Raw genomic sequence first — 53445 nt, forward strand, 5'->3', positions numbered from 1 at the left:
AAAAGTGTGTCGTTTTTTTTCTTTCTTGTTTCCAGAAGAAAATAAGAATAATAAAATTTGCAAAATGAATGAACATATTTGGTTGGGTTTTTTTTTTTCTTTTAAAAAGAAAAGGAATCGCTGATCGGAGAGATGGTCCACAGCTGTCTTTGAGCTGGTTTTAAGCAAACGATTGCTTTATCTTGGCACTGTTGCGTCATCTGCGTGAAATTGCCCGCCCTGTCCTCAGTCGGAGGGTGAAGAGAAGGAAAAGACTGATTCCCCAACCAGCAGAAAACACATGCAGACATGCAAACACAACCTGAGAGGGAGCAATAAGAAGTCTGGCTTTATGTCAATAGTCACAAATCCACAAGTGTCAAGTAATGAACACACACACTGGAATGGAGAGCTCTCTTTAAACAGACACTGAGTCTCCAGTGGGAAAGAAATCTCCAGAATGGTCCTCTTTCGCTGTGTCGCCGGAGCTTCCGTCCTTTTCATTTACTTCTTCTTCTTTTTTTTAAATTTATTTTACATCAGCTCTTCGTCTCAAGAGTTTTTAGGTAGTTTTTAGCTAGTCCTTCCAGCTCACACCCTGATCGGGAGAGTTTGGCTCATCTGTTGCCGAATGATTTCCTGACTGTTGTCCGGACTCTTCCTGTTGTGTCCCGGCAGCGTTCCTCCCAGCCGCAGCAGGTCCCTGCCAACACAAAGCCACACAGGTCAGCGCCAAGTTCACGGCCACTTTAAACAAAAGGTGCAACTCATTATCGCGCCACTAAGTGCTCTCGCAGAAGGTGGATAAAGGCCTAATCCATCTTGGTGTCAAGCGTAGCTAAATTCTGCAGAGTCTATACACTTAAATCTCCTGGTTATGGACAATGAAAAAATACAGCGCCAGGAGAATGAGCTCAAAATTGCTGATCCGGAGATTCGTCTGCTATAAACAGCATCCAACTCAAATGCCAAGCCTGAATCTATTCATCGCATTTCCAGTTTTAATAAAAGTTCAACACATTTCTCGGCTATCTTGGAAAAAGCCCTGCGAGCCTCCGAGTGTCCTTTGTTCCTCGGCCAGTGTCCTTGTTTTTAAGGCCCTCGTGGCACAAGATACTCCACAGATAGCGCCGCATCTCATATCCTCTCTCTCCCTCCGTTATCTGCCCCGACATCACTGAGCAGCCAATGGCAGGTGAGCAGCAGCGAGCGTTCCGACGGCTCGCGCGCGCACGCGCAAACACGCGAGACGCTCTCTAAATCATGCTCTGACAACATGATCCGTTCCCTCTCCTCCTCTTCCTCCTGCTCCTTCTCCATCTATCTCTAGCCGCTGCATACAGATGAGGCCATAAATTAATCATTGGCATGTCATCGGAACACAACAACAGCACAACATGCGTACACACACACAGACACACACACACACACACACACACACCCATTGCCTTCCTATTTGCTCATCCCAGCATTGGGTGCACCCTCCCCTGATGCATTAAAAAGCTCATTAGCAACCTAATTAAACACATTCCTCTCTTTTAGCTTCTCCTCAATCTCCCTTATTACTCACACTTCATCACCTCCTGCTTTTCCACATCAGCAGCTCTGGCTGCTGTCTGTCCTATCACCTACATTCCAGCATCCAGCCAAGTATAGGGGGAATTAAACCGAGGTCAGCCATTACATTTCCACACACAATTAGCTTCGCCGAGCCCAAATCCTGGCATAAGAATCGCCCTTGGGGCTCAGTGTTAGAGTGAAACTGTGAGCCAAGAAGCTGGCATCAGACCCGGATCCTCTGCGTACAATTTCTGCCTCATGTGACTCTGAAACAGGGTGCCATCGCCGACGTCAGAGGCAGGGGCTCGAGGACGTGTGCTCGTTTCGTTACGCATCGGTTAAGATGTAGGGATCTGGTACGTCCTAAAAGAAGTACTAATCATTAAAATTCAACAGTGAGAACAAGCTCGAAATCGAAGACGGGCGCCTACGAGTAAGCGAAATCTTTACACGTCCATGGGAAATGTCAGGGAAAAGGAGCAGTCTGCTGTCTGCTCGCATAGGCCTTCAGCTCAAAGAGGCATCCTCCCAAGTCCCCCAAAAGCATAAAACAAAACCGAAGCCAACAAGCATGAACCCTGTTGTGCCTTTCCTTAGGCCAGCCATAATTTTCTTTACTGTGACATCTCATTCCCACAACCCAGAGGCGCGGCGCTGCTCGTCCCTGCACCAGTCTTCATCCTGCACTTCACAGCCGTCATATGCAATACAGAGGACAATTTCGCACAAGGTGAAAGAGAAGGAATTGCATCACTGCTTCCTTGTGTTTGCACTATTTCTGCTCTTTTTGCAGAAAGACCTCAAAAGCATTTTATGCCTCGGTTATACATCAGGTGCCAAGTCTGCCACAACACAGCTGGTATTATTTCTAATTAGAGTCCATGCTTCTGCATTTACTGTAAACTGGCTGCTGCTGCTGTGACCCGGGAATCCTCAAAACAGACACGAGCTGGATTCTAAATTTGCAGCCCCAAACACTCGTTTAGAACTTCCTGTGCATGGAAACCCACTGATATTTTATTTATTTTTTCTGTAGCAGCTACCAAGAAAAGTAAATTCAGCGAGTTTCTCTGAAGAGTTGCTAAATCTCGCGGCAAACTTGCCAAGGTGGTGACAGTGAAGCGCTTTGCTCTTTCCATAAAGGACTGAGACGCAACACTTTTCTAAAAGCAACACTCTCCATCCACTTTGCAACTTCTCTTCATCTACTTTAACATTAACTTCAACTTCAACATTGATCTTTAGCTAGAAAAAGAGAAAACTCTGTCTCAAAGTGCTCGCTGGGTGGCGGGGAAGTGTCTGAAACCTCCAGCCTTCCAACAAGGTAATCACAGTGTGTGATTATAACAGATCTATGACATCTCTGGATGGAAGAGAAAATTTAACGAACTTACTTGTCTTCCTATAACCGACGGAAAAACCATACTGAAATCAGCCCGACTCTGACATGTCACATGGACATCTACTTTAAATTTATTCTGCATATACAGTTAGATTTGAAGAGCAAACTTTCAGATTTAATTCAAGAGGTTTTTTACTAAATATTTGAATGAACTGTTCAGGAATTGCAGCCATTTTTATACACAGCCCCACATTTTTAATTGTACGTTTGACTGGCAATCAGTTTTAATAGGTGGGTGAGACCGGTTCTCTCCTTGTTATTTCATGGTAAATAAAGAAAACATAATAAACAAAGTTCATTAAGAGGGAAGAGAGGGAAGCCATCAGTTCACTGAAAAACAATCTGGTACTTTCTTAAAAAGAAAAGAAGAGACTGGTCAGCTCAGCAAGACCAAAAGTGAACTAAAGTGGATGATCGCAGAGTTATTTACATGGTTAACAGAAATATCTTCAAAACATCTAAACAAATCAAAAAGAAAAAAAACAACAACCTTGAACTAGTTTTTTCAATCACTATAGAGGATTCACAAAGTGTAAACCACTGGTTACACTCAAGAAACAAGAAGGCCAGATTAAACTTTGTAAGGGAAAAATCTAAAACAACCTGCACAGTTCTGAAAAAATAATCTTTGGATAAATCAAACCAAGATGAATTGGCTGTTTGCCTTAATATATTCCACCGCAACAAATCACGGACCTAACTGTAGACTCACCCTGAGTAGGTGCTGGTCACCACCTTGAGGCTTGCGGCGTTGCGAAGCAGCTTGTCCAAAGTGCTGACGATTCGGGAGAATTTGGGCCTCAGGTTTCTCTCCTTCATCCAGCACTCCAACATCAGCTGGTGCAGCACCATGGGACAGTCCATGGGTGGGGGCAGCCGGTAGTCCTGCTCTACTGCTGTCATCACCTGAAGGCAAAGGAAGTCAATCTTAACAACAGGCTTGTCCACACAGGGAGTGTTTCACTTGTTGTGCATCACTTTGAAGCTGACAGTTTACTCCTGACTGATGAATGGTAATCCTCTCATTTATTTACAATATCCAGAATGCTGCACTGTCATTGGTAGTCGCTTCGATCACTCAGCTCTAAGTTGAGAAAAGTTTATACTGGAATTGGCTAAGTGTGGCACTTAAATAATTTTAACCGTGCACGTAACTTAACGGTCACAAAAATTTGTATCTGTAAATCTGTAAATCTCTAAATACTGAATGAAGCTAAAAGCAATAATATAAAAGCAATAATATAGTATATTTGATGTCAACACAAGGGTTTTATTACAAGTGTAAGATGGTGTAAAAAACTAAGGTGTAAACATGTTTCATCCTCAGTGCTTGCCAAGCTGTCTCCAAGGTAGGAGAAATGTGACCATCAACCAGTTTTCAGCCAGTGGGAGGGCACACCGACATCGCTAAAGTTAGCTAGCTTGTTAGCTAGCAAGCTAGCTAACAAGCTAGCTAACATTGGTTTGTTTTTGTTTTTGTCAGGTATTAACATTATACTTGTGGCATAATTTGATGTTTGTGGATGCTGAAGTATCTTGATGAAGTCTTTGATGTAAAAAAGGGTCGGAGGCTTGACGAGTTGTAAAGTTCTGCAAAATGAAGCAGCTAATGTTGATAATGGTCATTAGCTGCAATCGCCATTTTCAACAAGCGCATTACTAGCCGTCTTTGGATTTGAAACAACACTACCCTGTTCATGTACTATGCAAAAAGTACTTTGTACTATGCAGAAGTGTACTACAAGAGATAACTGAAAGAATACACCATAATAATGTTTAAAATGTTTAGGCTGTTAGCATTTTAAGAGGAGAATACCATTTGTTTTGCAAGTTTTTGATCATTTGCTAAAGAAATCTGAAACTTGTTTCAGCTATTACTCTTACCTTTGTATACTTGTAAGAAATTTTAATGGAAACCTATCTTAGAGTTTTCAGAAATGATTGCATTAAGGAATAAAGTTGAGGGGTCTCTGAAATCATTAATTTTCATCCTTTGAAGACAAAGAACACCGATATATTTGGACACATTTTATGGCAAGCTTTCTGATAATTGTAAACCTGTCTCACTCTGAGCACAGAGGTCCACAATCATTTCTGCCACAAACACTTTCAAATGAAGATTAAATTTGAAATTTGCTATGCTAAATAAATATCAACCCAGAAGACTGTGCATAAGGATTTAGGCAAATTTCATGTGGCGCCTCTACAGAGTGTTACCATTTGGCTCTGAATCATTCGTATTATGCTCATTCTGTTTGGCCTTTGTTGTTTTGGTGTGAGAATAATCGGCAGTTCCTGTATTATCTCCTGCATTAGACAGTTCCTCAGCTCGTGCTGTCACACATTCCAATCTTTCTTTCAGCGTCTTAACAAAACTATAAAAACAATATTCTCAAATTTGTCACTTCAGAACTGGCATGATTGATGGGAGAAACAATAAACTGGAGGAAGAACACGTCGGCTCACGGATGCGAGTTCGCCTAGCAACTGCATTTGCCTCCGTAAGCTGCGTATGGGTTTTAACTCCCCACAACAATAAAAAAATGTCATTTGGGAACAATAAAACATTTCTGCAGCGCTTCTCGTCTCCCGCTGCTTGTTCCTTGATTTTTATGTCGTGCTTCTAGTCTGCGAGTACTTCTGTTTATATCTCGTATTTGTTGACTCTGTTGCTTATTGAGCGATGACTGTGGCACAAAGGCTATTGGGAACAATAGTGGGCTTCTACTTTGATGCTTTCATTACTGCATGTGGGTTCTGTTGTGAAAGTTATACATACATTACTGCCATTTTTCATTTCTGATCCTTTTTTTTCTCCTTTGCTTTATTGGTATCAGCGTTATAAGTCGCTTTTTTGAAGCTCAGTACAGAGCAGATATTCCTCAGAGAGTGAAGTGGAGGTGTACACATTGCTTCAGTACTTTGTTCAGGGAGGAGGAACCAAGAGATTTATTTTTTCTTTCCTTCAAGCTCACTGCTGCAGTTACAATGTCTGTGCAGTGCAGATAGCCTACAGGTACCAACGCACGTAAAGAAGAAGGAGAGAAAAAGCCAATCCTGAGTATGCCTTTGTGAGTGTGAGGAGGGAGGCTTTGCAGTATGGATTTGTAGGGGGGTGGGAAGGCCAGGGCCGTAAATAAGGTGGTAAAAACTAGAACATAGGCACGCAGCTGCAACCAGCATCTGCAGTGAGGAGATAAAGACAGCAGAACAGGCTCGAGTCCAACATGTCACGCTGGAAATCAAAGCCACAGCAGCCCGGAGAAACTCTCAGCCGGCCCTAAACTTAGACATGAAACTCCTTCCATGAGCTTTCAGGCTATAGATATACGTTTTCTCGTGAGACTCTTGTGCTGACTTACATCCTGGTTGCTCATGTCCCAGTATGGCCGCTCTCCATAGGAGACCACCTCCCACATGACGATGCCGTAGCTCCATACGTCACTGGCAGAGGTGAACTTCCTGAAGGCAATGGCCTCTGGTGCTGTCCACCGAATGGGAATCTTACCGCCCTGCACACACAGACAGAGGGGGATGGTATCAGCACTCTGAGAGATACTCCAATCCTATAAGCGCAGGCACAAGCAGCAGCACACAAATGCAAAAAAAAAAAACAGCAAATGCAAATTTCACAGATGGTGTCGCGCGCCAACGTAAATATTGGCACACGTGAACAGTCACACATGCATTTATGTGTACATGTGAAACAAGTGAGGGGGGATCGAATTAAGACGCCCAATTAAACAAGCACAGTGTACACAAACGCACAGCGGCGCACACATTCACGCGTATTTCACCAACCAGAGAGCTTGTGTAAGTTGGGTCAGCGGAGGTGTCGTCCAGAAAGCGCGACAGGCCAAAGTCGGAGACCTTGCAGACCAAGTTGCTGTTGACCAGGATATTTCGGGCGGCGAGGTCTCGGTGAACATAGTTCATGTCTGACAGGTACTTCATGCCTGCAGCGATGCCGCGCAGCATCCCGACCAGCTGTGTCATTGTGAAGCGCCCGTCGTTCAGCTGCAAGCGAGGAAAAAAAAAACCCCACACATACACACAGTCAGAGATAGAGCGGGAGAAGCGGGGAGGGTGCAGCAGAGGAGGCGGTTAATGAACAGGGAGTGGAAAATGAGAAAGAGAAAAGATGTGTTGAAACAGATGATAGGGGCGAGTACGGTAGATAAGAGGAGAACCAGAGGCAGGAGATCAGTCACCAAGGCCACGTAAACATGACATCTGTCATAGTGCTTCATGGCTCCTGCTGACAGTCACTGACAGCTGACCTTTTCATGCATGCTGTCCAATTAGCTGATTAATTAGAGTCTTTACTGTCGTACTAAAGCTGGTATGGCTCGCCATTGACTCAACAAAACAATATAATAATGGGAGCCAAAACACTGCAATCGAAACCAGACCACTGCAGGTATTTTCCCCTCATTCACTGACTGACAAACTAGTAGCAGTTAAAGGCTGAACATGGCTTTGCTTCTTCTTCCTGTGGACATGAGACTAAAATCAGCCTGTCAACAAAATCACTATGTCATGTTGCTCAAAGATCATTTGTAAAAATGGCAAAGTCTTCGAGAAGCAGAGATTTGCCCTCTCGTGCAACATTTGAGAAGCATGAAAGTAATCTTAGACGAGGGCTTTCAGGGTTTAATTTACAATTCTCCGCATTTGTGACGCGTGTCACATACTCGAGATCGCAATATATCAGTGCTCCTGACTCGCGAGGGCGCGTGTACCCTGATGTGTGGGAGCTGAACTAAAACTAATCAATTAAACTGTTAAAAAATGATCTGAAATTTCTGCAAAATTGAACGAAGCTACGGTGGGAGGTTTTCTCTCATGACCTGAATATCTAATCCGAGCGAAGGGAGTCGCAGGGGTGGGGAAAATAAGATTTTTTTTTCCCGACATAATCAATTCCTTCTTTGGCTCCGCGATGAGAAAGCAAAGAACACAGGACGTGCCATCGCAAACCCATAAACATCCTGCCTTGTAGTCTGCATACTCCAATGAAGTCTGACAGGCAAACAAGCCGGGATGGATGGATGTGTAAACAGCCGTGATTCATAGCAGGCCTTCAAAGCCACTGTGGCATGAGTGCATGTGTGTTATTTCTGTGTCTCTATAAAGTTTTCTACATGTGCATATGTCCACATGTCCGGGGGGAGCTCCACTGCGGGTGACACGCTTGGACAGTTTGTGCATGTGTGCGTGCACGTGTGTGTGTGCATTAACTCAATAGTTTCCTTGTTAGAGCAGGACTCTGAGTTCCTCTGAGTCACAGGCAGTGTGACATTGGCGGGAGAGCGGGGGTGAGGAGAGCACAGAGCAGGCACTTTTTCTGTTATCTGTAGGACAGCTGGCTGAGAGGAGTGGGTGAGAAGGAGGGGGAAAAAAAAAGCTCAGGCTGCACTATCAGATGTGGAGCTGCAAATAATGAGTGTTGGCGTTATCAGTTCATTATTTATAAATTGAAAATTAACTTGAAAATTGTGTAAGTGTCCAAAATGCTTAGAAAGGAGACGGCGAGTTGACTTGATGATTGACAAACGAATAAAAATGACGAAATACAATAAAAACATATATCCTAAAACCCAAAGATTTGATACATAAAAACATCTGAAATCGTCCGCAGTAATGATACAGATGATTACTTGATAACTAAGATAAGAACCAACAAATGTTATTTTAACTGAGCAACTGAGAGAAAGAAAAGAAATCAGAGCCTTTGATTATGAAAAACAGACTGTAAAGAACAGGTTTAGAAGATAGAAGAAAAAGTTGATTCTGTTCATCTGGACGTAGCGTTTTGTGGGAGAAACGTTTCGTCACTCACCCGAGTGACTTCTTCAGTCTCAGCTGACTGCAGGTTTCCCCAATCTTATAAACAGCCCGCTGAGGAACAATGGGCTGGGAGGTCAATTCCTTAATTCCCCAACTCTCTGTGAATGGTACTCATGGCCATTGATCCATTGGTCTTTGATCAGTGCGTTTTGGTCAGTGGTTGTTGATCAAAGGTCATGAGAATTTGCATAATTAAGATTAAGGAACTGACCTCCCAGCCCATTGTTCCTTCAGTGGGCTGGTTTCAGTCATTATGCAAATGTACTGTTTATAAGATTGGGGAAACCTGCAGTCAGCTGAGACTGAAGAAGTCACTTGGATGAGTGACGAAACGTTTCTCCCACAAAACGCTACGTCCAGATGAACAGAATCAACTTTTTGGAGATTTACTTTCCTGGATGATTGAGAATGCATCAAGAGGTTTAGAAGATATTTGTCACTATTTTCAGGTTCATGTACTTAAAAAGTGGTGCTGCACAAAGTAAATCTAAAGTATTTTAATGATTTGCCTAAATTAATGACTCATTAATGTGCACATCGGTTTAATGTGGCAGCTGGACAGGAGTTTAATCACCGATACCCTGCTGAAATGCTTTATATATAATAACACAGCATCATATATTAGTAGATTTACAATCTAAAATCAGCATATTATATCATATCAGTGTTATCAGTCTGATCTAGATGTTGGCTTAACAGCACTTTGGTCTGATAGCATTCGTGGTGTCACAATCATATTGGAGTGTGGGTGTCACCGCCCAATGCCCCCTTTCCTGTATCGAAATATAAACCAGCTAGCCCCCGCTCGCTAATTTTTGGCACTGCCGAGGTTAGCTGAGCTCAGTAACCCACTCTTAAAGAACCGTTCAAGTGTCACCAAACGTATTAAGTTCAGATGAATAAGTCGGTCTCTACCGACTGGTTGGAGAAAAGCGTGGAAATCAACTAGAGCCAGTCGTTCACCGCCAATACGACGGTAAACTTGCCCCTCATGTCAGCGGTTTCTGTAAAGCTACTTATTCAGACAACTAACCCAACATTTATAAATGTTATTAATTAGTTACACAGCGACTAAACGTAAAAAAGGAACATAAAAAAGGGCGAACAGGTTTTGAGTGATTAAATTTCAGAAGCTACGACTGATGAATATTTATCATTTATTCCATCTCGACAAATAATTATCAAAACTGATTAATTCCCCGCTGATCCAGAAAAGGAAGTGAGGGCTCTCGTGTGGAGCTGCAGCTATTATTCTTATTGCTGATAAATCAGCTGGTTTTCAGGTAATTAATGAATCCTTGTAAACGCCGATAGATCTTTCACAGAGTCAGAGAGGACCACGTCAAACTGCTTCTTTTTAAAACAAATATATTAGCACTCTAAAATCCAAAAGGCTTTGAATTGAGAAAGATTTTTAAAAAGAGATCAAATTGTGCTTGACAGTTAACATCCTAAAAACTGAAAAAAGTGACATTTTTGATTATTTTATTTTGTTTGAAATTCAAAAATATTAACACGTACATAAGTATTAAAAGTACTGCATTGATAAGTATTGAGAAGTTTGAAATTCTTCCTAGATCTGGCCACTTGACCAGTCCGAGCGATTGGGGTAGAAGGACCTTTTCTGCAGCACTCCACCAATCAGGCCTGTTTGGTAGAGTGGCGAGACTGAAGGTTACCCGAAGGGCTTTAAGACCATGAGAATCAAAATACTCTGGTCTGATGAATCAAACATCGAACCCCTGGCCTGAATGCCAAGCATCACATCTGGAGGAAACGAAACAATACTTTTGCTCAGTACTTTTTTAAACTGTGTGACGAATTCTCTTTAAGAGAGAACCGACATCACACCAGGCATCAAACCCACCGAAACCAGCTCAACCAGCTGGTCAGTGTCGCCTTTCTTCAATATCATTAACAATATCCCCTGAAAACTGCCATTAATACCAGCATCAGAGCATTTATTCATCACAAGCATGAAGAATCGTCATTTAGTCAAAAAGCTGCAGTAGTCTTCTTCACAGTACAGCCACGCAAGAAAACACATTTTATTGGATGTAAATGACATGTAATAGTCCCCACGCAGCTGGAAATGTACCTTGTGACACCTCATTTCTCATCCCGCCTTTGTTCAGCGTTTTGTGTAGGTGGTCTGAACCGAAAACTCTGATCACTAATGTATTCTGCGGTGGTACAAAGACTCTCTAATACACTGAAGCAAACCTATCCAAAGGTCTGCGTGTGTGACAGTTTTCCACCAGGAGTTTGTGCACGGGAAAAGCCTGTCAGCATCACTCAGTCACGTCAAGCAGAGACACTATGCTTGTCTCCAGGCGTTATATTGCGCATTTAATCTCTATCACTCAGCAAGTAAAGAGCCTCGGGGTGTTTTACAGAGAGTAAAACATTCTGATAACCCAGAGGTATCGTGAATGACTGTGTGTGTGTGTGTGTGTTCCTCTCAGCTTTGATACAAACAGAAAGCAATCTTTTTTCTGTCAGAGGTGTTGGGCGGCGCACGCCTCCCGCCAAGCTTACCCTGAGGAAGGAATCGAGCGCTCCGTTCTCCATGAATTCGGTAATGATGAGGACGGGGCAGCTTCGCGTCAGGACGCCCTCCAGACGGATCACGTTGGGGTGGTCGAACTGACCCATGATGGAGGCCTCGGCGAGGAAGTCCCGCCTCTGGCGCTCGGTGTAGCCGGCTTTCAGCGTCTTGATCGCCACCACCATCTCCCTGCGCCCGGCCTGCTTGAGACGCCCGCGGCACACCTCGCCAAATTCACCTGGAGCGAGGAGAACGAGGTGGCGAGAGGAGGGGTGGGGGGTGATGGAGGTGGGCAGGGGTTGAGTGAGCAGAGGAATGAACGGGGAGGAGGGGTGGCGGGAAAGAGAGCGTCAGGGAGAGTGCGGGGAGAGGAAGCGTTACTGGTCGGACTCGGGAGTGAGTTGAGGGTCGACTTCGACTGTGGGAGAGAATTAGAAAAGAGAAGACGGGGGTCGCTAGTGGAGTCAGGGGTCGAAGATGTTGGGGAGAGAGGGAGTGACTGGTATAGATCGAGTGTGCAACCTGGGAGGGGTGCAGGGAGACAGAGGGTGGGCGAGGTACTTGAGGGTTTTGCATTTGGTGCCTGAGTACGAATGTTTACAAGGGAAGGAAAGACAGAGAAGACAGGAAGGTTGAACGAGCGGGAGCAGACTGTCATTTGAGGTGAAGTTAGGACACAACATGCTGCTGGAAAGACAAGAAAGAAAGAAATAAAGGAAGGAGGGGCGGAGAGCTACAGAGAAGTCCTTCCCACCCACAGCTCTCATGTGCACTCTGAATCCTAACCTTGCTCTCCCACAGAGGACTCTCTAACAGAGCAGAGCCCGGCCTTGATGGCATACTCTTGCTCAAATAAATGTTTAATAAAGGTAAATTATTCTGTCCACTTAGACGAAAAACAGCAGGGTTCTTTACCTGCGCCGATGACTTCTTCTATTTTTACACAGGAGATGTCTATTTCTTTGGCAAACTCGTGGACTGCGTCATTGGGGTCCTCGTAGGTGAAAGGGTCGATGTACACTTTGACCCCTGGAGAAACTAAAAAAAAGAGAAAAATGGAAAAAAATCTGCATCTTTAATGTCGTTCATATGAGTTCCTCTGTTAAAAGCGAAGCTTTGAATATGGCAACGGCTGAATAATATGAGTGAAATTAATGCTGCAGTATAAATGTTCCTAGCTATGCTGTGTTTGAACCACGGACAGCAAAGCCAGACGATGAATCCACACTGATTTATCTCAACAACTTTGTGGCGAACTGCTATGAGATTCAGCAGAGACATTCATGTAATGAAAAGGATAAATCCTAATCCTAAAGATCGGTCCGACTTTTCATCTAATGCACGAGTGGACATTTTTTTTACAGAGTGGCCACATATTGAATAAGTGAATCGAGATATGGCTACAGTGAGAAAATTTTGAACATACAAAAACACAACATAAGAAAAATCCACTTAATTCCTACATGAACATTTACACTGATGTAGGAAATCGTAGGCATCTGCCCACATGTGAGTTAATCCCAGGATCAGGTCAAAATTTAAGGCCTAATCGTATAATTTCCTTCTCGACACATACAAGGTTTTAATAATCACGCCACATGTTATTTTCAGAGACCTTATAGAGCCATCCTGAGAGCACTTCTCTCTCAGACTGAAGGTTTGCTTGTGGTTCCTACGGTATTTAAAAGAAGATTGGGAGGCAGAGCCACCACCACCGCATCCACCACTCAGCATTTAATAATTAGCTGTTATTCATCTCTGGCTCTCTTCCACAGTGTGTCTTTTATCCCGTTTTCCTCCACTCATTCCCAACTGGTCATGGCAGATGTATGCTGGACATTTTCTTCCTTTTAAAAGGGAGTTTTTCCTTCCCACAGTTGCCAAGTGCTGGCTCATAGGGCATCATATGATTTGGGGGGTCTTTACTTTATAATATAAAGCACCTTGAGGCGACTGCTGTTGTGATTTGGTAAAATTGAATCACTGAGTTTAGTTTATAATAACTGCAAGTGACACTATTTTGGTTAGACAGAGACTCACAGCACAGCAGTAGATTCTTAGTCCTGTTCTCCTCCTGATAGCGCTTTGATTAAGATCTGTGCAGTGAAGCTGATGTTTTGCATTAGAATCTATCAAACCTATCAAAACAAAATATAGTTAACTAACAATTCATTTTGCTTTATTTTTGGCCTTCAAATCACAGCATCCAGTCCACAGGCAGACAGAAAAGTGGAGAACTTAAATCACATTGGGGAGCTTGCAATTCATGCCATGTGCGTCTCAGGGGGAAAAAATAGAAACCAAACAAATGACTTTCCGCAGACTGAAATTTCATCAAGCAAAGACCTCGGAAAAATGTTGCATTAACAAATATTTTACATTTCAGTGTGTGGGCAGCCCCTCCTCGTCCAGTGTGGAATTATTTCCCGCTGCGCACGTATCTACTTCAACTCAGATGATCTGTGTGCTCGGACCTCCTCCGAGACAACAGGGAAATGTTTTCCTGCCTCAAACGGGTGATTGGATAATTGATTGAATCAGTGGGCTAACTGTGCTGGCATGAGCAAAAGTAGCACAGAGGAGACGGTTTCCAAGCTCAGCACAGAAACTTACTGTATTGTTGCAGTTTCTCAGTGTACTCCAGCTCTGACCCGCTGCGCTGCTTCCTGTAAACAAGAAGCACATGAGAAAAGTCACATTGACATAATCAGCCCTGGCCAGCTTTCCAGGTACAGTGAATCAAGCTAACGTCTAACTCCGCTATCAGATAATCACAGGCTGAGGAGGAAACATCTGCTTTGTCTTTTCTTTGTTTCCCCTCTTTCGGAGCTGATTTGTAGGGGCTAACAGTTTACACCCTCTGAGAGCGTGTTAAAATTTAATGAGCGTCTTTGTTCAAAGTCTAACATACAAAGTGAAAACATGTAGTTCAGCCTGTCGGTAATGAAAATCAAACACTTACTTAAGGCAGACAACAGCGATAACCACCAAGGCAACAATGACCACCAGACCTGCGGACGCCGAGCCGATGATGAGAGGCAGCTGGTCCTGCACGGACTTCTGAGGGTCACCTGGGCCACAGAGACACACAAATGAATGCATAACAGCAGAGAGATTAAAGGGTGGCTCGCGCTGCATGCATAATGGTTACCAATTAGGGCAGCCATAAAAACTATCAAGTCTGAACCCTCATTAAGAGAACCGCTGCAGCACATCATCAGGAAAAGACGGTAAAGTGGGAGAGAACGAGTCCGTACTGTGGAGGCTGGTGCTGAAGTCCATGGGGTTGCTGTAGCGTCCATACCCAGCAACGGTGCGTGCTCTGACCTGCACCACGTAGGGCGTGGCAGCCCGCAGCCCCTCCACCTTGGCTGAGCTGTGCTGGGAAGTTACAGTGTGTGACATTGCCTGGCCCTGAAGGAAAAACATAAATATTAAATGTTAGAGCAGCAGGGTTATGTGTGTCCATCTTTCTATCCTCGCTTAGCTTCACAAACTAATATCATACTTTGAAAAAATGGCGTGTCATAATCTTCTTCTTAAGGATTAAAGGATGAATTCATTATTCGTGGATGTGCCAGTCCTTCTTTTTATTCTAACAGACTAACAAGTTTTGCTCTTGCTGCTTTCTTTAGTCTATTACAGGCGTGGCAAACATACGGCACGGGGGCCAGAATTGGCCTGGCGAAGACTCCGATCCGGTCCGCTGGAGAATGTGAAGGAGGACATACACACTGTGGACTTTTGACTCGTACATTTCATGGCTTGTAAAATGAGTTTGACATCCCTGGTCTGACCAGCTGGTTTATTATTATTAATATATGAGCCATTGCTAGCTGAAGATTGGCAATTTTCTTCTAGCTTTAGTGTTATAGACCGTTTTACAGTTTGTAAACAGTGATTACGTAGGCAGTAAAAGAGTCTGTAGTTCTTTTTAGTATATAACATCATCCTGGAAGTGTCGCTTGTGACCACAGTACTTGGTGTTTAACAAAAATTGCAGTTATGTTTTAAATTCAGAGGATAAGTGTTCTTTAAAACAAATACAGCTGAAGATGAACTCATAAAGAAAGAATCAAACCTGTGCTGATATGCGGTGTAGCAGGAGTAGGTCTTAAAATTTTAAAATGACTTAGCATTTTCCTCCCCTGGCTCCTTTATCTGAAAGTCAGCAGATTTTTTTTTTTTTTATTGGACTTTTTCTGTGAGACGACTGAAATACGGTCTGCAGTTAATGCAAGCTTTAGTGGTAGTCACGTTTTGTACTACAACATAGAAAAATCCAAGTTAATACCCCTCTTGTGTATTCTGAAACTGCAACCAACCCAAGCCAACACAGAGGAGCCAAAAAACTACAGCTTCTTTAATGGCCACTTGAGCCTTGCTCTAAAAGTGACTCAATCCCCATAGACACCCATGTTAAAATGTCCAACTTTACAGCATTAAAAACACATGTTTACAGCCTGGCATTAAAAAAAAACAGTTTGGGCCTCTGTGGATAGTTTCCCTCTTTGTTATAACTGTATCCACCGAATACTGGAGTTGCATTAATACAGTTTATAGACGCAGCTGCTGAACAAGCTTGTTAGTGTTTGCACTGTTAGCACTGTTAGAACTATGGCATCTAAATATTGAGATTTTGGAGACACATGACCTCTAACTACTTGACTAACCTGACTGTCATTTGGACAATGCAGGGTCAAGCGAACAAGTCCCAGTCACGCAGGCCTACAGGCTGGTCAATGACAAACACTTGTGTATGACTGGGTGGAAAAAGCCTCCTTGCGATTTCTTTGGTCACTACTATGTTGCTGCAGTCGTAGTTAGAAATTGAAGCGACAGACATGTGTACAAACACTGTCCAACTACTCTCTGAGCTGTAGTGAGATTGTGAAAAGAGCAACACAACACATAGACAGCAAAAAATGCAAATTACAGGCTGCACTGATAAAGCACAACTTTTACCTAAAAAGTGAAAAATGTTTTTTGATTTGCGTCGTGCTTTTTCTTGTTTTACTGCTGCTGTTAATAATTAAAGCAATTGCTAGAAGATTTTTTGTGAAGTATCTTCTTTTCAATCAATTTCAACCTTCAGGACAGGGGCGCCACCAAGGGTGGTTTCAGGGGGGGCACTGGTCATCCCCCCACAATTCTCCTGTCTATCCAGGAAGGCTGCTGGCATATTTTTCCATATATTTTTTTGGTTGTTGTATCACATCCAGGGTTTGGGTGTGACACATTGGAAAGTAATACTTTAAGCTTGATTTAGATTTCCGTGGGAAATCTTCATCCTATCTTACAACATGACTGGAAGCCCCTCTTAACACTTAACCTTCCACATAACTTTTCTCCCAAGAAATTTAACTACATGCCAGGTCAAAGCTGCCCGGAAAGACTATGTTTCAGTAAGAAATCTACGTCAGTTAGTGTTCAGAGAAGAGGAAACTAGCGGTCTACAGCTTTTGAGGACTGAACATATGGGCATTCATTTTATTTTTTATTGCATGAAGCGACAACATCGTGATGGTGAAATGCAAACTGTAACCCAGACAGCAACGAACGCTAACACAACATCGACTCCTTGGCAGCGTGTGCACAGAGAGTAAGCTAACACAAAGCTAGCCAAGAACCCATAATGATGTTAAAGCTGAGTAAGTGCTGATCACAGCCCAGCAGCCAGACCCTGAACTTCAACAGGTGACAAAGGCGATGATGAGCAGTCGGGTTTCCAGCACTCTAGCCTTGATATCTCCTTATAGATAATTCTAAAGTAGCAATTGTGGAGATCCCTTTAAAGTCTCTTAGGGTTAGGTTTCAACTTTGCTTTGTGGTGTTAGTTTTTTGTTCATGCATAAAAACTAATAGAAAGTTAATGTCTCTTCATTAGGATGGGGATTTGTGTTGCTGTGTGGAGGTGTAGCCTCGGGTTTTTATGTGGTAATTATGTGATAATGCATTTTAGGTTATTACATGGATTAATGTAGCAGGTTTAAGTAGTGTAACAAATTACTTTCTACAACAAGTAATTAGATAGCACAAAGCATTACTTTTAAGAAGTGTAATGAGTCATGAGTAATACACTACTACCCCAACATGTACCGGCATAAAGTATTTAAAATACAAAATATGAGTAACTGTATTCCGTTACAGTTACCGTTTAAAAAGGTGGTATTCAGAATACAGTTACTTTGTTGAAGTAAATGGATTAAACTGCGGTCTTTTCTTGTTTCATATGTTAGGCTGTCCCCTCTCTATTTTTGTCCCCGCTCTCTATTTCTGGTCATTTCACGCCAGTGAAAACCCAAACAAAACATGCAGAGGCTCTAATGCCTGCCCATATGGAAAAGAAATAGTAAAAACTTATATGTCTTACTCATGAAAGTGGCCACTTTCATGAGTAAATCATATAAGGATTACATGATTTACTCATGAATGTGGCCACTTTTTCATTACTTTCATATATTGTTTTAGTAAGTATCCAAAACATACAAGTTTCATTATATAATTTTTCAAGGGATCTTGAAAAATTATATAATATAATCTTGAAAGAGTGAAAACAAATATGTGTTTTCACTCTTGTATGCTTTTCATACAAGTTTCACACAAGACAGATACAAACTTTATAAGATTTATATATATCTTTTCCATGTGGGTGGGTCTCAATCTTGCGGCACATGTCACCTCTACTTGCAGCCCGCATAATGATGTTAAAAAAATTTTTTTTTTTGAATTATTGTTTAAAAATTTATTTAATATGAAGGCAATAGGCAGAGTGTTACAGGCATAGCCCTAAAGAATGTAGCCTCATGGGCAGTGTAACCCAGTTGTAAGTAAGCTATTAAGACTCGACTGTACGCTGTGTTTGTGTTTTTCTGCGAAACAATAAGTTCCATTGGAGCAGCCTTTCAACGCCTCTCTCTTCCTAGAAAGTATATCCGGACAACAAAGTAAAGCTATTTTTTGGCTACGAGCCCGACATGGAGCCCGACACAGAACCCGACGTATTAGCCAGAGGTCCCTTTAGTATGGTTCGGAGCCGCGGACCTTTTTTATATACGCGCGGAATAGTTTTCAATACAAGATCGCAGCAAAAAGTGCAGCCTTACCTAATGTCCACCCTACTGTTACTCATTTTATATCAAGATTTAAAAATCTAGTTGGTATTGGTATGACAAGTAACCTTCAGTAATAGTAATAAATCACACAGCAATAGTACATTCATGTAGTTGTAAAAAGTTTGATAATATATAAAGTAATCCAAAGTATTCAGAATACGTTACTTTCATTGAGGAACGTAACGGAATATGTTACAAAATACATTCTGGGGCATGTATTCTGTAACCTGTAGTGGAATACATTTTAAAAGTAACCTTCCCAACACGTTCAATATGGCGGATAAATTTGGACAAAACAACAGCATGACAGCAGCTAACACACTTAAGCTACGTGTGCTCCACAAAATATGGAGCACAAGACAAACAAGTAACATCACGGTGCTACACCCATGACATGTCTGAGAGTAAACATCTACCAACAAGTGAAACTCGAGATGTTTTAACACAGGAGATTAGTGGTAGTATGTTTATAACATTAACTAATTCAATATTTGCTTAAAAAATAATAAAAGGTGTGTTCATTTATAGAGATTATCTTGCTGAACAAAAAATAACAGACAGCACACATCTTTAATTCATTGTTTGAAATTTTCCAGCTTAACCAAAGATACCTGTGGGAAATGGCTACTGTGGCTAATGGTGCTACTATTAGCAAACTAGCTATTGCTAGCAAACGCCACGGATGAAGTTCACAGCTCTAACTGAGCTTCTGTTACAATACAGTTTAGTATTTACTCTAACTGAAGGGCGAAGGCAGTGTTCAGCATTAGCACAGAAAAAAATAAAAGCTGCACTTTAGAAATGACACTTTTAAATCACAGATTTAGTTTATTGATGCACAGCAGCTGACTAAGTAATATGCTAACTATGGCTAACACTCCTAGCACCTACTGGATCCTTTTTTTAACTAAAGATTTATTCCTATGCATATTAAAGTTCTGAATCGCAATCATTTCTACATTCAGAGCCGTCCAGAAAAATATTGGACCTGCCTCAACTTTTCCCACAATTGAATGTGAAGTCATCCAGCAAAGCTAATCAAATACATGCAAATCACTTTGTGTACATGAATGGAGTAATTCTAACATTTGCATGACAATTGCAGAGATGGAGGTTTAAACGACAGAGAGATGATGCTGCTGTGAAATATTCATGAAATTCTCCCTGTCAGGCTTAGAAACGCTCCGTGGTGTTTTTGCCTGTAAAGCTTTAAAAATAATGGGCCTGGTACCAAACGCTGGACTTAGCAGAGCCATTGCAGAGCTTTATTCTTTTAATATAGGGGTGGCAGTATACTCGAATGTTTAGCCATCCGAGTTTATAAAATGGCCCTAGGGAATTTGATCAATGCAAGCGATGCAGCATCTCCACAACCAGTTGCTGAGTTTGCATAAACGCTTATAATATAAATGTCCACCTCCATCGCAGCATTACACCAGTGTCCAAAATATGATCTTGGTCAGAGTAAATAAGACACCCACTATGACCTACATAAGGCAGCAGCTATAAAGGCAGAGCTTACCCTCTCGTGGTATTTAATCTCATAGTCCAGGATGACTCCATTGGGTTTCTCCGGGGGCAGCCACGACAGGCTGAGCGTGTCTGAGGTGGAGCGCATTAGATGGACAGTTGGCACTGCTGAAGGTGCTGTGGGTGGACATCAGAGAGAACAGTATATTATTACACTGGTACTGGAAAGTGTGTTTATATCCAAGTTGGCGGGTCCTCACAGTAAGTTGCCAAGATTTTTCCTCTTCTGAAGTCACAAATCATCCAAGTAAGATAATTATTATTCAAAATTCTTCAACCTGAACGGTTAAAGAACAGAGGGACGCGATTCACCTTCACCGCTCTGCAGTTTATTGATTTGTGAGGCCTGAAGAAGACTCAACTGACAGCCATTGTCCTGGGCCCATAAACTGCAGTAAGGTGGATTAAGTGCAGGTTAACTGGGAAAGTAATTACAGCGTGTGAAAAGCGCTCAGCAGTTTGGTTGATGATGACACTGCAAATATTAAGTGGAGATGCTGAAAGGTGACATTGGCAGTGATGTAACGTAAGACGCCTGGTTGACAGTGGGCTGAATGCTGACGCTGGCGATATAGTGTACATTTTAAATTTTATCTGCCTTTTCCTGTAACACACTCAGAAAGGCTGAGCTCCTGCTCAGTCTGTCCATCTGTCGCTTTCAATGAGCTTGTTCAGCAATGTTTACTCTTGGTGTTAGCGCCGCTCTGTATCCTAAAAGCTCATTAAGACACTCATAGACATTGACTGAAAGTGGGATTCACTAACCAGCCTGTTTCATCATGATGCTAAGTGGTATTGATCGGAGCTTCTCTATGAATGAACTTGTGGAAACATCCAGTGTCACTGACAGATGTTCTACTAACCGGCTTGGTTGGTGGTGATGTTGACGATGGAGTATCTGGGTGGGGTTGTGTTTTTCCCGGAAACCCCGTTGACAGCTTGCACCTCGAAGCTGTAGCGGGTGTGAGCCTGCAGGTTCCTCACCACCACCTTCCTCTGCCTCAGCCCCAGCCGGCGTGGAGCAATGTCCACGTTGTCGTCGCAGCGCGTGCATGGGCTCCGGTCTCGGAGGCATTTCTTGCACACGACGTTATAGACGAGGTCACTCCGCCCACCTGTGTCCTCGGGCTCCTCCCACTCCAAGGACAGAGAGGTCTCGTTCACGCTGGATATGACGTTGCGAGGCGCCGAGGGGATCGCTGCACAAACACAGACGCGCACGTAGGTGTTAAAACAGGTGGGCAGGCAGAGAATAAAAACACACAGTGAGGCTTTAGTCATGCTCCCTATGCAATGCTGGCATTATCCTCCCCAGTGGTGTAAAAATCCTTTAATATCTCAGGAAGAAGATGTGCTGCTAAGTCTACTGAAACAGACAACATGTTAAGAGAACAGGATTGAGAAAAGGGTGCGATTCATAATTAAATCAACACAAGCAGAAAACCAGCAGCCCTGTAGTCCATTCCTATGTATAACCACTCTCGGTGCTTATGGAACTTAGCTAATCTACTCTTGATAGAAATTCATGTTCTCGTGCCAGCATGACCCAAGGCCACCGCAATTCAATAAGCAGTGCTACGTTTTTGAGTCAAGAGCCTTTGAAACCTGGATAAAGTATGATAAACTAGGAGGGAGGCAACACAGATTGGTTCAACAGACGTGCTTTTCATCCTGTTACAGGGAGAGAAGAGAAGCTCTCTGCCTCTAAGCTTCCAGCAGCAGAAAGTCTAACCTGTCTCACAGCAGAAAGAGAGCGAAGGGGGGGGGCTCTCTCAAGCTATCAGCTCTGAAACCGCCTGTCCACGGACTTCAGCTCCTCAGCCGGCTCGCCCTGAGCTGGGTTTCACTCACCCTGTCCTTTCTAATTAGGCAGGCACAGTTCAGAGTGGAGGCTCTTTTAATTGGACACCCATCTAAAACACACGCTGAGTCCAAGCTGCCGGCCATTGACTGGCCGAGCCTCTCTTGTGCAACGCGCACAGCTTCCAACACAAAGCGCAGGCTGCCTGGCACAGGCCCTGACAGACCGCAGGGACAGAACTGTCAGGCCTGTGTGTTTGTGTGTGTTTGCATGTTTAGTGTTTGTGTCCCTGCCCGCCTGTCTGCACACACTGGTCGGTGTCAGAGTCCACAGTGTTCCTGTGACGAGGATCTGGGGGAGACAGTTGCGAGCCGTGTGTGTCACTTAACGTAGCGAAAGGCCCCTGGGGCCTGACTTTACACGGTCAAGGCAGCACATGTCGCTCTCCATTAGCACGACTGGGGCTGCGGCTCCTCTCCGAGGCCCTTCCATGCAGAACGGGCACCGACACCGCGGTCAGCACCAGACCCGATTAGTTACCACCAAACTACCGTTAAATTTGAAACGCTGACAGACGCGTGTTTGCCATTCTAAAGTCAAACTGAGTTTTGAGCATTGTGTATTCGGCTTCGCAGCCTAGAAAGAGAAAATGTTTGACATTTGAGAGCCCTGACGATTTTACTGACGCGTTACCAAGTGGAGCTTTTTATCGACCTGTAGATTGTTGACACATTCTTTTTTCATAATTTCAGCTCGTAACATAATGTTGCTTTACTATTCTACTACATTGCTACCAAGGTAGGCCCACCTGCTGCTACTTTCCACTCAGAAAGTGAGTTGGTCCTGTTATTATTTCAATTTTAATAAGGGAGAACTGAATAAAGATCGTCCCCACTAACTTGAATACATATTGCTTGCCTGGTGCATAAAGAAGAGCCCCAAAAGTAACCCAGCTTCCAGCTCTCGTTCCATTTGTGTTTCCCCCAATGGCTCCGCCCTTATGCTCCCACTCCAACTAGGAAGACTTTGTGGTCACATGACTGCTAACCATGCGATGTTAAATCATCTGCCATTTAAGACATGTGAAAAACCCAGTCTAACATTCCTATTAAACCAGCAACCATCTTGGCGAATAGTTGCTGGAAGGCGCTGTGAAACTGATAACGTCTCAGTCACACGGGATTAGAGACCGTTCAATGACCCCCTGAACCATTGATCACTAGGAAAAATGTCTTCCTCAAGCAGCTAGCTTGAAAACCTCTAGGCCAATGCTTTGGTCACTAGCAGACTGCTGCAGTCACCTTTAGTTTGCATAGAGGACGCCAACTTGTCTCCTATTTCCAAAGCAGCATTTAAAACGGTGACAAATGCAACGTGAAACAGAAGCTGTTTACCTTCAAAGTAAAAGTTGCACCTTTTAAAAGGCCTCAGCTGCAACGCTGAGCACAACCTTTACTCTGATGATGATGATGAACGTTCTTCTGTTAACACTGAACTTTTCAATGCCTTCCATGTAAACTACGACTGCTGGCGACTGACTTAAGCAAGCATAAGGACGTTTTTGGTGCAGCATCAATGTTTGCAACTTGTGATTTTTCTCATGGACTGCCAGCAGCATCCAGGAACCACTTCACTATCAGTCAGTAAATATACGTTTTTCTTTTCCTGACTGGTGGTTATATTGCGCACAGCACAGTGGACAACTCCTGCGTCACGAGAATCTAAACATTGCAGTTGAGCAGCAATTAAAATCCTTTTTCTGTGCCAGTGGAAGATTTAAAAAACAAAGAATATGTTTCTCAGATTTTTAAAAATCTTGTCACAAAGCAGGGTGTTGCGCTGTAACCAGGTCTCTTGATGTAATCATGTTTGAAACCCAGCACTGGGATTTGTCGTGAAGGCAGAACAAGCCCTAGCACTGGGTGATAGAGGCGGTTCGGTTAAGGAAAAATGCAACCCGACAGGTTGCCAAAGTGTTTGCTGGAGGTTGCTGGCTGCTGCTAAGTGAAACCAGTGCTGCAACCGGAAGTGGTTAGTATGGGAGACCCCGAGTTGTCTCCAAACAACCTGCAGCTTGATCAGGTTTGGCTGCAGGAAACTGGAAACAAAAACCTTTAATTTCAAAGTAAAAATTAATTTTGAAATTTGCACTTTTAAGGCAAAACCTTTAACTGGCTTCACCATTTCTCTTTCTGCTGTGGTGATAACCGCCAACTAAAACCAAACACAATCACGTGATTTGAGAAAAAAATATGTTAACATAGTCCAGTACTACAGTCATGACAAATCGACACTGAAGTGTGCAGACAAGCTGTGCAGTTTCGTGTGCCGTTCTGCTAAAACAGAACCCAAAAATGTAATCATTTCAAGCAGCATCAATCTAAAAAGTGACAGAGTGTGCAGAAGCACACAGCAGCGAAAACGGCAAAATCCTAGCATCTTCCCCCAAGCTGGTTTTAAGCCTATTTACATACATTGTTCCGATGAAGTGACACTTTCATCAGAGTGAAAGATTTACACCCCACAGGGAGCACTAGTGTATTGGGCACAATCACTACTTCTCTTTTTGGTATGAACAGATTAAAATGAAGCCCCTACAAACAAGTCACAACGAGCACCAAAGATATTCCAAATTCAGACTATTTTTCCAGTCTGTGCAGCGGAGAGTGACTTACTGGTGCAGGCGGAGTCAGGGGGGTCACTGTCAGCGCGGTAGAAGCCATTCTGGCACGGACAGATACTGGCTCCTCGTGCACTGGTGCGACTGTTGGCTGGGCAGGGAGCGCAAAATCCCTCTCCGAATTTGGATTTGAAGGTCCCGGGGATGCACGCTGGATGAGTGGGCGAGAAAAATGAAAAGGACAATAAGAACAAAAGCAAAAAAAATATATAGATCTATCTAAATAAATAAATAAAGGAACAAAAAAAACAAAAACATGGTGGGCTGTCACTTATCTACAAGACCAGCGGCTGTCACATCTGTCAGAGAACAAAGTACCTGTGAAGTAGCAGCAAAGCTCAATATTTATGGAGGAAGCGCTGAATCGTACGTGAGAAATGACGAACACTTAAGCACGAGGGCTTATCTATACATTTGCATCTGCTCTTTCATTTTCACTCTCTCGGCTAGGTGACATTAATCTCCCTAAAAAGAGAGTCGGGATGACAGCAAAGTTTCATGTTGAAGAGGAGGAAAAAGGAGGATAAAGATGAAGACCGACTGCTGACAGGAGATTGCTGTTGTCAGACAAACAGGGATGGAGAATGCTTCTGAGAAAAGGGATACACCCTAAACCCATCAATCAGTGTCTGCTCAGTCCTCGGTTCTCCGAATCCGCGCCGCGGAATACAAACAAGGCCTCCACGCGCGTGTGGAACGGCTCCGTAATAAGCCAATAAATCAATCCGAATGATCAGAGCAGACGAGCGGAGTTATTAGGAAAGCATACGAAAAGTACGGTTATCTCACACGATGTGTCCAAAGCGATTCGTTTGAATTCCAGAGCGTCACGCTGAAGGTTGCGTGAGATCAAGTCTTAAGGATAAAACCAGCATAAGCCGAGACTAAAGAAGGATTCAGATAAAGGGGATTAGCAGCAAAAGGTCCGGATATATCAGCCCCCCCCCCTTGTTTTACTGTTTGCCACATTCCTAACCGGTGCTGTAAAAGTGGCGGTCTCTGGCAAACATCTGTCGTGTCAGCGTGAGGGCTCCGACAGGAGGGAGAGGCTGTGATTAACTAGTTGGGTTAAGTGGTCTCTCGTTTTGAACTCAAGTTCCACCCTAATTCCCCAACAATGACACTTTTAGGAAAAATCAGCGCAGCTAATGACACCGCAACGGCGCTGTGCAATAAAAAGCCAAAGACGAGGCGAAAATGTGAGGTTTTTTTTTAAACTTTCACAATCCGAAGAGACCTTAAGGCTCTACAGTCTGTGATCTGATTTATTCTTTTTCATGTTAAGGGCTGCATTGTCATCTTCTCTTATTTGTTTGTTTTCCCCACTCCTTTTCGAGAGGGTGCTGAATCACCCGGCGCTCTTTTCTCCAATCCATTAACCTCTTTGGAGGGCACCGTGATTTTCCAGTTTTTGATACACTTAATGTTTCCCCTCTCCCCGCTCTTATTGTGCCTCACCCCCCTCTCCTTTTCTCTTCTTCGCCTCCTCCTCCTCTCCATCTCATCCCGTGTTTGGCTGTGAGCGAGAGGCAAGACTGAGGTAAGAAATGAAATGTCTGAGTGATTAATGTTAGCGTGGCAGTGTTGGCTCACGTTGGTCTGAATGGTGTTAATGAGTGTGGCCGCCTGTAGATTAACTAACAGGAGGCCGCGGAGGAAATTACACTTCCTCATCACAACCGCTGGCTGAGGCCCTGGAGAGCTTTTTATCAGGCGCTGGCGGCAAGCTTTTAACCTTGAGCAGCCAAATGGCAACGAATGAGCTCGCAGCCAATGTTAGACACCATTTCTCACACCCAGGTGAGAGGAAGCCTTGCTTGTCTGTCTTTGACTTCCCTGCACCTTCCTTCCCTTTTCATTTTCTGTCCCGTTTTCTTTTTTTTGCGGCACATTCAACCCTTTCTACTGTACATCGTGCTATCTCCCTTTTCTCTGTTAATATCTCTCTTCTCCGGACTCCGTCTCTCCGCCTCTATTATGCGCATTTTCCTTGCCTTTCTGTTTCTGTGCCTTCCCGCTATCTTTCTCTCCCTCCTGTCCTGCCCGCACAATATTTGTATGCGGCTCCTCTCTACAACAGCTCATTAATTCATACTCTCCTCCACCCTCCTTCACCCACCCCCTCTTTCAGGAGCCACACAATAAATGCAGGGAAGAGGGCACAGACTGAGGTGACTTGCGCCGAGCATATAAAGGAGCTTTGGTTAAATAAAAGTCGAAATGTCTGTTAAATACACGTACCCTGGCACTGAGTGCTGTCTGCGGAAGGTTCAAAACCGGCGTTGCAGGTGCACGAGCCCACGGGAACCATCCACTCGCCGTCCCCGTTGCAGTACAGCTTCAGCGGCACGGACAGCTCCATGGCATTGTTCACGCAGGCCCCCGGGGCGATCACCAAGGAGGTGGCTTCTGCTCCTGTAGCGGTCTCGGGGAAGACGGCAAAGTTGGCAATGGTGGTGGAGCACTTCTTGAAGAAAACCCTGACTGAGATTAGAGACATGCAGGCTCCCAGGTCCTGGAAGGCCAGGTAGAAGCCTGCCTTGGAGAGGGGCCCAAAGCTGCGCACTTTGGTGTTGATCCTTCCCGCTTCCAGCAGAGAGAAACTCTCATCTGGGGCAATAGTATCCACCTTCACGTAGGGGTTCTCCCTCCACAGAGGGCTGGTGTCCGTGGCCATGTCCCCATCCGACTCATAGTAAAACAGATTAAAGGTCTCTTTGCAGGAGCCTGGGATGTTGGGGATGCTTGCACAATCGCGGACGGAGAACTTGAGCTCCACGTAGACGCGAAGCACGCCCTTGCGGGGTATATAGTCCGTCCTCAGCCAGTTGTTCTGGCTGGGCTGTTTGACATTGCACACCTGGTAGGTTCTGATTGGGCTCATGGAGTCATCGTATCCACTGACCTCCTCCCACTGTGGAGACAACACGGAGACACTGCGATGAGGGGAGGTAATGACTGTAAATACTGTGCAGAAAGGAGCGGAACGGCTTTAAGAATTAAATGAGGAGAAAAAAATCCCCGTGATTATCTAACGCTTTCTCTCAACGCAAAAACAGTTCCATTTCTCGCTCAGCACCGACCGAGCTGCTGCAGAAGCTCAATTTTTAATACGCTGATAATTAATATTAAATAGTGTTAAATGCGGTGCATCCTAATGCAAACTGTTCACCCATAGAGAATGTTGAAAACAGCTAAGTGATGTCTGGCATAAACATGGTTGCACGAATATACAACACGCGCACACCAACACGCGTTCCCGCAGCGTGCGTGTGCGCGTACACGTGGCCCGTGCAGAATAATTTGCAGCTAAAAAGCTTCTAATTGCATGAATCATTCAGAAAATTTTAATTATTATGGACTTTCAAAAGAAAACATTTTCCCATTAAAACAAATTTCACACATTATGGCTGTTTGACGAGTTCTGATACCGATCGCGTGTCGCAGCTCAGATCATCAGCAGCAAATCAGTCACTTGCGGGGCTCCGTCAAAGCTCAACTTCAGTAGCTATTAAACAAGGTGCAGACACACCTATAGAAGGCAGCGCTCGCATCGATGTCTGTCGCGCTGCAATCGAAACAGCCCCGAAGGAAGACTCGGTTTCTGTAACAACCCACCCCACCACCTTTCCTCCATATATGTATAATGCAAACAGTGAGTTATTTATTAAAACGGCCATCTAAATGCAATGCTTTCAGTGTGATTGCACTATGGCAGCAGTCTGGAGCATTTCAGGTTACATGGACTCTTATATATATCCTCTTATGCCTACACACACAACACAGGAGCACATATTTGCATCTGCTTCGATTTGTGTCCCTGCGAGTCTGATGTCTTGCTGTAGAAATAGTGATTTAGGGGCCCGGTGTGACACGGGCACCATCTATGGCTTTATGTGTTGTTAACAGTTGCGTCTCTATATGGTAACTAACATTAGCAGCTATGATAAATGTATCGCTGGGTCAATAAATTTAGTCCATTAGGAAATAACCTTGTGAGAAGTCAATTGTTTTGATTCCCCACCGCCGCCGCCGCCGCCCCGCCCTCTAATTCCACGTCGGACTGAATGCTTCGTTTCCATAACAAATGAGCGTTCCAGAAATTGATTATTTCAACCGGAGGAAAATAATGCATAACTCATCTCACGTCTCTGAGCTCCCCGCGTGCAATTTATCCCCAAACGATGAGCCCAAGAGTCAGCATTAGGCGTCGTAAATCACCGGCAACCCCGCTGATGCACTACCTGACAAATATGATAATTGCCGGGCCTCCTTGAACGTATGGGCTTGTCAGGCGTGAGGAGAGGGGCTGCCTCGCCAGTCGTGACATATGACTTCATGGATGCTGGGACATTTCAGAGCCGGCCCTTGTTTGGGGGGGGGGGAGAAGAAGAGGGGAGCTGGGGCTGCCGGAGATCGTTTCCATGGAAACCCACCATTTCCATTGACTGACTTTGCGCTCATGTAGCGAAGACAAATTACACTGGCCGAGTGTGGGGGAGGTCTGTCAGGCTGTTAGCCCTGGGGTCAAATTCATGTTGTTTTATTTTCTCACAATTCCTATAGGGGGTATCAGCTGAAAACCTTAATTTCTGTCTGTAATGCGCTCTTGGGCCCACATTATAAAAGACACATGCTTTCAGTTATCAGGCTACTCTATCCTAGGGAGACATTCAAGGTAAAGTCTAGCTAATAGTCCTTAAACGTGGCGGGGATTTGACTCCTGTTTGTGTGCGCTTGCTCATTAGTATGTTTAAAGTGCACAAAAAGCACAAAAAAGATATTCCTTTGCTGATCTTTTCACGTGGTCTGAAAACTGAAAATCTTTGATATCCTCCACACAATGTCTCACAGTGTGCTTCTCATTTGCTTTATAGAATCCGAGAAAGCAAACATACACTGCAAAAACAAAGCCATAAAGCAGCAGGAGGTGTGCTGTTCAAGCAGACTGGGCTCTATTAACAAGCAAATGGAACAAATGCTGTTAAAGAGCGAGGAGAAAAAAAACACAACTAAGCTAAACACATGCGCAAACTCACCCCACTCTCTGGGAATGTGGTCCAAGCCAGCTCTGTGGTAGCCCACCGACTGTCCATAAGGGTTTCTGCAAATTAAGAGTAGGAGTAAGGTTCACAAACTGGGAATTCAATGGTGTGAGGAAGGATAAAAAACCAAAAAGTGTTGCAACACTTTAAAGACCACACACACACACACACACACAGTTCTCTGTTCTCCAGAAACAGATGCAGGTAAAAATGACACACACACCCCTCGCTCCATAACCTCCACCCACATGCGTTCAGGTTTTTGAAAGCTCTGACAATCGTGGCATATCTGTGCTGCTGCCTAATTAAGGCTTTCTCTGCGTTTGGCACCCACAGATGCACTTCTTTCAAATATTCACTTGTGGACTAAAAGAACAAAGCCTGTTCAGGGTTTTCTTCAGAGGGGAAATATCCCAGGGGAATTGAAAGGGGGGTCACATGAGCAGGAATATATTGTTCTCTGAGGCAAAAACACAAAAAACTGTGACCTCTCTCAGGTGAGCAGATGCTTACGTCACCTGGCTGTTTACAACTTTGCGAAGAGGTGAGAGCCGGGTTGACAAGCTTTTTTTTTTTTTTGGGGGGGGGGGGTGGGATGGGGAGGAGAAGTTGAGAATAAACAGCAGGATCAATGAGCTCTGTCGTCTGGCTGTCAATCACACGTTTACCTGAGTGGGGGTGATCTGCTGAGTTCATCTGATACCTCACTCACTCTTACAGCTGTGTGGCCATGCAAGCTCCCATTGTTCCTCTGCTGCTAATTACTGAAACAATTACACTTTTCTTCGCGGAGACTCAATGACACAACTCCCGCTGTGCACCATTTGCTCACAAGTTGTTGATAACAGTGCCGGAGAAGGGTGTGAGAGGCTAAAACAAATAGCGTGTCCTGTGTGGAGCAACAGTAGCACTTGGTGGCTTTGTTCCGGTGGAGCCCGCTGAAGACAGTGGTTACACCACAGTGTGTCCTTGGCTTTTGAGTGTCACTAACTAAAATAAGTTGCATTTGGGTGACTAAATCGGTCGTCCATCTGTGGCTGCTGATATGAGCGATGTGCGTTATTCAGACAAAACCACAGCAGCTTTTCTTCTTCTTTTTTTTCAGAGCATGGGAGATAATGGACATAGATCTATACATGCACGGGGATGGATTACTTTTCAGTGGTGGTCAATAGTGTGCCAGTGGAGATGCAAGATTACAATAGTTTTCATTCTAACTGCAGAATGAAAGACACACAGTGATTGGTGGATATAGGAAATTTTACCTGGGGGTGGGGGTTTAGGCAGGGTGGCACATTCCTCTTTAAAAAGGTATTTGAAAATCCCCTATATGTTAATGGAGCCAACAAAAAACGCTTTAAAACTATTTTTGTATTATTATCTCTTCTAAGAAAACAAAGAGACAATAAATGAGACACAAAAAGGTTCTCCAGAATAAATACAGAAATAAATAAATACAGAAAACAAACAGAGAAAAACAACTTAAATTACTGTACAGGACTAATAGAAGGCTCCACAGCAGGGGGACACTTGCCCCCCCTTGCCCCCCCTGTAGATCCGCCCCTGCACTGATCTGTCTTTCATGCAGTTACGTTCACATCGAGGTTAAAGGGAAGCAAACAGACATCCCGATGTGGCATTTTTATGCTAGGTAACGTTGGATGTGTGTGTAAATGATAACAGCCGCTTGATGTGCAGCGATAAACTGAGAGTTAAATCCTGTAAGGCTTCACTAATAAAATGCTTGAGACTGCAAAAAGTCAGTGAAGATGAAGCACGCAAGCTTAACATAAAGCTGGGGTGGGTGGTGCTGTGTCTCAGTTTGATCTAAAGCATGATTCACGATGATTCAATGCAACCATGCATCACGATTTCCTGTAGGTCACCCGTGTGATCGGATCCAGCCACTAAGAGTTTATGTAATGAGTTTATGCTCCCTGATTGATCAGTCGCCATCTGTGATCCTCGGGACATGTAGCAGCATTTTAGACACTTATGGGAACAGCTTTTCCCTTTCTGACTGGGATCCAGCTAATCTAGCCGTGTACATGTAAGACGTAACTGTGCATTAGCCGTCGCTAAATGATGGTTAATTAGGCATTCACTAATCACATAAACTCATAATGACTTGATAATTTTGAAATAATGGAGAGCAAGAGGAGTCGTGAGTCGCGCATTAGCTGAAGAAAAACTAAAAATGTTTTCCTTTACACCCCCTTTTTTAATTTTATATTCTGTTACAGTGGTAGATGCTCACATTAAGCACGGTCAAAGTTCAGTGAGGTGAGCATATGTGCAGGAAATCCCTCTGAGCTATATGCCCCAATCACTTTTAGATAGCTTTTTTTGGTTCTTGGCTCTGTGTGATGTCAGCAAGAAGGACTGAAGCCCCACCCCCTTGTTATTAAACCTTCTGTATACCAGAGGCAGCCAATCAGAGGCATGCTGGCTTAAAGGGAAAGGAGCTAAAGCACGTTGTTTCAGATAGAGAAAATAAGGAGCTGGACCAAGACCCAGAAAGAGGAAGATGAGGATTTTTTTAGAGCTAGGAGGTACTCCAACCCAGTCCAAGAATAAAAAACATGGTGCGGGAAATTAGCATAATAGGCCACATTTAAGTGTGGGATTTGTGCTTAAGCAGAATTTATTTAATGTACAGTACATTCAGAAATGAAAAGTAGGCTGCTGGGTTGGAATAAGCATATGAGTGGTGCTGCAATAAAGAAAAAATCATTTAATTTAAGGAGGAATAAGTGGCTGCTTCCATTTTTGTGTGTCTGCGTGTTGACAATAGAAATCCCATTTACCTGGGCATGATAATTAATAGGTAACATTTGCGCAGAGGGCAAATGCATTCTCAGTTTTCTGAGCTTTACGTGCGAAAGGGCATGAGCGACAGCGGTTAATAACTTCACTTGTCGAGCCCGAATGCACGTTCGTGTACAAGGTTGTTTTACTGATTAGCACGACTCGAGCCAGAGAGAGGGGGGACTAATCAGTGAAATCAGCGCCTGTTGTCTTTGCTTGGCTACACGCGGGCCCTCGGCGGCGCACAGCCAAGTGAGCACTGGACGGCTCGCTGCTGATCCGTGGATCCAGGCCCGTCTCCAGAGTGTCTGATCCACCTCCACACCTCCCCTTCCCTCTATCCCCTGTGCCCAGAGGCAACAGGAGACAGATCCGCTCAGCCTCAGCTAACCACAGCCTCGAGCTCATGCCTCTTTAAAACAGACTTCACCTCACACGGCGCAACAAGCAGGGGCAGCAAGGTGACCAGCTCATATCTGTAAAAGCCCCCTCTGTGAAGGCAAAGACTGCACCCAGCTGATGTGAGGGGGGGGGGGGGGGTGTAAGAGGGGAGTGGGCGGACCTTTGACTTCCATGCGGAGCAGGAGGAAGACAATATGTCTACTGAGATCTTAAAGACGTGGACTCCTGTGCAGTCTGGGCTCACGTGCTGCTCGAAACACTAAAACTGCAGCGTGAACATGGTTTTTGTTCCTCACCGGAGTGTGTCAACGTCCTCCTCCTCCTCATCATCATCATCAAGCCACTGACTCCCAGAAACCCGCTGAAAAAGATCCCATTTGTTCCACACCTCTTCCCCCTCCTCACCCCCACCCCTTCTCCCGTTAAATTTACAATGCCTCTGAGATCCCCTAACTGCTATAACTCAAATCCAGAAATCTCTTCCCCTCCACCACCGTTACCACCACCTCTCCCATAAAACTACAGCAGCAGTGGAGTCGTTCTGCCCCCAGGGGTAAAAAAAAAACAATGCTCTGCAGTGGGAACTTTAGAGCATCACCACCCCCGTGGCATTTGAGGTTCTTTCTTTCTCCCTTTTTTTGTATTTTTTATAATCGCCAAAATGCCACACAGCTCTGCGCTCTGGGAGCTCACACACGCTGATGTTTTATTCACTTTGTACGAGCGGCCGCATCATGAAAGGGACCCCCCCCCCCTCCCCCTTGTACTACACAAGACACCGTGAAGATCAGTAAATTCTGCAGGTGTTAATAATAATAACTTCACTCACAGTGCACCTCTCTTTCTCTCTCTCTCTCTCTCCCCCCCCTCTCTCTACAGGCTCACAGCTGAGTGCGACGCTCAGTTTGACGCCTGATGATGAGCACCTTTTTGTGCTGCTGACCTAATTTAAACACGCGCAGCTGCTTTTACAGGTCAACAAATAACGATTCTTGTTGATATTCGTGTGTGTGGGAAGCAGTGAAGGAAAAACAAATGTGAATGAGGCTCTTTTAATATGAAAATCCGCCGTTTTGCACCGCAGCCTTGCAGGGCGCGTTTGTAAAACGCTTTCTGAGCGCTCATCCATCTCGTTTACGAGCTTTTTTTTTAAAAAAAGAGTACAGTAAACGCCGACTGTAAACGAGAGCATTAGAACGTAAAAACGTCACAGCTGGCCCAGGCTTTTACTGCAATCTGCTGGCGCGAACCGGAGATAAGTCATCCTGATCACTTTGGCAATTAAAGCGCACACTTTCAAGTTGCCAAGGTGGATCCAACAACAACAAGAGGCCCCACTGTTCAAGGCACATGTAATCCCGCCCACATCATCATCACCGCGACTTCTCATTTAAACCCGAGTGATGATCTGCCCTTCATGTTTACCCTCAGAGGACAAACATTAGTTAACCCCCGTGCTTTGAGTAACACTTAGTGGTCGGGCTGAGGGGAGGGGGGGGGGGGGGGAGCGGGGCTGATCACCTCGGCGTCAGATCCCACTGGGACTCGGGGAGTGCTGCTGCCGCTGCATTGATTTACTTGCTGACACCAGAATTGATGAGGGATCAGGAGCTGGCCACGGTCCAGGAGAGGCAGATTGGACGGGGAGGGGAGAGAGGGAGGCGAGGCGAGGCAGAGCAGAGAAATGTAGCTACAGCTCGGAGAGAGGAGCCCACGGGCGAGGGAGCAAGGGATGTGGGCGATGGTGGGCTTCTCCCCCCGGGGGAGGTGGGGAGAGAGCTGGAGGGGCTCCGGGGTGGGCTCGCAGCGCACTTGTTAAGCCGCTGACCTTTAACTCACACTTGTCATCTTAAAACGTTTCACATGAGCGTCCCAGCGGCATTGTCCGGGGGCCAGAGATTGAGCCACACCGGGACTTGTTAAAGCAGCCCCGCTTAACAGGACCCACAGCATGTCTGCACCTCTCGCACGCATCACACGAGGAGCCCTTTCTTTTTCTCCTCCGTGGAGTCCGTCTCTAACCTCTGTGGAGCTGTGGGGGGGAAGGAAGGTGGGGCAGGTGGGCATCCTCACCGGGCTCGTGGGTGTGACAACAAGGACAATAGCAACAGGGCAGTCCTTCAGCCGCAATGGAAACACAGGGGAGTAATCATACACAAATACACACACACACACGGACTGGGGCGTTCTGATGCATGTGTGCATGAATTGCAGACTGACGCTCAGCCCAGGAGCCCGCCTTATATTTACAGCCGTAATTACGGAACACACGAATGCCGTGTTGCATGTAATCTCTCCGGTGCAGACAGCGTGCATCACTGATGTGGTGTTCAAACTGACCTCAGCGTGATTCACACTGTCATGAAAAGGAAGCACAGTGTGTGTAATTGTATGTTTTTGATTTTTGTATCCCTCTGCCTGACAATGACATGGTTCGCTGTCAGTTTATAGCGCCTACAAACAGCCCATTGTTCATCCGCGGGGAGCAAAAAAGTAGTGATGAAAAATATCAAACGACCTACCTTCTACAGCCAGGACCACAGGGACAACGAGGCTGCACACCCACAGCAAGTAATCCATTGTCATAAACCAGGCTTTTGCAACATGAATAAAGGTGTGTAGACCTGGAGTGGATGGATGGATGGATGGAGACTCAACCACGGAGCACCGCAGCCGAGCTTTTTGTTCCCCTCCACATTCTCATGTCTTCAGTTGTGATGAGGGCTCTCGCCGCCCCATTCAACCAAAATCCCCAAAAGAAAGAGAGGTAGACGAGCGCGTCTGTATGTTTGCATTCACCCAGCTCCCCAGATCCTCCCCGGAGTGTAGTTGTGGATGCGGTGCTTACAGGACCGCTACGCTGCGCCCTTTTCTCAGTCTCATTCTCTTTCTCTGACTTTACCGACACGGAGCCTCGGTCCAGGGGCGCATCTCTGTGCTGCTTCCCCCGCGGGAGAAGAGGGTGGAAGCCCGGAGTGTGAAGCGCTCTCCGCCCGCAGAGGAATCTGTGAAGTCCGACCAACTCCGTGCGGCTGTTGCTCCTCTGCGAGAGATGTGCGTCGGAATGGCAACACAGGGGCACAAACACACACACACACACATAGGGGGGCTGGGAGCTCGAGGCGGCGTCAAGGCAGACTCCGTGAACCCTCAGCTTCCGGTAGGCACTTTCAAAACAAGAGCATGTCTTTAAAGACAACTGGATAGACATAAAAATCGATGAATCGATAAATAGATAGATAGATAACTTATCAATCCTACAAGGGAAATTGCTGTGTTGCAGCAGCAGGATAAAGAATTAAAATACTACACTCTACAATAAACAATAAATTAATAGCACAAAATAAATTATCATTATTATTATTGTTATTATTATCAAAGAAGCAGCAAAAGCGGTGACGTGGTGTGTTATTACTAATAGAAATTCTTGAATTTGTAGTTTATTTCATATCATGTAGTTACCACAACCTGTGTTCACAAAACTTTATTTATTTAAGCCACTTCTATTACTCCGTGGTCTAGTACTTATTACAGTTTCCTTATATATCACTGGTCACCGGTTCAAGACTGAAAGGAGGAAGGAACCCGACCTCAGTGGACACAGTACTCCCAGTAAAGCTTGGGTAAGTGGGCGGGGTTGTATCTAATGTAAAATGTATGTTAAATTAAATATGCTGATCCATTTCTGTATTGTGGACATCCTTTTTGTAAATAAGGGGGCCGCTTTTTTGTTGTTGTTGTTGTTGTTGTTGTTTAATTATTTTTATTATTATTTTTATTCCCATTCATTTATAAACATTCATAAATGACATCAGCTAAATTAACCACTGCACAGGCTAGATCAGCGTTAGCTCCTGCTTTACTGGCGTTTTACCTAGGGGGCCTTTTATTTTGAAGGCAAAACATCCACATTTCCGTTTTTCACCTGGACGTTTTCGAGTGGTTTAACGCAGCTGGCGGGTTGGAGGGAGGAGGTGGGAGGAGATGGAGGAGGAGGAGGAAGCTGGTTTGCCAGCAGCCACTGGCCCAAAGTGTTTGTCCGCGCTGGCAGCAGGTAATACCAGCGGGTAATACCCCGCTCGTTGCCGTTAAGTGGCGATCAATTGTGGCATTAAGTGGACTGTGGTCGTACTGGTTGGAGGACGTCAATATGAGCTTTGATAACAATGGATAGAGAGCGCCTCTCGTGGGTTATTGAGCAGCCTTTGAGGCTGATACACTGCAATAATAACCAGAAGTGATTTGAGCTGCATGAGACAGTTTTACTTGGTCCCATCAGCCCAGTTCATCTTTACCTAATGCATCAATTGATCAATCCTACTATAAAAGTGGGGCTGTGCAGGGAGAGTTACTGAGGCCTCTTGGGAAATACTGCTGGGACGTATAATTGTTTCCCTGTGAGGCTTTCAGAAAGACGATACAGTTTACCGCTCATCAAAGTGTCATCTCCAGAGCAAAGTGGCGTCGTGACAAACTGCCTGCCCTCATTAGTTCATGCCATACTTTGACCTTTTGCAGTCTCTATCTTGCAGTCTCTCCTTTTAGGTCCTTTCCCACCAGACCCACCCGGCCTTTTGTTTCTTGACGGGCTCCAGCAGGGAGAGTGTGTGTGTGTGTGTCTGTGTGCTGGCTCGCAGAAGCTCTCAGCTTAGGGACAAGGCTCCCCTTCACGATGCCAATTCATCCGTCTGTGCGCCTCAGCTCCCTCTGCTTCATCCCTCCGCCTCCACCCACCCCTGCTGTACCCCACACAGGAACACACAAAGCATCCCCCCCCCCCCCCCCCGCCAAATAAGTCCCTCTGTGCCACACACTTAAGACTCCCCCATCCCAAATCTTCACCCACCACTTCCAATCCGCCCTCAGCTCCCTTAAACTTTCTTTGTCCCTCAGGCTTTGTGTACTAATTAACTACAGTTCAGTTCCCAGCAGGCTTGGGTCAGCTTCCACTACAGAAACCAGTGACAGACAGCCTTTTTTAACCAGTTATATTCAAACTAAGAAAACGACAATGACGACGACAAAGGACACTGTCGCTGCCGGCAGCATCAGGGGAGTTGAGAGGAGGATATAAATAATGAAATGTGGCAGTGCAGAATTTAACTGCTGCTGCTTCTCTTTTTAATTTCTCTTCTTGTTTTTGACATCCTTCATCGGCTGCAGATTGCTTGTTGTTTGTTTGTGGTGTATATGTGTGTGTGTGTTTTCTAAGAGGCTCCCAAGAGACTGAGAGAGTTTTGGACGAAAATTTACAAATCTGCTTTTGAATTCAGCTTTGCTACAGTCCTTGAATTCTCCACGGTATCTTAAAGCACACAGCGCGGGGAGGAATTTCAACCCATTATCGGGCAGGAAAAATCCAATATAATCGCAGCTCATTCTTCCTCTTATTTTGAAATATCCTGACAAGCCCGCATAAGACTGATGGCGATTGCAGAGTGTGCCAGACCCATTTTGCTTTTAATCTGCAGCGGTTCTAGTTGTATGTCTTTGACTTGCAAAAAAAGGCTCGTGGAGTCGTGCCAAGTTCATCCGCGTGATACCTTCAGGTGTTGTTTCAGAGCGACCTCTCGCCCTCCCTCCCCGCTCTGACATGATGAACTGGCAGGCAAAGTCTTTAGAGTCGCTGGCTGGATTTGGATTGTGCGTGCTTCACTTGTTGCAGGTGGAGTAAAGAATTGCCGCTCTGGAGAGGATCCCTATCCCCCCGCAGATGAGAAATCAGCTCTCAGACTCAGGGGAGAAAATATATATTTTACAGAGCATGGAGTGAAGACATGAAGAGCCGAGGATGGAGGAGGAGGGGATGGAAACGAGCTCTGTGGGACAGCAGTGTTAAGTTGACAAGAAGGGATGACAGAACATCTCCACAAAGCCAGACTGTCTCCTGTGAACTACTCATGAATTATAGAGTCTGTCCAGCTCGGCTCACTCTGTGTGTGTGTGTGTGTAACAAAACAGGCATGTGCACACAGAGCTTCATGCGCACTCAGGGATTTATGTCAGACACATGTAGCTGTTTGTTTTTTTTACTTTGGCTTCCAAATAAAATTTACATGAATGCGGCAAATTCTTGAGATGTCTTGCACGCTTATCTTCCAGCTGTTTTGTGTGTTTTTTTCTTCTATCACGAGAATAAAAAAATGCAAATGATAAAAACGACTCAGATTTATATTCATACTTACGATGCATAATTAATAGCATCAAACAGTGGGGAGCAAATGGTTTATGTAAGTTAACCTTGGGGATCCTTCCAATACATTCTTTTCGATCCATAACAGAACAGATGCTCAAGGAATGCAGACACGCGGCAAATCTGAGGGAGAAGAAGAACATTACCCAGCAAGGAGCAATTGTTTTCTTCTTCTTCTTCTTCTTCTTCTTCTTCTTCTTCTGCTTCTTCTTCTTCTTCTGCAGGGAGGGCTTCTTTTTGATCCCAAAATGAATCTGAATTTAAAGTCTGACTTCAAGACAACTGCTGGAACTTCACTGGTAACACACACACACACACACACACACAGGCAGAGTGTTGTGTTATCAGTCAGGAAAAAAGAAGGAGCTCTGAAAGCAGAGTTATGTGTAAGTTTTTGATGCCAGCATGCTAATGAATCTTCAGATAATGCTGCCTATCCTTCTTCTTGCCAGTCAGATTTAAGTAAATGAAGATGTGAGCTGGTGCATTTTAAAAAAAAGTCACCAAAATGCAGGAAATGATGTGTCCGGTGCTTAAATCTGCCCCCTGGATCCAAATGCTCAAACCACAACCTACGCCAACAGTATCGCCATCATTAGGCTGTAGCTGAAGGACGCTTTAATCTAGTCTCATACTCTTGATCTGAAGAGTTTGTAGAGATGTAAAGAACTGTCATCAAACATAATTTTTTCCCTCTAGATGCTTTTTTTAAATCACTTGATGGAAACTAATGATGAAGATTGTGTGTAATCTTCAGAAGGCCCAGTAAAGTGACCATGTGCTTAGACTGTTTTACAACTAGGAAAGAATAAACCTCAGCTGAGCATTAAAGTGTAGTTAAGCTTGTAGCAAATCATTAAATCTGGCCTTCATCTTAAATGGTGTCATAAGAGCGGGCTTAGTTGTCACGAGTGGACATTTTAGCCAGTTTGCCCCTGTTGTGCTAATACTGTCATACAAATACAGCTAACAATAATATGCTCGCACTGCATGGGCAGTGTGTTTGGGATTAGCCTTTGTCAATTAGACTCTTTCCAGATGGTATTGTATGGTGGAACAAAATCGGACTTTTCTGTGTTTAGAATTTCAACAATTTTGACAAGATCTCCAACACCACTGGCTGAAATGCAGCCCCAACCATGAGTGCGGTTCCACCGTGCTATAGACACTCACTGTTGTACCTCTCTTCTGACTTCCTCCGTACATACTGAAAATGATTTGAACCATACATTTTAAATTTGCATTAATCACTCCATCAAACCTGTTTCCACTGATTTTCACTCCTGTTCTTGTGTAATTTGGCATACATCAACCTTTTCCCTCTGCTTCCCTTCCTTAAGAACGGCTTGTTGGCAGCCACCTTTCCACCGAGACAATTTCCAAACAGTAGATGGATCAAGTGAAGGAGCAGATCCATCTTTCAGGTTCTGTATCACATCTTTGCTGGAATTTTCCCTATTTTTTAAGGACTTTCAGATACCGTTCACCATAGATACTTTTGTAGGGCTTACACATCTTCTTTTGTCTTTGGCCTGTACTGTTTCCTCAGAATTTTAAGAACACTGCACATCATGCTGAGATATGCCAAGTTTTAGACTAATACCTGCCTGGGAATCACCCTGTTGGTTTAAAAATAAACGTTTTATTCCTGTCAAACTGTGTTATCTTTGGCATTTTTTGCAGCTTGCTATTATGTGTAGGCAAAACACTGATCCATCCCTTGAGGTAGATGCCTTTTTATGCTTGAATGATTCATAGGTCAGTTTTAAGTGGCTTACCAAATAAGGTACAAATAAAAGGACAAGACTTCACATTTATAAGAAAGTGTGGCCCTTATATATAAAGAAAAGCCCAGTAGCTCAAGACTGCTACATACTGTAACTGTATATAACTGTAGCTTTCTGAAAGTAAAACCTAAAGGACAAGCATAGTTTTACAGCTGTTAGCATTAGCTTAATCTTAGCTTAACAGAAAGTCACAGCACCCATCAATAAATAGACTAAATATAATAATAAAAACATATATTTTTTAGTATTTGTCCTAAAATAGCTAAAGGTTGTAGCTTTGCGTGGTAAGTAATACTAGAACTTGTTTTTTGTTAGTTTTGGGTTTTCTTTTCAAACTTAGCTAAGCTAACAGGCTAACAGAGCTGTAGCTATGGCAGCTGTGGTCGCCATTTTTCCTTATCCCATTCTTGGCAAGAGAGTATGTCTTTAAATACAATTTCTATTTCATTTCTCAACTGGGGTCTGCGGGTCCCAGCGGAAACATTAGCAGAACTGTTGCAAAGACGCTGAGTAAACACACAAATGTCACTTTTTTTTCTCCCCAGGACCGAAAAACCTGTAGATAATCTATTTTCTTTAAGGCTGCTGATGTGAGAAAAAACAGAAAATGATCTGTCAACAAACGTTGGGAGACGACACTGACAGATAATGAGGGGGAAAACAATCAGGAAAAGACGTCGCCCGAAGAGATCGCACATAATTCTGCATATATTTGAATATCTGTCATTGTCTGTCTGAGCTTGTTTGCTAACAAGACCAAAATAAAGAGCTCAGAGGCCTCAAGAGCACCGCTGAAACAAGACATGAAACAGAGCAGGAGGGGCATTTTGCTTCATTGATTGGAGAAGTAATGATACATGATTATGTTCAGACAGGGATCTGGCTGTTAGCTGGCGCTTAAGGGCACGAGCACTGCTGGGCTTTTCACAAACTGCTGTCAGCGTATGGTTGTGTGCACCGCTGATTGATTATGAATCGGTGTTCTGTTTGGGGCGCTTGACGTGTTTGTCTCACAAAAACAGCTCCTGAATCAACTCTCGGAGCTGTCCCTGCTCCGGGTTAGGGCAGGCTCTGCCAAACGCCCGCCGCACTCCCGAACTTCCCGAGATAATGAGTGGAAATCTGTCAGTTATTTTATAGGATGTTCAAAATGACTACAACTTCAGTGGGAGATTTCAGGATCGCAGGTAATCTAAGCCGCCGAAATTGTGAAATAATGAGCGCTCACGCGGAGAGTGAGGCAATACACAGCAAAAACTAATTAAGAACAATTTCATTTTAGTGGGTACAGACAGTTTTTCAGCAGAAGTCTTTTTCCTTCAGAATTATTCACAGGAGGCGTTATTGATGATTCGCCACATTCGGCAATTTTCCCACCATTCTCCTCCTCCATTATTCATCCACCTCTACTTTTTAATCTCCTGTGAGCTGACTCAGAACTCCACTTCCATTTGCAGACTGTTCCTCCTCTATGCTCATGTCTGTAGCATTGATTAAATGGACCCCAGTGGGCTGGGGGATTACATTGGGGTCTATTTGAAATGGCATTTCCACAGTGTTTTTCCATTACTGAGCATACTATTGGAATTTAGATAAACTGGGTCCTGGTAGGCTATGTTGATTTCTGAGTTTATTCGTCTGGTTCACATGGGGTCCATTTGCTGCAATTTAACAATTACTGGCTTTGGCGTGCTTACTAATTTTCTGTGTTCACATCCCTCAGCAGCCTAGAGCGCAGCCAACCGGGCTCCCACAGGAAGGCAGAGGAGAGGACGGGGGGAATAGCGGAGGCAGAAAATGAATACAGACAATTGTTTTTCATCAGCTGAGATGGAGCAGGGACACGATCAAACGGGACTGAGACAAATTAGATAACAGAGGAAGGAGACTGAAAGACAGCCGTGCCTGCTGTTCCCATCACTGCTCTGTCTTGTGAACGTATTTGTAGTTTTAACCATGAGCTGGCTCTTAACGGTGTTTGTTTTTGTTTTACCCCCTCTCCCCTCCCCATAGCTTCAGCTGGAGAAGCAGGTTTCACTATTTGCAGCCATATCTGGTTAGAGTGGCGGTTCCCCGCGTGAGTTCGCGGCCTTTAAATCTCCATTTTTGTGTTTACTCACTAAATGCAAATGCGTTAAGGAGAGCCCTTTCATTGCAGAATTAACTTTCCGGTCATACTACAACCCTGAGTTGACAGAAGTTAAGAAATGTGACATTCGGAGGCTTTTTCTACATCTATTATTAACACCAGTGTTCTGGATCTAGGAAACCTCGGGGCGTTTGACCTCTTTGTCATATATGATTTTCCCTGACAAGTGTCCAGGTAAGCGCTGTCTGCCACACTCTCCTGCAAGCTCCTCCGCCCCCATAGGTGGAGTAATTGGTGTCAGACAGTTTTGCTTCTTACACTTCTCATTTGGAGGAGAAAAAAAAGAAAACCTGCCTGGCTTGGCAGTCATTCCAGCTAAAGGGCCACACTTTAACAGAGCATTTCATCACCCGTCGTGGACTGCAAACTGATTTCAGTCAGGCGGCAGCATCCTCCACTCTTCAGGTTCTGCTCAAGCATGAAAATCACCTACGAGCTGAGCAGCTTGCTGCTGCAGGAAACGAGTGCAAAACTACTTACTCTAAATCCTGGACACCTGATGAACAGGTCGACTCCCAAAATGCTCCAGAAATTTTCAGTATCATCAGTCCCATGGGTTTGTTTTGGTCACTGTGAGAGCACTGATGAATATTTCTGGTAAAATTAATAAAATATCACAACGACTGATAGTCGAAATCCTTGACAGACAATATGAAAGGTGTTGCTCATACCAATTAACGTACGGAGAAGGCTCAACTCAATCATTATTACAGTGTGTTTCTAAATCATCCATTTTTACTGCACCGTTTAGCTGTATTTAGGGAAGCTGCTCATTACCTGCTGGCCGCACATCCAGACATAGATGCTAGCTGGTGAACTGCGGAGTATTTAGCAGGTAATGAGTCTGATATTTCCCTTGGGAGTTTGGGCGAGATCAAGAACACAGCAGAAAGCTAAATATTGCACACAAACAAGATTTCAAATGAAGTGGAAAAGCATCTTGTGATGGGACCACAGCACCTGGAGTGCAGGAGATTTCTCAGTCTCCCGTGTTATGTGATTGTGGGCCACATAGTAAAAGATAAATGATACCTCATATTGGAAGTTAAAAAGGAGACTATCCAAATTAAAAAGAATGCAGCAGTGGGCCCCTTAATGGGGAGCTGGGTTGAGTGAGTAACTAAACCCAGCACCCAATGGGCACCCAAGCCCATTTACTGTCTTTTCCTCTTGTTCTGCCTCAATAAAGGCTAAAAAGCTCTTAATAAGAAGTAAATAGCCCCCTTAGCTTGGTTTTTCCTGGCACCCTTACTCAGTACTAACAGATCAAGCCATTCCCATCCTCCAACCTGACCTTCACTTTGATCTTACCTAAGCACCTGTACACTTTTATTATCGGCACAGGTCTACAAACAGCAGGGAGCAGTGAACCTGAAAGTGTAGCTGCTTCCTCATCTTCTTTGATTGTGTGTAAACTCACGCTGGAAACCGTCTCCTGATGAACGATCTCACAGTAACACAGCAAGAACCTTTCAACAGCAGGATGTGTTTTGTTTACTTGAGACTTTTTCCAGGACTGTGCTCAGTATTTTAATCACAAGGCAGTCAGCTCAGTCGCCTCCGCGTTACCTGAATGAACAGCAACCGAAAGCGACTTAACAAGCATTTAGTTGCACACACACACCGAAGTGCAGAATATTTCATATATATAAGAACAAAAAGTAAATCAAATAAAAGCACTGATTAGATGTCACACATTAATGAAGCATTGCTGGTTAACCTTGTAGGTGCAGTATTCTGTCTTTCTACATTTGCAAAAACTGTGTCGGTCACATTTATGTTCGAGGAATTTTCTCTTTTTTACGTTAGAACATGGAGACGTCTCACAGAGTCTGCAGCTAACTGAGCATTTTAGGTTCTTTTAGTGACTGGTTTTGGTTTTCTGGAATGTTTTCCTGCATGTTTCAGCCTCCTACTGCAAACTACTGCATGATGACTTCCCAGGTCCAAGACAGACACAGTTGGCAACAAGCTCAGGAAAAAGCCAGTTGACATCAGGAGTCAGTTGCAGGACCAAAACAGAGGCAAAAGGTGACTGAATATAGCTTTACATTGCAGGGATGACTGCAGGGATGTACTGTAACTGCAGGACTGTGAAAAGCAGCTGTTTGCTAACACGTTGCTGCTAATAGAAATCTATTTTTTCCTGTTTTTGAAAATTAAATTGAAACATCTCCCTCTGAGATTGACTAAAAAGGAAGCATAGAAGACTATAATTGATGCTCAAGTAGCATTAAATTGTAGAGGATACATCTTTACAGCACTGTTTTTATTCATTTCCTGATCTAATACCAGATGTTGTTCATGTCGTTCATCATTTCAAACTGTAAAACTAAACTTTTTGTTGACTGAAGAGTCTTTTTCTGCATTTTCTCTCAAACTTCGACATAGTTTGTTCCCACATAATACTCCAACTTCCTCTTCTAACGGTTGAAGCTGTCCATCAGACACTGCTATCCCCTGAAGCCCCACATAGCATGACCTCGTGAGCCTCGGCTCGGAGCAAAAAAAGCAGAAAAGTCAATTTTGGGTTGAAGGCTCTGAGAAACCTTTTCATAATGAGGTCAGGGTGATGCTGCGTGCCCTGTGAGTGTGTGAGTGTGTGAGTCAAACCGAGCGCCCGGAGTCAAGTTTAGCTCGTGTCTGAGCCATATAGCTGAGACCCTCGGGGGGCTGCATGCTGCTCCAACTGTCGGGCAGTAACAGTGAAAAAACCCCCACAAAAAACCAGCCTTACTTAAAGGTAGTGGTGATGACGATGAGCACTTGTGACCGTCTCCTCCCTTCAACCCCCTCATCTCCTTCTCACCCGTGCCTGGTGGTGTCACGGAGCAAGAGGCAGGGAGGAAAGCCTCATTGCTACACAGACTGAGGTTTGGGTTGGTGACTCAGTAATTCCATGTGGCATGAGAATACATGAAAATATTACATCATGATGCAACCTGCTGTATGCTCCAGTAGGTATCTGCCTTATGCCTTCAGGGTGGGACCATTCACACAGAACGTGAGTGCCTCCTAGTGCCTGAAAGTTGAAGTGCAATTACAGAAAAAGAAACCCCTGTTTATTCTGAGCAGGTCTTTCAGAGCTAAGCCTTTTCACAGTGGAAAAATTGCCATGAAATAACAACTTTGGATACTAAGCCCCACTTGATTTTTTTGAGTATTGTCACACTGTGACTTTCCAAGGTTCCAGTTTAGTTTGTTTTTTTCATCAACAATCACAGAGATATGATTTTACTCATGCAAGGAGCATAAATGATCAGCAGCACAGGCCTGCAGCTAATATGAAGGATCCTGAATTTATTGGGTTTTCTGTTCAGTTTTGGAAATGGAGACATTTATACAGACAGAAAGAGGTGCGAGCTTTCTACAAGTGCACAAACACGGCACTGGGATGGCATTTTACAGGATGAAGATACGAATCGCATAAAATAAGCAGAATTTTCCACTAGAATGACGTGAAAGCAGAGGATGTATAGAGTCACGATAAAAAAAAAAAAAGTTGAACTTAACCTCAGGGGAAGCTGAGTGCAGTGGGGTCGAGGTGCTGACTGGGAACTGCAGGATTGTTGTATTATGTCTTGGCCGGGGATTATAGATGTCACTCTTCACCAAGCAGTGCTGCCAGAGTACTTACTGACTAGCAGCATTTTTTCTAAACGTCTTCACAAAATGATTTATACAATGTTATAATGGAACTGGAGGCCACCTGTGCAGATGCTTCGATTTTGCATTTGTTTCACATTTACTGCAAAATCTTTTAATTTCAAAGAATGAGTTTCAGAGAAATGTTGGCGATAGATCAACATGCAGAAAAAAAGGCGACGCTTGTATTTGTTTAATGAGGAAGAAAGCATCCTTTGGTTCAAGATCCTTCACAATAAAAGCGTGCCACTTTTGGAACATACTTCAGTAAAGATATACAGATTCAATGACTTTGCATGTAGTCACAAAGCTTTATTATCCAGTGGCTATACGCTTGCCTTTCCCCTGCTTTTTCTTTCTTTCTGATGTTGTAAGATCTAATTAAACACCAGACCAGGTGACACCAGTTGAAAATTATCCATTTGGCTAAATCTGGCACACTTAGACTAATGTAATTATCCCTAAAAATGACACAAATCAAACACTAAATATCAGCTTAATTTGAGTGTCTGGAAAATGTGCATGAATTTATGGAGATATTAGTATTTGTTTGCCTCCTTATTTGCTTTAATGACAGCTCCACTTGAGCTGCAGGGACTCTGCAAGTTTATTCAACCCTCATTACCCACATTATCTCATTGGACAATGTTTCAAAGAGTCTGCTCGTCTTCCTCTTCCTTAAAGTGCCCCCAGAAATGTTCAGTCACGCTGAGGTCGCGTGACTCTGGAGGAAAATCTCCGGCTGTCTCCACTCCTGGGTCCTCTTTGGTCCTCGAGTAGTTCTTGGAAATATTTACTTTACTCATTATCCTGCTCCAGTATCAATCGCTCTATAAAGACTCAAACCAGAGGGTGGAGGCTGTCTCTGAAAGATGGAGTAGCAAACCCCACCCCAGGAGCCACATTTCAGTGGTTCTGAATACTCAAAAAGCTCCAGTGTTAAATGAAGCTTTAGAAACCTTCACTCTCGCCATGATTTGAGTCTGTGCACTCCCATGCATTTGAATTTGTTTGACTGTTTTTCATTGATGTTTGTTTCTCTCTGTCTGGTCAGTAAAGTTCCTCTATAGAAACTGGAAGCGCAGCCATATTTATAAGAAGTCCTACATGGAATCTGCATATTCTCCTCCTGCTTGCAAGGATCTTCTCCCACCTGTGGTGACACTCTTGCAAACATATTAATCTCAAGAGTCTACTTTAATAAATAAAGCTTCAAAAACAAGCCGTAATTTTATATAATGGCTGGATTTGAAGACTGCTGAACCCTGATCTGAGAAGTTTGCAGAAGAATGCCGAGCTTTTTCTAAAAAGAAGATTTTTGCAATATGATGGAGCAAAGTGTAGATTAACCCTGTAGTTACCCGAGCTGTAGCATTTTACCATATTAACCAGAGTTCTGTCTTATCCAATTTTCTCCTTTTGGCAACGGGAAATGCGTTTGGCTGTTCCCCACACTGTGATTATTTGTAATGATGTCAGCACATAGTTTATCATGCTGTTGTTTATCCCGAGCTTTTACGATGCCGCTCTAGCACAGATGGGAGCGGGCAGACCCACACCAGCAAGATAAACGGCCCGGCCGTCTCTCTCTTATAAGTGATCCTGGACAGACCTTTGAAGAATTCCTTTACAGTCCTTAGAGTGTTTGACAATGCTGCCAGTGATATCGCTGGCACCATTGCTATGTACTATAAACTGTATATAAACTGCAGCTGAGCCTAAAAAAAAGCCTACACCCAAGTTTGGGGAGGCAGTAGTGCTGCAGCTGTCCTTTCCATTAAGTCAGCAGCGATGACATAAAGTCTAACAACCTCTGCAGAAGAGGGGATAAACATAATTATGGATTACACCGTTCTGAGCTGTTGACGCAGACAGATATCTGAACCGCACCACCAGTCTTGCCCCACCGAGTCATTTATCTCCAGCATTTATCCTGAGCGATGCCGGGGTTACGTGAGGTCAGCCTGGAATCGGCCTGTTCACTGTCACGCAGTTTTCTTCCTCCGACGCGTTCTTCGCTGGTTTCTCTCAGCTTAATGAGGCAGCAGCGAATGTATTTAACTGTCAGACGAGCAGCCCCATCAGCTTGAAAGCGAACGCATTATTTATAATATGCCTGTTATTGTTGTTGTTGGGCTGATGTGCAGCATTCGCGTTGTTGCTGTTTTTCAGCGAGCCTCACGATCGCCGGGCGGCCTTTTTTTATGAAACATTTACACACTACAAAGTGCTTCTCGTCATGTAAGCAGATGTGAGCTGTGCTTTGAGAGAAGTGACAAAGCAAACCAGTAAAACCAGTACCCGGAGATTCTCATGAAGAGGAAAGCTTTCCTCCCTTCCCTGGAACTTCCCTCCTAGTCTTATGTACCAGTCTGTAAACAATACTTTTGGGTCAACCTGCTAATGTTTGCTATGAAACTGGTAGCGTTGAGTGATTGCGCAGAATTCCCAATCTGAGTTCATGCAAGATGTTCAATTTACCCCTCGCAGGGAGTGTTGGCCTATTAAAAACAGCCGCACGATATCTTCTGTAGCTCTGGAGAAGCTTTCCAAAGTTTGAAAAATAGAGCCATAACAATGCGCTCGTGGTGCCCTTTCACTCGAGCGTTTTACATTTTAATAGAAAGCCTGCATTTAATACTGGATGCGTTTGAAACAAGTTCAGGAGGCGAGGGACTTTAATTAAAGATGCTATCAACGTGCATTAGGGGGAAATGTATGATGTTACACCACACTAATTCTGACTAATTCTCTCTCTCGTGAATCCTCCAGCTTTATTGAATCAGCCGTAATAACTCACTGTAGGTGAGGCGCAATGAATTGCGGTTGTTGCTTATGACTCTGTTGCACGTTGTTGTTATTGGTTAGAAAAATCCTCTACCGCTGCCCTGAGCCCCCCACGCACTGTACGTCCAACCTCTGACTAACAGGGGCTTTAGTGATCTCTGAAATCATAAACTGCTGCACATCATAATTACTCAAACCAGTAAACCATTTTTCAGCTTCTTCTGATGATGCATTTACAAACCTTTATGCGTCCCTCAGCTCTCAGATATTAACTTGCTTTTAATGTGCTTTTTTTTTTTTTTTTTTTTTTTTAGCTTAACACAACAATACAGAAGAGAACACAATTGTTCGGCCTCCTGATGTTGACCCAGACCAAGTTCATCATTTAGTATGGCTTGAGGTTTTCTTTCAATGTATCCACACATCTTCCCTTCTTCTTTATTCCCTCCACCTTGACGAAAATCCCAGATCCAGACACACTGAAGAATCCCCACGGCATAAAACTCCCACCTCCGTGTTTCACTGCGGGTTGTACGCCTCTCCGTTATTTACTCAAACATAAGCAGCATCTCTTCAGCCAAAAAGCTCCGGTCTTATCTCATCTGTTTAAAGCACATGAGTATGTGTACTCATTCTCCAGGTTGTGCAGAATGAAGATGCTTGAAGTTGCCTCTTCTCCAGAAGTGGGTCCCAGTGATTGTCTTCTCTTGGTTTGTCTTGGCTAAGTCATGCACGTGTGTCTTGGCAGTTGTTCTGGGGGTCTTCAGACACATCTCTCACCAGTTTTCTTTCCAGAGGCGTTGAAATCTTTCACTTCCTACCTCTGCCCGGCTTGTTCTGTACTGTTTGGCTCTCTGAATTTCTCGATGCTACTTCTCACTCCAGTTCTTGACACTTAGAAACGCAGTGATAACTTTGAATATCCATTTCCTGCTTTGTGAACATCGACAATTCTTTTTCTCAACTTTAAATTGATGTCTTTTGCATTTGTCGTGACGTTTTCTCAAGTGAAGCTCAAATCCTCACCAAAGGTTTTATACTGTGTGTAAATTAGAAGATAAACCACAGTTTGAAATTGACTTTGCAAGCATTACAAAGCAAAAGCACAGCGGTGGCTCGTGGTATGGCTCAATAAAATGGATGGTTTTTCAGGGGGCTAATAATACCGACCCTGGTCATTTTGAAATTTTGAAAATCCCGTCTTTTGTTAAAAAACAAAAATTCTGAATTTCCTTCTCATCTTTACCTTCAACGTTTAAATGAATTGCAGCAAAGCAACAAAGAAAAAATGAAAAAGTAGGAACCAGACCCCCGTGTGTCTTATCGGGTCTTACAAGAAAAAAAAAAGACATGATTAAGCTCTTTGCTATCAGTACACTGGCATTCACAATCAGCTGTATATGAACGACCATTTAAATCAGTGCAAAACAGCCCAAAGCCCTGAGAATAGTCACAAACCTGTTTTTTGCTCCTCAGCAGCTGCGCCTCTGAGGAGCCACTTCTCTGTGTGAAACAGGGCACGCTCCAGCCGCCTCTCCAACCGTGTCTCCATCAGTGGACGCTGCGATGAAGGTGTGCTGCTGGGACTGTGCAAACTCGCAGCTGGGATTTAAGAGACAGAGAGCATCGCCGCTGTTTTCTTTAATGCATCGGCTCACTGAACAGTTCACACACACGTACTTAAACTCGCACACAGTTGCAGATGCACGGCAAAGATGCAATTAGAGAACACCCAGAGTGCTCTTAAATTTCACATTTGTTTAAAAGGAGCTGCATTTACTGTGCTATACAGCTAAATATGGAAAAGGACATTTTTTAACAAGAAAATGAACCCTTTGACTTGATTTCCAAGGTAGCGATTTCAGTGCAACTGCAGCTCTGTCATAACTGCATTAAAATGAACGTGCACAAGAAGAGCTCACTTAGTTTATTTTTTGTACAGAGTTCACAGTTGTTATGACTCCAATTCAGGTTAAACCACCATGTCAGTTGGAGACGCTACACTACTTCGCTTTGTTTTCTCTTCTCTCTCCACTGGCACAGCCTTGGAAAAGCTGCATAAGGTTGAAATAAATGCTCTTGACAAAAATCCTCTTGATATCCATTTAAATTCGGTGCTGCGAACAAAACCGCGGCGACACGGAGGAAATGTCACACTGCGCGCTGCCATCAGCCACCGTGGGGTCCTCCATGTCCCTGTCGCCTCACATACGAGGGTTTGCCTTGACGTTCCTCGCAGTAGCGACTGCACCGTGTACACCGTTATGTACGACACTTCACGCTGCCGTTGTACAGCAGAGGTATGCAAACGGTGGCAGAATCACAAATCGGGTTTGTTCCAGCATGTTTGCTGTTCTTCAGGTGCACGGTGCAGGTTCCTGTCAGCGTGACAGCTGGGGAAACTACGTGGCAGAATGTAATGTGAGCGGGAAAACCTACTACAGGCTGTGAGGGGTTTTTTTGTTGTGCTTGTTTTTCTGAAGCAACACTGCCTGTGATGCAGATTAGAACCTAAGGCTGGACCTGAGATGCAGAAGGTAGAGAGAGAAAATGAAAAAAGTGTCATATATCCAGTTCTCTGCCTCTCCTGAATAAATCCCCACGAGGTAATCCCTTCTGCTCAGCTTTACCAAATACAAGAAGGGTGCAGAGAGACTGAAGATACAGCCTTCTGTGAGTTCAGCTAAGGTATAAACATTGATTATTTTATATGGCTGCTTCATTAAAATCAGAACGTGGCGTGAGCCATGGCCATGCTTTCACACACGTACTGCACAAAGGTTCAGTGAGCAGTGGGGACTGATACAAGGACACGATACAATATTATTACATACAATGATGATGTGATACGATGCAAGGGGATCTGATGGTGCTGTGGCAATGCCTCGTAATACAATATTACATTTTATAATGACTGTTACATTTCACTATGCGTTATACCTGTATATGCATGTGACGAATAAAGAACCTTGAACCTTGAAGAACCTTGACTGCGTTCTCAGCTACATCACATTTTTAAAAAATTAAGTTCAATTCAATTCAATTCAATTTTATTTATATAGCGCCAAATCACAACAAATGTCGCCTCAAGGCGCTTCATAGATACAGAGAAAAGCCCAACAATCATATGACCCCCTATGAGCAAGCACTTTGGCGACAGTGGGAAGGAAAAACTCCCTTTTAACAGGAAGAAACCTCCGGCAGAACCAGGCTCAGGGAGGGGCGGCCATCTGCTGCGACCGGTTGGGGTGAGAGAAGGACGACAGGATAAAGACATGCTGTGGAAGAGAGACAGAGATTAATAACAGATACGATTCAATACAGAGAGGTCTGTTAATACATAGTGAGTGAGAAAGGTGACTGGAAAGGAAAAACTCAATGCATCATGGGAATCCCCCGGCAGCCTACATCTATTGCAGCATAACTAAGGGAGGATTCAGGGTCACCTGGTTGAAGATTGCAACTTAAGTCAACATCGGGCAGCATGATCCAGTATAATCCATGCATTCAGAAGCCTTCAGCTTGGCTGTATTTTTGGTTTGGATGGATCCATAGATTCTCCGTGGAGCTCACATCAGGTGAGTTGGCTGACCAATTAAGCACAGTAATAACATGGTCAGTAAACCATATGGTTGCCATCTTGGCACTGTGGGACCTCTAAAGTCCTGCTGGAAAAGGAAATCTGCATCTCCGTGAAGCCTGTGAGCAGATGGAACCATCAAGTGCTCTAAATTCTGCTCTGTGGCAGTGTTGACTGGACTTTTTTGCCACCAGCCTCAGTCCACTCCTTGTGAAGCTCTCCCGAGTTCTTGTTTCGACTTTTGTTTGCAGTCTTCTCAAAACTGCAGCCGTCCCTGTTGCTTGTGCACCTTTGCTACACCGTTTTTCGCTTACAGTCAAATGTCCATTAATGCTTCGACACTTCCCATCCTTGTCCTTGAGTTTATATATATAATAATCATCATCTGGACAAACTGTCAAGTCATCAGTCTTATGAATGTGGTTGCAGGTACCGAACTAGATGAAGAGATAGATGGATTTGTATCGCTTGAATTGTAATTTACTTAAACTCAAAATTAAATCTTCTAATGATGCATTATAATCCATTCCTGATTTTAATGAGCTATAATCATCCAAATTAAAACAAAAAAGAGCTGCACTAAT

General features: G+C 44.1%; 1 protein-coding gene across 1 annotated transcript; it reads right to left on the bottom strand.

Moving 5' to 3' along the window:
* Positions 1-312: 312 nt before the first annotated feature.
* Positions 313-35855, bottom strand: ephb3a (eph receptor B3a). The gene is made up of 15 exons (XM_085140449.1): positions 35243-35855; positions 29505-29569; positions 26707-27379; positions 24461-24616; positions 20848-21183; positions 19977-20101; positions 14597-14753; positions 14302-14410; positions 13953-14005; positions 12255-12377; positions 11330-11577; positions 6743-6958; positions 6304-6453; positions 3654-3847; positions 313-682 (listed from the first exon to the last, which is right to left on the bottom strand). Exons 1-15 carry the CDS (start codon positions 35304-35306, stop codon positions 571-573), a joined length of 2781 nt encoding a protein of 926 aa, XP_084996575.1. The 5' UTR covers positions 35307-35855; the 3' UTR covers positions 313-570.
* Between the last annotated feature and the right edge of the window lie 17590 nt (positions 35856-53445).

This window comes from Neolamprologus multifasciatus, chromosome 18, assembly GCF_963576455.1.
Source record: "Neolamprologus multifasciatus chromosome 18, fNeoMul1.2, whole genome shotgun sequence".
Lineage (NCBI taxonomy): Eukaryota > Metazoa > Chordata > Actinopteri > Cichliformes > Cichlidae > Neolamprologus > Neolamprologus multifasciatus.

Excerpts from the sequence above, each read along its gene's own strand:
- ephb3a (XM_085140449.1), bottom strand. The coding sequence starts at position 35,306 with ATGACAATGGATTACTTGCTGTGGGTGTGCAGCCTCGTTGTCCCTGTG. Across the intron at positions 21,184-24,460 it reads CCCTGACTCCGCCTGCACCA|CGATCCCCTCGGCGCCTCGC; the intron begins GTAAGTCACTCT and ends GTGTTTGTGCAG. Across the intron at positions 6,454-6,742 it reads CAACTTACACAAGCTCTCTG|GGCGGTAAGATTCCCATTCG; the intron begins GTTGGTGAAATA and ends CTGTGTGTGCAG.